At 43.2% G+C, this 72089-nt stretch overlaps 1 protein-coding gene across 1 annotated transcript; it reads right to left on the bottom strand.

The window, feature by feature from the left end:
- Positions 1-43634: 43634 nt before the first annotated feature.
- Positions 43635-55349, bottom strand: RERGL (RERG like). The gene is given in 7 exon segments (XM_030541989.1): positions 43635-46317; positions 47300-47448; positions 51426-51451; positions 51454-51498; positions 54368-54409; positions 54412-54423; positions 54933-55349. Coding segments are annotated over 7 exon segments (609 nt in total). The 5' UTR covers positions 54985-55349; the 3' UTR covers positions 43635-46034.
- Positions 55350-72089: the final 16740 nt, after the last annotated feature.

Below are 72089 nucleotides of genomic sequence, written 5' to 3'. Positions count from 1 at the left end.
CTCACCCCACTCTTAGCCTGTGTACTCCACAAGATAAAACAAGATGTATTCAGAGTGATCCTCATAGCTCCCACATGGACATGACAAACATGATACCCTTACCTTCTCCACATGTTGGTCTGCCCCCCATGCACACTCCCACCTTTGCCTCAGCTTCTATCACAGGATGCAGGCCTCATCATCCATCTGGATCCCCAAAAACTCCATCTCAAAGCCTGGTTACTACATGGCTATCGTGATCTGAAATGACACGCTCCACGGAAGTTCAGAACATATTATTAAACAGCTGTAGGGCAACTACCTGACACACACATGGACCTAAGTAATGCAAATCATTAGCCCCACATTAAAAAAAAAACCCAGCAGATTAAATTATTTTTCTGGCAACTGGCAAATCCATTAAAAACATGGCCAGGCTGGTCAAATACTGGCAGGTGGTAACCCTATCTGTAGATCAGGATAATAGCAGTGATGTTAAATCTGCTAGCTTGTAATAAGTCTCTCTGGTTCGTCCCAAATATTGAGATACTCGATCCATTGTTCAAAGCTTTCCTTTTGTTAGAAATCACAACCGGGAGATATGAAGCAGGAAAAAGGCAAGGAGGTGATGTCACCGTCTCAAATGTATACCTCTAGTCCATGTGCATAGAAAAATACTGGCTCAAACAAACAACTATGCATCACATGGTCTACCTGCCCAGCTGAGTTACTGGGCCTCCATCGTCCATATGCTTTCTGAGGTTTCTGGAGGGGCCCACTGGAGGAGTTGATTCTCCTTAATGGCCCATCAACACATGGCTGACTGGTCTTGATGTAAATCTGTCTTGTGGACCTTACCCAGGAACACAACATGTTTAGTAACAAGCATACAGTAAAATTTCATAACTTCATACACTGTGGTGATACACACTTTAACAGTATAATAATACTCAGCAGATTATTACTTTTCCAATGATACATTACAAGGCGTACTTTGCGCAAGATTTATCATAACAGTGTAACACTGGTGACAACAATAGTGCAGATAATCTCTTTTTTTATATAGCGTCACAGGTAGCTTAGCCACCTGTGCCATTGAAGACCCAGAGGAAGGGTGAACAGGCCTCAGCGGAGAACAAGAAGGAATCAGGCTACCAGTCATCTCAGAAAACAACAAAAATGAGATGATACGTCCAAAGATTGGGTGTGCAGAGGCTTAACTCGGGGTGCTAGTGTGTGTGGAGGCATGTAACCTAATAGAAGCTCTTATATCAGTATAGCAGAATATTATTTTTAGAGCGCTGAAAAATGTTTGCAACAAAACATCAAAAGAATGAATTATTGATATCTTTATTTTTTATTTATTTATTTTGTTGTTACACAGTTTCAACTGGATTCATTCCAAATTCAAAGCTCAGTCCAGGTTCACTAAAGTGCATAATTTTTTTTTAAATCACATCTCAGTTCATTTTCAAACTAAACTGTGTTGATTTATAGCATTTGTCCTGGAAAATTTGGGTTTTCACATGGAATTTGTGTAAAACAAGATGAAACTCAATGGTGTTGCTCCACTTGACGTAAAATGTAAATTGCGGGAGCCTACGTGGATTGAAGCCATATAAAAGGCCAGGATGGGAACTAAAACTGCTAACTTTCACATTGATCTAATTATTTTGGATTAGAGATATGCAATGGGCACAAAGTTTGGATCTTTATTTAGATTTGGAGCTGATCCTAAGTTTTGGTGATATTTGGATATGAGGTTTTGGGGTGTTCCAAATGGGTCAATGTGGACTTGTTGCAAAGAGATGAGAACTAGTTGGAGCGTTTATATGCATACCTCAACTTTCCCATAGATTAGAGGTGAGGTATTCAGATCCAAGCTTTGGACCCTCTGAGGTTTTAGGACTGCATTGTTCTTAGATGGAAGTTGGTTTTATTGTGCAGTAAATTTTGCTGACCAGGCTCTAGATTTGATTGATGGCATACCCTCAAAATTCCAAAAGTCCTGGTCTAGCTCCAAAGTTTCAGGGAATCCTAATTTGATTCTACTTCTCTCTACATTCCAATATTGCTGCAAACTGCTCTTTTCTGGTGTCACCAGAGCAACTTCACAGTGCAGTGTCTGCAAAATCAGATGCCCAAGTTTGAAAGGCTGGAGTGCAGGCACTCTTGGATTCTGTCTTGAACTGTTGGCCCAGCTCTGCTACATATGTAACCTAGAATCTAGTAGTTAGTTTTTATTTTAAGACATTTGGGCTGTTTGATTCTTCTTGTAATGCTACTGAATTTTGCAGTTTAGGTCCTTGTCTAATTTCAAGTCTTAGAAATTCTGTGAAAATGTTGATGCAATAGATGTTTAAATTAAGGCAGGAAAAATTGGACTGGGATTATTCTCCTCCGGGGCTGCATGCTTAATAGGAGAAGAGTTGAATCACAGCACCTAAACAAAGAGGAATTCCACAATATGAAGCAAGAGTTCAATTCATAAAAAATCATGTGCACTTTATCTAGGATTTCCAGATACTTTATGACTCATTAAATCTTTCTTTTGGAGCAGCTAGTCACTTTTATTTACTCAAGGGATCCGTGTAAGGAATTGGTGTAAGTGTCAGAACTTAGTTTACTGATAAAGAAATGGATGAGAGAATCTGAGATTCATAGAGAAAAAGAAATTGCAAAATGTGTGTAGGAGTCTGATTAAGAAAGCTAAAGCTAATGCTAACTGGATTCTTGCTTATCTGTAGGAGCTATGTGAAATGTTTTCAGTGAAACAGGAAACTGTATTAAACATGCTTAGGTTTAGGTTTCATTTACAACATAAAATTCACATCAGGTGCGGCAAAAGGGCTTATCAACTGCTCAAGTAAATCTAGGCCCATGTTATTTATAATGACTGATTAATTAATTTTTGCTAGAAAAAAATAAAAAACAAAATAATGCAATGAACAAGATATTTAAATACAACAATTATTACTGACTTCGAAACATAGGGATGCAAGTACATCTATTGCTGTGAGCTTTTAATTTGTTTTGTTCTTTAAAAAAGTATAGAAAGGAGGCAGTGCATGACTATGGATCTGGCTGTACTAGTTACAAAACTAATAGAAAAAATGTTTTAATAATTAGATGCATTAGTGATGTTATGCAAAGACTGTATGACTGCATCCATATTTCAATAAATTTTTCCTGAGTTAGAACACATTTCTGGATACAAAGATCTGTTTCACTCCAAAAATAAATATATTGGAATTAGTAAATGAATTAAATCTTCCAGGAATCATTAAGAAACATGTATTTATGTGTCTGTTCACTAGGAAAATATTGAATACTCAGAAAATGGATATGTACCTGTTTATTCAAAGTGGCTGAAAGAATGAGAAACAGATTTACTGAGTCCACTTTTGAACTGACATGATCTAGTTGGTGGTTTCATGGCACGTTTTCAGTTTCAGATGGGTCTAATTTGAAATCAAATGCAACTTGATGGTTTTCTATTAGAATGTAGTTTATTTGCATCTGAAAATGGAGCCAATGCAGAACAAAATTTAAGACTGAATTCCCACAGTAAAAAATACAAAGTTTCATATACAGCTCTACTTGCTCTTTGTCCTAGTCTATATAACATAGTGTACTGGATGCTGCATGAAATATAATCCTCATTTATACTGAAAACTACTCTCCTTTCAAGAATATGGTTCAGTTACTACATGATATCATGGCTTCTCTTTTATAGCCCTCAATGGTTATTAGTTTTCATTACCATTACTCCATTGGGTACTGTATAGATTTGTACAATTATCCGTCTCTCTTACCTGATATGGTGGGTAATTTACTCCAAATTGTGAGTCGTTTGGTAGATCCTCATCTGGTGTAAATATATTTTAATGGAGCTACACTATTCAGATAAGATGAGGATGTGGTCCTCTCAGCTGTCCTGCCCTTAGAGTAATAGAAACTCTACTTAGATTAACAGGTTCAAATGACTACCCTCAACCTCTTACAGAGCCAGGATATTCTAGAAGTCCATAGGACACTAATATCAGTACTCAGCTATCACAGTTACAAGTGCCTGAGATTAAAAATATAGTTAAATACTAGCAATTGGCAAATCTCAAAAGATTAAAAGATTCTGTTAAGATAAACACCCAATACTTCAGTGTAATATCAAAACTATCTGAACCGCTGCTCTACAAAACTAGGAAGAAGTCTTGTAAGAAAAGCTTTTTTCCTGCTATTTCACTGCATCAAATTCTAGTCCTCCATGATTTTTTTAAAAAGTGAAAACACAACAGTAAAGATGATAGCTCTGATTGTCCTCTCATTTACAGCAGTTTTACGCCATTATAATAGCATTGATTGCAGATGAGTTACTCCTGATTTACACTAGTATGAATGAGATTAGACTAAAGCCCAATGTTTCATTTCTCCTCAGAATGATGCTCCAAAGTAAGTATTCAGACAGCATGGTGTTGGTGATGGATTTGGAGCTCCACTGTGATAATTGTGAATCACCTAGGTATGGTATTTTACTGTATGAATATATTTGGTTAAAGTCAACAGGAATCTGTGTGGAAAAACAGGCAAGAAGTACATTATAGCTCTGGAGATCCACTTCTCAGGAAACACCAGAGGAGCAATAAAGGGACAATGCTAGCACTTATTAGATTGGATTTTTGCCTCTCTTTCGAGCAGACATACAAAACTGGTTCGGACCAAGATAGAAAAAGACCCATGAACACTGAAGAGCAAAAGAACTCTAGCAGGATTAAAACAGACCCCCCTCTCCAGAGGGGGAAAGAAAAGTTTAGGGGAACTAGACTGAGACAAAGGACCATGCTGGGGGTGTCCAAAGAAGTTAGGCCTGCCTATGTTACAACCAGAGGAGGCTAAGCTTATAGGTAAGATAAAAATGCAGGAAGATTTCATTTTTAAAAGCCTTTTTTTCTTTGATCTCTCATTGCTACTGCAAAATAAACAGTATTTGGGTTTGAAGAGGCTGTTTTGTTACTCTATACCACCGGCCACTCTTCCAAAGGGAAGAACTGAAGGTGCCTGAATTCAGACAGACCTGCAGGGTCAGAACTGTGGATACCTAGGGCACAATACTCCAGGTCTTGGTATAAAAGCAGGAGAACTATGGAATTCCAGCCTGGGTTAGGAAAAGGCATGAATCCTAGCACCCAAGGAGGGATGCTCAGAGAGATAAGGAAGGGGGCAAAGGTGCAGCTAGTCCAGTAATAGGGGATATATCTATATTTGAGCTGGAAGGTATGATTCCCAGCTCATGTAGACATAACTGTGCTAGCTCAGCTTAAGCTAATGTCTAAAAATAGCCTCATCTGTGACAATGCAGGTGGCTTGGACTAGTCACCCATGTACTTACTCAGGAGGTCAAGCAGGATTGTACTCTGAGTGACTAGCTGAAGCCATCACCCATGCCACTATGGACACACTGCTATTTTTAGGCACTAGCTCAACCAGAGCCAGCATGGATATGTTATGCGAGCTGGGAATCACACTTCCCAGCTCAAATATAGATATACCCTCAAAGTACTGAATGACCGTGTGTGAGAAAGAAGTTGACTATGCCTTGGAACAAGGAATACTACCCTGTAAATGTGCTGGGGCAAGTCTGGGTGAATCCGACAGCCCATCCTTTGGAACAATTCCTCTGGGGTAGATACACAGATGCCATAGTCAAGGAGAGGAAGCAAGAAAGGATGGTCCAATGGTTAAGGTGCTAGCCTAGAAGACTCATGTTCAATTCCCTACTCTACCACAGATTCTTGGGTGACCTTGGGCAAGTTTCTTAGGGCCTGTGTACATGGGGACATTTACTTGTATGACTCTCCATGCGGATACTCCTGGTGTAATAGTGTCCAGAAAGTGAGTTATATCAGTAAATTTCCCCTTACAGACGAGCACCTAGTCTCACTTATTCATCTGTTCAATGGGAATAATAGCATTTCCCTATATCAGAGAGGTGTTGAGGATAAATACAACAAAGATGGTGAGGCACTCAGGTTCTACAGTCATGGGTGCTATATAAGTACATCTGATAGACAGGAGAGGAAAACTTTCTTAGCCTCAACTACAGTCATGACAAAGGAATGCAAAAACTAACTATGATGCAATCAGTTGTCCTTGCATCAAATCTTCTGATACCAGTGCATTTCCCTTCTCCCCCAGGTCACTTCATATGACTTGATCTGGATTGCACCTTTTTTCACAGTTTTTGGTGCAGGGATGGTTTAGTCCCATCTCTGTTTCCATTTAACACGCAACAGTGGTGCTGGGTAGGGAGGGAGAGTATCCATAAGGAACTGACAAAAAAGGCGAATGCTCTACAACAGAGGTATGTATTAGTAACCAAAAGTGTCTTCAGCAGTTTTGGATGTAGTAGTGGAAAGTTTCACAAAGGAACTCCAGTAATTGAAATTGCATAAGTTCAGAAGAGATACCATAGACAATAGAGATAACACTGTGTATCCCTGGGGCCCTAGCTGAATAGGCCACTAGCAAACAGATCAAAAAGATAGTGAATACCACTATGCTCAGATGAGGGCTCCTCCGATAGCAACAGTATTGAAAGAAAGGAAAGAGATTGCTTCCTTTTATGAGGTGAGACATCCACTCAGAGCCTCTGCAGTTGAGGGGCGAGAGGGAGAAACAACAGGGAAAATTAGGAGGAAAAAGGAAATGGACTGCAGTATAGAGAGAGGGACAGAGTCAGGTTATTAAACTTTCATACAAAGTTCTCCCAGAAACAAAGAGAGAAGTTTTTTATTTCTGCCTGCCAGGACCCACTATGACTTCATAACTGCTATTCATATGATTTGCAATTTTCAACAATTTTAAGGTTGGAGAAGTGAGTTCTGTACAGGGCTGAGCAGTAGGTGGAAATCAGAACCTGTTCAAATCAGCTACAGTCTTGTGCCAGACAGCATCATGATTTTGGAGGAAGCATTTGTATTGCAGTGTCCACTTGCATTGCATTATTGACATCATAATTTCACATCATGTATTCCAGAAGCCTGTCACTAGCAAGCATGTATTTTGGGACACGATCTCTGGAGGACAAGGATTTTGGGTTCATGTCTGCCAAACTTTGTGTTCAACGGTACAACTTTGAACTTATTTTTCCCACCCATTCCTAATTCTGTGATGGTGACTATTTCCGAGGTTTGAAATCAGCTCTAATAAATACTATTCACTAGCTGCTAACCACTTGAAATCCAAAAATGTTAATACAAGATTGGCAGTCCCTTAATATACACTTTTATATGCCTTTTATGGGCAATATTTCAGTCTTGCAAAGAAAGACAACCTATTGAAGCACCTTAAAGTGCAGTTCAAGTTTGAAAAGTGAGTCTATAAAAGTGGCATTGTGACAATTCCATTTGTGTTTCAATAATGCCAGAGAAAATCTGTTCTGTTGACAATAAAAATAATTTTTTTCTAACTGCCACCTTTGCAAACTCAGCCTGGGATTGGAATGTGAAGATGGGTTCTTTCTGGCTCATGCATCATCACCACTAATAAAGATTCTGCTGTTGACGTTTTACACTGTTATTCCTGTGCAACACCATGGTTTTCTATTTGGATCTCAGTTACATCTTACATTGGGTTGCCCACATTAATTTCAGGGAGGCTTTGGCTTTGTAATTTATGATGACAACATAAAGGTAACTTCCTGCTGTAAAAGACATGGTCTCAAAATTTGCACCGTTGTGAAAAATATGACAATCACCAGATTTTCTCCTAATTTTAATGTTTAGGACTTTACTAAAAATCATTTTCTTTTTTCAAATCAATATTTATATTGGAGCAAAATGAATATGAGGCCAACCAAGTGTTTGGGTGGTCCTCAGTTTTTGAAGTCTAGGCTAGATTCAGATAAGTATCCAAAAATGTGAATGTTTATACCAACTATTAGAACTTAGGGCAATTTGTATATGTGTTGGTCAGTACTTACCTATATGAGCAGACCCATTTACTTCATTAGGAAAACTGATGTGAGTAAGTGCTAGGCAATGTGAAGGGCCTGGATAATCAAACCCTTAATCTTCAAAATTGGGTATCACATATCTGGGAGAGAACTGAGGAAGATGATCAAGCAAGTGTATGGCTATAATGCTGCAGCTCAGGTCTGAGACAGGGAGGAGAGATTAGGAGGGAATGGGAAAGCAGGGGAACTTCTCTAATGGTATAATCCAGATCAGTGTTGCAGGGCAGAGGAAGGAGATGGAAAAGCAGCAAACACATGGCTGTAGAACAGGCCCAAATGCGCTTCAATAAACTGCTTTCTTTTCTTCTTCAATTTTTTTTTTAACTCTTTTTTTATTTAGTTCCTTCATAATCTATTACTTAACTTATTCACACTTTGGAGCAAGACTTTCTCTGTAATGCGCCGAATATATTTTCAGAGCTGTGTAAATAATGCGTCTTCTCTTTGCCTCGCTATTTTTATTGTTTGTATAAAAATGAAAACTATTTAAATTCAGTACTATGCTGGAACTCACCCCCTACTGGGGAAACTGAAAGCTAGGGCTGACAGATCCTGCTCATGTTGAGCTCTGCATATAATCTCTTTAAATAGAGATTTGGAGAAGTGGACTTATTTCTAAACTGTTTCAGAGACAGAGACAGAGAGAGAGGAAAAGCATCTAGAAATGTTAATGATGGAAACTGTGGCACAGTTTAGATGGAGAAAGATTTGAATTTCTCTCTGTTCCTTTTGACCTGATGAAATACTATCATATGTTGTGGCAGAGTTTATTTTCTTTATATAGGAGTATTAGCCCTAGCAGTCTGGCAAACTGGGAAGTTACAGTCTATCTCACAAGATACAGCAAAATTGTGGCATTTAGTCACAGTGTTGGATAAGGTGCAATACTGAGCAGAACTGCCCCAGTGAGACCACAGGACAGCATGATCCCAAAGTTGCACAGGACACACAGAATGCCCACTATTACACCCCTCTGGGATTTCTCTTGCAGATTCGAGTGGACATGGTATTTCTTTTTTCAGCTATAAACTGTTGCATAATGTTGTTGTGCATTGTCAAATGGCTTCCACTTTCCACATAGCTGCATTACAGGACAAGGGGAAGTGATTTCAATATATGCCATTCATGAAAAGTTTCATTAAGTTAATTTCAAGATCCCAAATTAATCTATAAAAGTGCCAGTCATATTTATATAATTTTCTAACTATATTATAAATGCCAGCTTGGTTAATTATAAGAGATTGTTTTAAGAATGTACATTTATATTGTAATTTGTGTGTATATAAACAGAATTAGTATAAAAATGTCCTAGGCTTTATAGATTTTATATACTGTAGCATTTGCTTTATTGGCACTCATTTATGAGCACACTAAGAAAAGAACTTTTGACCTGTTAAAACATACTACACCTCTACCCCAATATAACGCTGTCCTCGGGAGCCAAAAAATCTAACCGCGTTATAGGTGAAACTGCATTATATCAAACTTGCTTTGATCCACTGGAGTGTGTAGCCCCGCCACCTGGAGCACTGCTTTACCACATTATATCTGAATTTGTGTTATATCGGGTCGCTTTATGTCGGGATAGAGGTGTATATACAACTATACATTAGAAAAATAGACAGATTGAGGTGAAGTATTAACTCTGGAATTCCAAGAGTTACCATCCATGAACATGTTTGTTTATTTAAAAATCAATATTTTTATTTCTATCAACACTGAAGAAATTATTTGCCTTTATTATAATGCTGAGGATGGGAAATTTTGAGCTAAACTAAGCACTGAATGCTTTTTAAAGACACACTATCCATATTTAGGTAGGAGGGAGAGGTTGTTCTGAAATTATTCTGGGAAGCATTTTATATACACTGACTATGGATTTTTAAAAAATCTCATTCCTCCTTTCCCCTTGTTAACGTTTCAGTGGATTTATCACCATCCGTTTTTAAGACAGTAAGAATTTAAGAGCTGCATTTTGTAGTGGTCTGGAAAAACCAACTCTCAATTATTTTAATTACTCTCCTTCACAGGCGGAAGATCTGTGCACTAAAAATATTCATTTCATTTCTTGGAGTAATGCTAAGATTTCTCTCCATTTTAGCAGGATAGTATTGCTAAAGCACTGGATGGTCTGCAGCAATAACATGGTGGTCCACTAGGGGGCATGGGCGGTCTTAGCTTAACAGAACCTGAGAATAAAGACACAAGAGAATTTTGAATTTTGTATATTTTATAACGTAAAACTTTTCTTTGTAGATTTACTTCCGATTTAAAGGAAGTAGTTAATTGTGAACTTATGGAAAAGGGTAAAAGCTCCTTTATAGTGACTCTGGGGAAATACAATAATCATAATATTTGATTCATATGGTAAAGATGAACAAACTGATCTAGATGAACTAACAATTGTCTCAAACCTTTTCCCACAACTCATTCTAAAGCAGACACAATTCTTTCTGTAGGTTTGAAATGAGTGGGTGGTGGTATAATGCTGTTGTGACATACAGGAATAATGCTAAGAGATTGGTCCCAGCCACCTGATGTGTGTCGGGATTACAAAAGTTTGTCATTCCAGTGGCTGCGATTACAGATGTAAGTTTTTATCTGTTGCATGCTTATTTTATTCTATACTACCCAGTTTCCAGAGAAATACCCAAATAAGCTGAAAAATGGTATTTGTGCTACTTTTCCAGCCCAACTGGTATCAGTAAGTTCTGAGTAGAAATACGCTCAGATGAAGACCTCTGAAATGTGGGGACAGGGAGTTGAAATCTGGATCTGAATTTTGCAGCTCAGGCCCATCTCTGAGCTTGAGATTTTCCCAAGTCAGTTTATGTGAAATTTGCAGCCCAGAACATTGCAAAGGTTTGAATTAGACCTGTGTGGAACTCAGAATTTTTTTTTGCAGGGCTTAGGTGCTGATCCAAAGCCTATTGACTGAAATCAATGGAAGCCTTTCATTTTTCATACCAGTGGGATTCTTTCCATTTACTTCAACGGAGTTTATCAGGTCCAGTGTGAACATTTTTCTGTCCATTTTGGTTTGCATGGTGAGTTTTGGTTTCCACGGGTTTGTGCCCCTAGGTTTCCATTTAAAGTTGAGATTCAAATGGACCCAAACCTTAAAGCAAAACTCAGCTCCAGTCAACAAGTTGTGCCTGCAGCTAAGCCGCAACCAGGCAAGACCACAGAGTTTCCCAAGGTCACTTCAATCTAAAGCCACAGTCAGGGTTTATTTGAAACTCAGTCCAATGTGGAGAAGATCCCCATTTACAGAAAAGAGATGACTTTAGATGCAAACCCCACTGAAGTCAATTCAAAACCTTCCAGTGATGTAAGTGAATCGATGCTTAAGTTATCTTCAGTGGCTGATCTTTTTCAATCATTAACACTTATTGTGTCAATGGATAATTAATGTATTATTGAATTAGTCAAATGGTTTGTTCTGTTATCCCCAAAGAACAGGTATATCTTTCTATCAAGTTTTATTATAATATAGCAAATAAATGCATCCCAGGCTCATATGAAAGCTTGCAGTATAAGCACTAATATGAGCATAAAGTAAAATGTTCTCTTAGTATGATGTAGTTTGTAGATATCCATGTGTCATTGTGTACCAGATATTGTTTCATTTCTTTTACTGGTAAATCATAGCATGATTGAAAATGTAAATTCTAGTGAAGGGAAAATTTTAAGCAAAGCCAATATAAATATAGATACAGTATGTAGGAAGCCAGAATGTCTAGAGAGTAAAATATCATTTTGTAGAAAATGTGCAATATTTTTAGTTAATCCTACCAAAAGATATGAATATTTGTAATTTTTAGAAGCACCCTTTTCTCTCTCTCACTTTGCTGTGGGAATACATAGTATATATGAGACAGAGGGAGCAGACTCTGCCAATATAAAACATCTCTATTTTAATTTTATCGATGACATCACTTACTAAACCTGAAATTAAAAATCCAGCAATGATTTACAAAGAAGCCTAAGGAAGTTATGTACACAACTACCATTGAAAGTCAGATCCATATACCAGGTATTTTGCATCCATTAACAGAGTCCTGTCAATTAGACTTAGATTGAAAGCCAGTGGGAACTGGGTGCCTAATTCTGCTATATCCCTTTGAAAATCCCAGATCTAACCACTGTACTATTGACTGTTTATGCTGCTGACTTACTCCTGCATTTCACTCCATAGGGATAATGACAATTTATATTTCAGTTTCATATTTGTTTCTAGCTGGTTTTATATTCTCCTTCTTGTTCTCTTGTTTGTGGGTTGCAAACACGACAGAAATATTTAGATCCAAGACAATTTCTTTAAATTGAATTTGAGTTGGTTTGTTTGTTAACATATGTATTCATATTAACTTTTGTCACCCCCCCTTTTTTTTTTAACAAAATCTAAATTTGGAGCCCCAAATCAGTTAAAGTACCAGACACAGGCAATGGTAATTTTTTTCTGTTTGTAAGGTGTTTTACTTGTTCAAGTGTTTGGAAAAGCAAACAGCCCCTGTGAACCGCACTAAGAGTACAAGTTCTGTAACTAGCATATTCCAACCTCCAAACGCCTTTCATGTCAATATGAGAGATACCATCAGGCACTTTGAAAGCACCAGCCTATTTATAAAGATACCATCAAAACCTGCCTGATGCAGCTGACTTATGAATCAATTATCTGGACTGCACCAAATGATATATTTGTTCTGAATTTTAGAGCCATATGTTTAGAGCTAAACCATACCTAGATAGGCTATTCAGCATCACGACAAGGTTCTTATCTTCATGTATAGACCTGTCAAAAATAAAAGTGGGGAAAAAAAACCCAAAACCAAACCCTGATTGTAGGGCTTCTTCCCCAGAAAATGTTGTGTTTTTTTTAAGTTCATGACTATCCAGTTATTTATAGCTTGAGATAAAAGGAAAAGATTAATCAGTAACATACATAGGATCAATGTTGATAGTGAACAGTAAATTTAATGTGGTTGAAAGCCGATGAAGGTGTTCAGTGAGGTTTGTATATGGGAAAACTTTGTGCCCTAAATGTTGGCATCATTTAACAACAAAAAAAATCCTCTTTTAGTATAGAATTTACAAAGCCATTACAGGAAGGCATAAATACATCTCTTTTGGATGAAGTATAAAACTTGAAGATTGTTGTGGACATTAAGGGCTGGTCTACACTGGGAACTTAAATTGGCATAGCTGCGTCTCACAGGGGCATGAAAAATCCACATCCCTGTATGGTGTAGATAAACCAACCCTAACCCCCAGAAATAGATAGGGAAATTCTTCCGTTGCCCTAGATACTGCCTCTTGGGGAGGTGGATTAACTATAGCAACAGGAGAACCCCAGTGCTGCAGCTGTGCCACTGAAGAATATTAATTGTGGACATACCCTGAGAGCCCATGGAGCTTTTCACAATAGTAGGTGTGTTAACTGTCATGACCTGCATGTTCCAGGTTAGGCAAAATTCCCCCTGCAGTTCCAAGTGGATATGGCCCTTGTCTTCCATTCTCATCCTGTGTGACAGTGCTCTGGGAAATAGCAACTCTTTAATATAATACAAAAGGAGGCATATTTTCAGAGGTAAATGACAGACTTTTGTAAAGCCTTTCAAGCTGTTATATCAGTTATTGTTTTTTGGATTGCAGTAGTGCCTGCAGGCCCCAAACAAGACTGAGGTCCATTTGTGCTAAGTGCTATCATGGGAGGCAAGTTTGTAGAAATTTTGGTGGTGCCCAGAACCCGCTCCCCCAACTCCACCCCCTCAAACGCTGCCTCCACCTGCCTAAGGCTCTGGGCGGAGTTTCAGGGGGGAAGTCTGGGGTGCAGGTCCTGGGCTGGGGATTAGGGTGCAGGAGGGGTGCAGGCTTTGGGAGGAGTTTGGGTGCTGGGTGCAGGCTCCGGGCTCGGGCACGGGTGGGTGTGCAGGGAGGGGTGAGGGCTGCAGGCTTTGGGACGGAGTTTGGGTGCAGGCTCTGGGCTGGTGGTGGGGGTGTAGGAAGGGCTGCCAGGTGCAGGCTCCGGGCTGGTGGTGGAGGTGTAGGAAGGGGTTAGGGATGCAGGCTCTGGGAGGGAGTTTGGGTGCTGGGTGCAGGCTCCGGGCTGGAGCAGGGGGTGGGTGTGCAGGAGGGGGTGAGGGATGCAGGCTTTGGGACGGAGTTTGGGTGCAGGCTTGGGTGGGGGTGTAGGAAGAGGGAGGTGGTGCACGCCGGGGCAGAGGATCAGGCTGCAGGGGAATGAGGGTTGGGGCTGAGGATGAAGGGTTCATGATGCGGGGGGTCTCAGAGCTGGGGCAGAGGCTCAGGGTGCTGGGGGATGAGGATTGGGGCTGAGGATGAGGATTTGGGGTGTTGGAGAGGCTCAGGGCTAGGGCAAAAGAGCAGGGTAAGGGCAGTCTGCCTTGCCATTAGCAGATGGCAGGCACTAGGACCCTGGGGCAGCAGACAGCAGTTCTGCCGGGAGCCGTTCTCTGGCAGCATGAGCAGGCAGGGACATGGCGGAGGGGGGACGCAGGGGGAGGGGTGGAAGGCGGAGGCCGGGACCCGCTCCAGGCAGGGACGCGGCGGGTAGTCTAAGTTGTAACACAATGGCAACTAGGAGAGACAAAGCTGGCACATCGTTCCAGCCCACAGGATTCCACTCCTCTTACTTTCCAATAGCACAGAAGACACATCTCGGTACCCTATTTAATCAGTCAGAAAAACTGTCACTTTGCATGATATTACTAGTGCTCTTTTCTGGCATACAGAATACCTTAGAGGAAAACAGGAGATTTGCATAAATTGTTCACAACAGAAGATGAAACCTGCAAAGTTTGTTTCATTGCAAACCCCTTTTGCCTAGTGTCACAGAACTAGGCTGGAGTTTTCATAGATGGCAACGTAAATTCTCCAAAGTGAGAAGTTGTTCTAGATGGATCAATTTTAGGGAGCCCGACCTGAGACATGTTAAAGGTCCAGACTTTCAGAGGGCAGATATTCAATATTTTGAAAATAAGGTCCTTTTAAAGGTGTTTCAGCCCTCAAGCTGGGTACCAAACCCCACAATCACTAGTCTTTCTGAAGACTTGGACTACAGAGTAGCTTTAGCTAACTATCTGAATGGTTTGGTTATTGCCTCAACATGTTGATTTTTATGACTATCCATAGTATTTGGGGCAGAGGAGAGAGACTAACTGGCAGCAACCTGTAAATCCTAATGCTTTCTGCTGTTTTAATACACTACTGTTCATTATTTATCATAAAATGGGACCTAGAAGTATGAACACACTCAAGTTTTGGGGTTGTTGAAATTGGATTAAAACATGTGGCTTGAGCCAACCTATCCTTTATTATTTACTCAGTGCTCTTATACTTAAAACTGTATAGAGTGCAGAGGGAGACACTTTAAGCAACCCAGAGAGCTTGCAAACTGAAAGAGCCAGGAAGTTACATATGCAAGCCAGTCACTGTTTCTGATCTAATGTTGTCATTTCCTAGAAGCTCCACTTTTAAGGGTGATTTTCTGGGGGGAAAAAAGCAAAATGAGCGATCTGAGTTTCATCACACTCAGACCAGAACACACTGCTGAGATCTGTATTTATCCAAATCTGTTTTCCTCTATTAATCTGATCAGTGCACGTCTCAAGCATGGAACATATAATTTCTGTTGGGGTGAAATTCACTCGTACACAGAAAGCCTATCACAAAGTCTATGGACACTGAGAGCTTAAGTTTAATTTCAAAACAGACCTTACATGGTAGTAGGTCTCATACTGGGCCCTCTGTGCATGAGTTAATTCCAACCTTTGAGCAACTTGGTATCACTGTGTGTGTCATAAAGAACAGGGATGTGGTACTGAATAGGTTTGATGCCTGATTTTCACAAACCACTTAGTATCCAGAGCTCCTGTCGAGTCCATGGGAGCTCTGAGTGCTCCACAACTCTTCTGAAATCTAGGCTCTTACGCATTACTGGATTTAAAGTATTAAATAGCATCAAGTATAACAAATATTGACCTCGCCTCAGAAAATATTTACTATCTCATCTATTGCCGTATGTCTTCTGCATTAGGGTGATATGTTGACATTAGCAGCTAGGATTTGCTAGTTGCACTAATTGTATAAATTGATACACTCAGCTATTTGAATAAAGGCCCCCTTGGATTGATTTCTAGATGCTTATTTCACTCATTGTAAAAGTTTCTCTGTCTCCCTGTTAAAATGTCACTTTAGTTATAGGTATTTCTAGTTTTATGGTATGGTTTTGAGCCATGTTTATTTTATACAAACTCCTTGTCAAATCTGTAAGTCATAATAAATATTTTCATACACATGGCACTTTTCCTCTGAACATTTCAAAGCTCTTTTTATAGATGGAGATGTATTATTGTGCTCATTTTACAGCTAGTGAACTGAGGCACAGGAAGGTAAGTGACTTAGGGTTACATGTTCAAAAGTGCTTAAGTGATTTGGGAGTTAAGTGATCCCATTTTCAAAAGTGATTTAGCTACATAGGGGCATAAGTCACTTTTGAAAATGGGACTTAGGCCCCCTAGGGCAAGATTCCCAGTTGGGGCTTAGGCATTGCAACTCCTAAGTTTTAGGCATCCTGCTAACTAGTGGAATTCACAACTCCAGGTTTAGCATCGAGATGCCCCGTACAATGCATGGGGAGAATTAAGCACCTAACAAGGGATTCACAGAAGCCATCATGCTGAGTGAGGAGCTGCCTATGCTAGCCAGTAGGAAACAGACAAAAATAGTGTGGTCTAAACCCTGCCTCTCAAAGAGAGTTAGGTGCCTTTCTCCACTTGGGATTCATGACCATGAACCCTTTCTTGGATGCTGGCACCTAAGCCAGGTCAGCCCTTTTTCATAAAGATTGGTGATGGTGGTGCCCCATCTCCAATATATATGAGAGTCCCCTGGTTAGTAGGAGAGCATGGTTCAGATCCCCACTCTTCTTGATTTGAAGCAGGGACTTGAACCCAGGTGAGTGCCCTAATCACAAGGCTATAAAATATTCTGGGTTAAATCTCCCTGATTCTCTCATGTTTAAGATATTCCGCCTTGTATTAAATACAAAAAGAGTCACTGGAACAGCACTTAGGTACTTTTGGCAATTTTACCCTATGGCAGAGATGGAAGTAATATTCAGGTTTCCTGATTTCCCAAACAATATTACCTGTTGTGCTACTGTAATGTATTGATTAGCATGTACTTCCCACCTCCCTTCCCTCTCAACTTGCTAGAGCGCCTAAAAAACTGCCTTTAAATATGTATTCCATGGAATTTCTCATCCACATAGCTTGAAACTATGAGTAAATTTATGTAAATAGCTTCTTTAACCTATACAGAACAGTGTTTGATCTTAAGCTAAAATGAAAATTCATAATTTAATAGTCTCATTGTTTGTCTCAAATATATCTGTGCCATGTATAAGACTCAGAGGGAGAAGGTGAAAATTACAGTGAAATGATCAGACACATAGGGGCTAGCCTGACCAACTGAACACTTCTTTCTTTGACTGGACTTCTCCTAAATAAACAAAAAAAAATCATCCCTTTGAGGTATAGCTCAGTGGTTTGAGCATTGGCTGACTAAGCCTAAGGTTGTGAGTTCAATCCTCAAAGGGGCCATTTGGGGATTGGTCCTGCTTTGAGCAGGGGGTTGGACTAGATGACCTCCTGAGGTCCCTTCCAACCCTGATATTCTATGTGCAATATATAGGGCTTTATTAAGTTGAGAATATGCTCAGATCCACCTTATTAAACAAAGAGGAACCCACTTTTCAGTGTGTGTCCTATATCCCCACCTGTGTCTGAACCACAAAGATGAGTCTGTTGCATCCATAGCCACAGAGCCTGGCTCTTTAGTTCAAGCTGTAGAGACTTATGCTTCTAGTTCTGGGGGTTGTCCTTTGCTTTGACCAAAATGGCAACTGCTTAATTGGGATGGACTAAGTACATGCTTAAGTATTTTACTAAATCATGGCCATGGTTACCAAAATAAGACTTATTTTTAAATAAGAAAAACATTTAGATGTCTCTCCCACTAGCAGCTTGGTCCAACTCCACAGCTGTGGGAAGTATTGTTCAACCTCCACACCTCAGCAGCCTCCAAGCAAATTCCTGTTTTCTTTCAAAGAAAAGTGTTTCATCAGGCAGAAGCATTAAAAAGAGTGTTCATTAATTATCCACCAGAGAGAATAAAGCACAAGTTGGTACACAGTGTAATTACAGAGAGCACATGTTTTAATGGTGATAGTCTATTAAATTTTATAATCTGAAATCAGTGACATTTGCAATAATTATTAATAGCCCAGTTTCTTGCTATTTATATTTAAATCGAGCTTTATGGCTTAACTAAAATAATTAACCTGAAATGGTGTATTATATTAGCTTAAACCAAAGAACAGTTAGTTCTGAAAGAATGTCTCAGATAGCTCTTTTGGAAGTATTTATTATACTGTAAATAAGGCAAAAATAGTTCTAAACATTTGAGCTATAACTTGCCATCAGACCACACATGGAAATCTTCATTAATGTGAGTATAGTTTTCCATAAATAAAATGACAGCATATGGCAGTCTGATACCATGTTCAGACTAAGGATATTATACAAACGGATCCAACACTCACAAAAGTCAATGAAAAGACCTTCATTTGGATCAAGTCCGTTTCTATATTTATCACCCATATCTTGCACAACACATACTTTTTAGAATGAAGCCTGAACTACATAATACAAACACATTCAAAACAAAAACCATGAAGTTGCCCCCACTTATACCAACATTAAATTTGGCCCAATGTTCTTTAGAATGTTCCTATAGAAATTAGCGGCAAACAATTTTTTTTTTCTGCTTCATGTTTAATGAACTTCAGAATTGTATGTAATTTCAGGCTGTCTAAGTCCCCCATTTAGGCTTTTCCAAAGTTGTATTGGCTGATATGCACTGTAGAAGCACTGGAAACAGTTCTTCTAAATAGACCATAATCATACTTCTATCATAGATTTTGTTTCAGAAATGGTTCTGCTTCTTGATGCCTTTGTGCTACAGACAACAGCCAATCTTTTCAAATGGCAGCTGGACTCAAAAGTTGGAGCCAAAGTACAATGTGGGATTTTTAATATACATATTAAAATGTATATTACATCCCAAACAATAACATTCTCCTCAAATTGCTTTATGATTGTGACAGAAGTAAGAAATAATCTCTTCAAAGAGACAGGAAAGAACCTATTGTAACAATACATAGTTTAAATTCTTAATTATAAATTATTTTAACTCTTCAAAGCCAAATTTGCTTAAACAAACTAATATCCTATATGAGAATATATTATTTTTGTCACCATTATTAACCTGGCATCTTAACTAACTCACTTGGGGTTGCACCATTATTAATTTAGCCAAAGTGTATCAGTAACTCACGAAAATCTATCCTCGATCAAGCCATTGATGCTCATATTTTCAGAATCTCCAGCTGATATCTGGTCTCAAAGAATGGATCACATATTGTTAAAATTAATCTGAGTATAAGGTGGCCACCAATAAAAGTCAGCATTTTCCCAAAACACACAGAATAGTTACCACAGTAAGTATAAGGGGGGGAGAAAGAGGTCTCACAGGGCTGGTCCACACTACGGGGGGAAATCGATCTTAGATACGCAACTTCAGCTACGTGAATAACTTAGCTGAAGTCGAATATCTAAGATCGGATTACTCACCCGTCCTCACCGCGCGGGATCAATGTTCGCGGCTCTCCCTGTCGATTCCGCAACTCCGTTGGGGTTGATGGAGTTCCGGAATCGATATAAGCGCGCTCGGGGATCGATATATCGCGTCTAGATAAGACGTGATATATCGATCCCCGAGCAATCGATTTTAACCTGCCGATACGGTGGGTAGTCTGGACGTAGCCTCAGATACTATTGTATGGGCAAAAGCTGACCTTTCTAAATGGCAACTAGCATTATGGAGTCTGAATTCATTCTCTATACCCAGGGCAAGACTGTCATCAATTCTAGCTGTTGTGTGTTGCAACATCTGACAGTAGTTGAAAGCCTGCCCTGCCACACCTGATGGTATATAAATTATATTGTAGAGCAAACATAGGTGAAGTGAGACAAGATTGTGAGGAGGTGGGGGGAGAGGAATACCATAGCTGGTGTTAAGATAGTCTTCCACTACGGGAACATCGATAATAATTGGTGTTCCTGTGATAGGATTGTTATAGCACTTGTAAGGTTCACTCATTTAGCACTTTTTATTATGGACTCCTTCAGCTTGCACTGCAGGTATAATGGAACTCATTATAAACAGCCATGCCACAGCAAAAGTACACTTTAACAGAGGAAGAGCTTGACTGTTTAGCACATACTCCTGCAATAGCTATTGTGTAGGTATACTGTGTGACATACTGACAGTGGTTGCCCTTAGTGACTTGCCAATTGCCTTAGATAATAAGCCTGTGCAGTTACCTGAGCTCATTATTTGCAGCATTCCAGTACACTATTGCCCATGGAAATAGGGGGAATGATAAAGGAATACTACAACTATGAAGGCAATTTAAATGTAGTCTTCTTATGAGGGCAAGTTATGAAGGGCCACCACTATATTATGCATCAAATCTGCTACAGCAGTGTTTCTCAAACTGGGGTCGCTGCTTGTGCAGGGAAAGCCCCTGGTGGGCCAGGCCGGTTTGTTTACCTGCCCCTTCTGCAGGTCTGGCTGATCACAGCTCCCACTGGCCGCAGTTCACTGCTGCAAGCCAATGGGGGCTGCTGGAAGCGGCGGTCAGTAAGTCCCTCGGCCCGCGCCGCTTCCAGCAGCTCCCGTTGGTCTGGAGTAGCGAACCGCGGCCAATGGGAGCCGCGATCGGCCGGACCTGTGGACGGGGCAGGTAAACAAGCCGACCTGGCCCACCAGGGGCTTCCCCTACACAAGTGGTAACCCCAGTTTGAGAAACACCGTGCTACAGGCTTACTGTGTGACCCTGAGCAAGTTACTTTACTGTGTGTTTAACACACACTTTTTTCAAAACTCAGTTTAAAATTGGCAGCTGGGAGCTCTCTACTTTTGAGCTTTGCCCATCACTGTTCTGCTAACAAAAATGCAGGCATCAAATGATGATCATTTTGCAGTTATCAAAGGAAGGGGAAAGGGGCAAAGCTGACAACTTAATATTACATAATTGGAAAAATTACCATCAACAACTGGCTATTTCAGGGGAACTAACAACTATTTTTACTGCTAAGTGCATTATTGATTCAGGGTGTATTTTTTCTCTCCCTTTTGCAAGTGTAGATCCCTTACATGATGATTCCAGTTTTCCCTTATTCCTCAGTATTGCAGCAAATGACTGATAACTGCCTTTAGAATTCCTAATGGCTAAATTACAATTATTATGCAAAGTCCTACAATAGACAGTTATATAGATTGTTAAATGATTTTGCCTTTTTTACAAACTATAATCATTTTCCTTTATTAGCTGAAGGATTTCATAATTTAAGGACGATGAGAACCTATAAGTCACACTTTCAAATAAGGAACATGGATATTGCAAACATTAAATTCTCTCATAAAAATGTTAAGGCATCATTAAACTAGGATCAGATTAATACAATTCAGTCAACTCTAGATAGATATATCCTGTAATAGGCTGAAACAATACCTAGTGATATAGGGTGTATAAGATTTTACTACAACCAATTTATAAACCTATAAAACATACAGGTATCACTCAAAGCCACCATTAACAGTGCATGCCTTGTATTAAATTATGAGACTTTAGTAGGGAAAAAGAAAGTTCCATCCCTTATTTTGTCTCCCTTCTCTATTTTTAGCTGTCATCATAGCATCTTACTGCCACATAAGTCAGATGAGATGTTTCTTCTGGTACAGCTTGATCTAAGAATGTGTTTGATTTATCCATCTGTTTACATATCTGAAAGATTTTAAAATGAATTCCCAGGGCCTATTTTTGCTCAAACTTTACACTAGTTAACACCAGAGTAACTCCAGTCCATTCATTGGAGTCACTGTGGATTTATACCTGTATAAGTTGGCAGGATTTGACACCCCTCGCCCCCGTTTAGTCAAACATTAGAAGCTAAGGCTTGCATCTCACTATCAATTCTGGTGGCAGAGGGGATATAAGATAGGATTAATACAAAGGAAGAGGGATAACTGACTTTACAATCTTTTCTATCTGTATCTGTCTTTTCCATAGATAATTGTATCTAGAGCTATGCACATAATTGATTTTTTGTTTGAAAAATTGTTTCAGGTTGACTCAAAATAAAAACAATTGTTTAAAAATAAATTTTGCACATTTTGAAACAAAATGTGCTTTTGAAATTTTAAAAAATTGAAATGTTTCATTTTGAAAATATTGAAATAATCTTTTTTCAGTTGAAACTATTCACCAAATTTGACATGAAATTCAGCTTCAGTCAATGTAGCAAATAACATATTTAGAAGCATTTCACTCGGCTCTAACTCTACTCTGTGGGTCCTAGGATAAGCAATACTTGCATAAGGAAGGGGGGCGGATTAAGAAGGATCACCACCTGGGATGGGTTCCTACCTCACATCAGGCTTGAGTAGAAAGAAGGAGCCAATTTGCCTGTATCAGGCTGCACCTGGGGGAGGCAGGGTTGGTAAGCTTTTTAGTTGATGATAAATGCCAGTGAGGCAAGGGACAGGCTAGGCTGCTACAAAACCAGGAAGCAGAGTAAGAAAGGGCGTGCAGTAGAGAGACTCTGAAGTCACTCTCTGGGCAGAAGAAAGAGGGAAAAAGAGGAAGCAGGGAGAGAATAGAAGCCATGGCATCTTGGCCCTGAGGGAAGGGTGTACCCAGAGGAGAGTGGAGAAGGAGCCTGATAGAGGCAAGTTGGAAACAGACCAGGAAAACAGCAGCAAGGTTTGGGCCAATGCAGCCCTTGGCCGCTGGTTGGAGGGTCCCTGGGCTAGAGTCTGGAGTATGAGCAGGCCCAGTTTCCCCTAGCAAGCCACTGAGGAAGCAGCACAGATGGAGCAGTGGACCAGAAGACTGCTTGAGATAGTCATTCTATGGGACTTGATACTCTGGCAGGGGAGGACTTCAGTGACCTGGGCATGAGCGCCAAACCATGAAGAGGAGTAACCTAACCCTGAGGCGGGGTGGGAGGGAGAGGAAGAGCTACAAGAAAAGCAACCACAGGAGAGGATGTCAGACTGGGTTGAGAGTATCCCCACACACAGCCATAAGGCTGTGCCACAGCAGGAGCAGAGTAGTAACCCAGTGACACTCCTCTTCACAGTATCTTGCCTTCACAACCCATAAGTATACTGCAATGTAGAATAACACTGATTTTGCCAGTGGTAATGGACTAAACAGCTTTTCACTTCTAAGATGCTAATTCAAATCCAGCCTAGGTCATTAGTGACTAGACAATGGTGTCATCTGATATTCAGTGATCTATGTGAAATGTGTTTGGTGATCTCACCAGATAAGTGTGATGCCACAACTAAACACAGCCACATTTGGCAGTAATTTTGTCCCAGCAATGCAACAACAGCAGAACAGTCAGTGATTGAGCAGGATGATGGATTGAAATGAACTCAGGGCCGGCTCCAGGCACCACCATTCCAAGCTGGTGCTTGGGGCGGCATTCTGCAAGGGGCAGCAGTCCCTGTGTTTTCACCCCAAAGCAGTGCACTGAATTGCCGCCTCGGACAGCTGGAGGCAGTCCATGTGCCTTTAGGGCGGCAGGTGCGTTTCCGTGGTGGCGGCAATTTGCCAGCAGCTTCTATGTTCAGCTGTCCACGGTGGCTTCAGCTAAACATAGAAGCTGCCGCCGAATTGCCGCCGCCAGGGAAACATGCCTGCCGCCCTAAGGGCATACGGACTGCCCCCGCTGTCCAGTGGCAATTCGACCACTGCTTGGGGCAGCGAAAACTGTAGAGCTGGCCCTGAATGAACTACCCTCATTTTTGAATGTGGATCCTTTTATGTCAGGGTTGAGAAACCATGGTCTGGCTGGGCAGAGAGAGGATGCTGGTCACCATGATGTAATTCTTAATATACACAGGGGGGTTGATTCTCCAGGGATGTTTTTTACTAGCACCAGATATTCTCTCTCATTTTATTTATAGAAAAATCTGGTGTTTGGGTATTTGTTTGGAAATCTGTGATGATTAAAATGTAAACAAACATAAGGAGATTTCAAATGTTAAAAAGGGTAGGTGTAAGTTAGTTTACTTATAAAAACTTTCCAGTTTTGCCTAAGTAGGTGATTTGGCTCAAAACTTGCAAGTATTCCATATAGTTAGTATGGGGAATTCCTAAGGGAATACTGCAACTACTGAATTAGTTATCTAAAGCAACTGATTTTTAAGGGTGGCAGATGAATTTATGTATTATATTTGCTAAAAATTTGTTGCATATTAATTTAAAAGTACACCCATTTAGCTCAGCCCAACAATCAGATTGCTGCAAAAATGTATACACAAGTAGCTTTACATGTGTAAGTAGTACTAGATTGGAAGTAGAATAGTAAATCTACTATTTGGGTTCCTGGGGTAACAGGGGTTCTTCCCACTCTGCCTCAGTGGGAGGCCACTCTGCCTCACTATGTCAAGGGGTCTCCCCTACTGTCAGGGAATTAGCCACATCTGACATGAAGATCCAGGCCCCAGAGGCAGAGTCTTAAGGGACTCTGACTTTCAGGCTGGGCAGGCTATAAGCAGTCTGTGTACTCTGGCCCCAGGCAGGGGATGGGCATCAAACAGTCCAGGAAGCTCAGGCCCTCAGACAGGGCAGAGCTGCAGATAGTTCAGGGCCCAGACCCTCAGGCCGGTCAGAGCAATGTGTAGTCTAGTGTCCTAGCTCTGGTGGACAGTGAGCTAACACAGATCTTTTGGCCTAGGGATGGGGTGGCAGGGGGACCTGGACCCACACAACTCCACCAGATCCCAGCCCAGGGCACTAACAGTGGCACAGTGTTCTGCCACTTGGTCAATGGGGAATCCAGCCACAACACACTGGCAGTGTTTCAGGCAGCAATGCAACCAAACTGGAATCAGCTGTCCCTGGGCCACTTCCACCTTCCCTTTGGGATGTACCTGGATCCATGGGTGTCCTCCATCTCCCTGGGGTAGGTAGCCAGTGGCAGTCTCAGCAACTCCTCAGTGTCTGGGTTGGCTGGCTGCTCCAGCAGCTCTGGCCAGTCCTCAACTTGGTGGGGCTCTTCTTCAGTCTCCAGGTTCAGGAGCAGGCAGAAAGAATCTGTCTACTCCAGCAGTTGCCACACAACTGAACTCCAGGACCTGCCCTTTACACTTCCTGTCCCACCTCCTAACATCCAGTGGGAGGGGAGGGCATGGCTTGGTGCTGCCCATCCGGGATCAGAGAGTGAGTCCTCCCTCTCTGACTCAGTGGAAAGTCACTACCTCACTACAGCTGAATAAAAGTTTGGAGCTTTGGGCCTCAACATGCACCAACTCAGCTATGTTTACCACAATCAATTTTTAATTTACATTTAAGATTAATTAAAATTAGCATTTTGGATCTTAGTACTGCATGCAACCATCTTGCTGCAAAGTGAAGTATTGCTGTCCTGTAACTGCCAGTGAGACAGCTATGAAGCAGACTTTAAACCAGTTTCCATTCTACTTTTAGTAAGAATAAAAATAGTTGGATACCATTTTTGAATTATGTATTTTGTGTAAGCATTAGAGCTTTGTGAAATGTATCCCTGTGCAGAAAGCCCTAGCAAGGTCTATGCGCCACCTGAGTGTAAGTAAGGGTTTAAGTGGTGCGTAGACATTGAGCTGGCCATCTGCATAGTGGTGAGCTTCATTGTGACAGTTAAATTGCTGTTAAAGCAAGATGAAAAGCTGGTCAAGCTCTTTGTAAAGCTTCTGCATGGGTCACAGGGCTCCTAAGAGAATAGATGGTCTAGCAAGTAAGGCACTTAGCCTAAGACTTTGGAAAACTTGGTTTGAGTCCCTGCTCTAGCACATATTTTGTGGGGGAGCTTGGGCAAGTTATTTAGGTCCAGATCCTCAAAGATAGTTAGATGCCTGTGTACCTTTTAGGCACCACTGAAATTTTCAAAACCACCACTCTGCTGCTGCCTAACTGCATTGGCACCTAGGGAATAAGTTTCAACCAGTCAGCATTCTCATAGCTGCGAAAACCCTGATGCCACCCTACAGCTAACAAGAAGCTGAGAGCTTAGAAGGGTGGTGGCTGAGGGTCACTCTAGGGCTCATTCCACTAGCCACACTGTCTCTCATAATAAAGAAACAGTGTCACTTCAGCAAAATGTCTCCACCACTAAGCTTAGAAATGTCAATTGTAAAGGAAGAAAAACCTTACACTGTTTCCGTTTTATTAGTTAAGGCTATTTAATTGCTAGCCTGTAAAACTTTTATGTTGTTGAGAGAACAATACTGATTGTTATCCCTTAACATCTGACTGAAGGAGGAATTTTATCTTTACATCGTGACCTATCTCTTTGAAGTTTTCATAGCTGATATTTTAACTGGAATCAAAACAATATGTTCAAAATCTTACTGAGTAAGTGAGCTGTGAGCAATGAGCCACAAGAGGGCATTGTTGGAAGCAGTATAGTTTACAAACTTTTCTCCTTAAGAAGCTGCTTGTTTTTAAATGGCAGTTACTTAGAGGCTGTAAGAATTTAAGAACATCACAGCATCTTTAAAATGATGTGTTTCCTGGCAGTGAATTCACCTAAAGATTGGTCAAATACTTTGGCAAAAATATATTTTTTTAAAGTTTAGCCTATTAAAAATGAACTGTTAATTAGGATAATGGAGTACCTTTTTTAATGTTTCAGTATTTCGATTTCTGCTTTACTATTTAAAAAAAAAGAAAATTAACAATATAGAATAATACAGTACCATTTCTTTGTTTCAGAATAGATGCAACTTTATCTACTTGACTCATTTACAGTAAATATTTCTCTTTATTTATATAGCATTTCACAGAAGAACCTCAGGTGTTTTGCAAAGGTCAGTACAGATCAAATATATGTGTGTGTGTGGCCTTCATAGATATTTAAGGGTTCATATTTAAGACCTCATGTTATATGACCTTTTAAACAATCTTATATCTGGTCTACACTAAAAAGGTAGTTCAATGCAAGCCAGCTTGCATTGACCTACTTGTGCATGTGACCTGAATGCTGGAACAAGAGGTGTGGGGCATGCTGCCACACTCCCTGGTTTGAAGTGGTTTCCATTATATGTAGGGTTTAGAGTTTGGTTCAATGGCTCTCAGCACCCCCACTATACAAATAGTTCCCCCACCCCTGCACGTGATTAAACTAAAACTTGTCTCCCCTGATGTAAGCACCCTATTATGGTGACACAGCATTGAGCTATGGTTCATGTACTGAGCTCAATGTGGTGCAAGTGTAGATACTACATTATCGATGTTGACTCTACGAATTCTCCAGCAGCTGTCCCACAATGCCTGTCACTGATCACTCTGGTTACAGTTCTGAACTCCACAGCCCAGTGGTCCTGGAGACCAGAAGCCCACCTCTCCCTTTAAAACCCTGCAGATTTTTGAAATGTCTTTCCTGATTATTTGGCTTCACAAGTACACCAAGCAGATCTTTATTGATGGGTGCAGCTGTGCAGTCAATTGTGCTGACTACATGCTCCAGACGCACTCCAGTGTGGGGTAGACAGGAGATATTGGATCGCCTGGGCCTGAGAAAGGAAGAGGCTGTGCAGGCATAGCTACGGACCAGTCATAGAAATGTGGACATCTAGTAGCAGATTGCATGGGTGATGCAGGAGAAGGGGTCAAATAGGGATCAGCTGAAGTACTTGAGAAAGCAAAGAAACTTTATTGGCATAACAGAAGGCCTGAGAGGCCAACAGTCAATCTGGTACCGAGCCACAGACCATATTGCTTATACAAAGAACTGCATGCCATTTTTGCTGGAAGCCCCACCACCACCCTGCAGACCACAGTGAATACCTTCGATAAGCCCAAGACACAAACCATTGGTAGAGGAGGAAGAAGAAGGGGGATATGCCACTGGTGTTCCAGCTATGCTGCATGCCAGGACCTCTGTGAGACCCCACTGCAGTCCAGTCAGTCCTAGCAGTCAAGCATGGGCGAGCCTGACGCAGGGAAAGAAACCTGAAGTAAATGGGTAAATGTTTTTCCAATTACAATGATGGTGCCCCCAACTTTTCAGGACACAAGCTATTGACCGTTCATTAATTTACTTGTAGTAGTAGAAGTAGCAATACAACAGAAAGAGAGAGAGAGCTATCTGCTTTTCATTCCCCTGTAGAGTTGGGGGAAGCACATGTGGAGCCGTTTGGTTGTGAACATAGGGATGTCCTTGAATCTTCCTGAGAGATCTTGATGAAATTTTCATGGAGGTATCTGCAGTCCTCTCCCTAACGTTTGTAGGAATTGCAACCTTTTTTTTCCTCTGCAGTAGGACACTTTCACATGCCAGTTGGCAATAACCATTGCAGTAAACAGGCTAGCAATATATGTGCCCAAGCAGCTTGGCAACGCCAACAGCAGCTGTGCTCTCTGTGCCTTTCTTACCCTTAGAAGTGAGAGAGCAGCCACAAACATCACTACTTGGGGGAATGGTGCCAGTATTCAGTGCCAATGGTCTTTACTCATAGTTTCATGCAAGCAAGCAATTTGCTCCTCCTTTCCCTTACCCCCCAGAGGGCCATATTTGCCATGGCTGGAGCTGTGAGTGGTGCAGTGCACAAGCATACCAAAGCAGAAGTGTCAGTAAGCATGTCTTGTTTAAGACTTTAGGGAGGCAAAGGAAGGGAGTTCTGAATCTTAAGTTTTGCTTTCCATTGTGAATATGCTGACAATGGTACCTCTGTGTTTTCATCTGAGGCTGCTGCTGCTGCAACCTTGAAGGGTTTCCCCTCCACACCCATGGAATGCCTGAGCCAGATAAGGAGGAGAAAGAAGACAGTTCAGGATGATACATTCAGCAAGCTCCTGCAAGCCCATTGTGCATCACCATGAGCAGAGAAGGCCTGGAGGGCGAATATTACAGTCTGTATGGAGAAGGGAGGAGCAGACTAGAGAGAGGTCCAGGACTCCCAGCTGGAAAAGGAGAGGGAGATGCACCAGGACACAATGCGCTTCTCTTGCAGCAAACACAGATGCTGCAGACTCTTGTGGACCTACAGTTTGTCCTTGTAGTCCATGGGCTTGTCCTTGTAGTCCATGGAGAACTCTAGAGAACCTCCCTACAACCTTTCCTCTATATGCCACTTGGCATCAGAGGTAACATCCCAACACCTGCCACTCCACACTGGGGGACATTAAGGACAACCACAGCTTCACCTACACTGACCTGAGAAAGCCACAGTTGCTGAATGTGTAGCCAAAATGTACACAAATGTTCTTTCCCCTTGTTAATAAATTAATGGAACAGAACTTAAGTTTTAATGTATTTGCTTGTTTGTTACTAACATTCTATTTTTGTGGAAAATAATTCATCTTTATTAGTTCCTAACATATACTGCTACTGAAAACACCTACTTACTGGTTATGTACAGTGTGACACAACTCACAGAATCAGTGACAAACACAATGTAATAATCATAAATGTACATCAAGCTCCACAACATTAAGAGGTGCCTTGACAGTGTTATATTCATAGATGTGTACCAAGCACCACACAATTCCTAACAGGCCCCAAAACTACAAGGCCAGGTGGAGCATTGTACACCACAACACATTACTATGCTCACTGTTAAAATGCTCCCTGGTCTGTATAGCTCTGCACTGAGCTTTTCTACTAACCCAATGGCCAGGGGAGCAATGCATAGGGTGGTCCCCCAAGATCACTATTGGCATTTCAATATTGCTAATGATAATCAGTTGGTTAGGAAAGAAGTCCCTGCTTGCAGCTGTCTGAACAGTCCTGTGTCATAAAGATGTGAGTGTCATACACTTTCCCTGAGCAGCCAACACTGATGTCGGTGAAGCATCCCTGGTGATCCACCAACACTTGCATAACCATAGACAAGCAGCTCTTTTTGTGACTTACTCTGGGGCAGCGGGCTGGTTTCCAAAATTGAGATGTGTCTCATTGCAGCTCTTAAACCTTATTGCTGCAGATCCATTCCACTGTATCCTGCGCATTGTGGAGCGTCGGTCCTGTGTAGCCGGAGATGGTTAATGGCCCTGCACACTTGCATTACAACATTCCAGAAAGATTTCCCACTGACCTTTAGCAATCCACAGTGTGATCACTGTGTTCTCCGGTTCTCAGTTCTCCAGTCTCAGTGCCACTCATTCTGGTGTCCTTTCACTGGAGGGCTGGGGGTGAGCTAATCACACAGATCAAGGAACAAGGCCTTGCACATTTGTAAGTTCTGCAGCCACTGCTTGTTGTCCCCAAAACTGCATTACAATGCGACCCCCCACCAGTCAGTGCTTGTTTTCAGGCCGAGAGATGCCACTCCACTGTCTGCAGTTGCTCTGTGAATGTCACAATAACTTTGAATTGTTTTTTGCTGTCTCAGCAATCTGTTCTCCATAAAATCATCATGTTCCCCACTGATGTGATTCTTCTTGAGCCTTTGCAAATACCAGAGGATCATATGTCCTGTGCTTGCAATGCTCATGACAAGAGTGCAGGGCTGTGCAGGTTTCATGCTTTGTCAGAGATGGTGGAGGAAGGATGGCCATGCAAGTTTGTGGGATTTTTAAAAAGGCGTGAAAACAATGAGATAGGGATGACATTATGGAAAGGAGAAAGATGCATGCTGGGAAATTGACCCCTTGCTCCAGTCACCTCTGTGCGACTTTGTTTCTGCCCACTATGAATTGCCAAAAGTTCCCAAAAAACAGTGCACTAGATGGTAGCGAGTTGAACACTGGGTTTCCTATCTAGGGGGCACAGGACACAAGCGCTCCTGATGAGTACATGCAGCACCGACACAAGAGTCAAGTGTGCATAAGCGATATACTGTGTCAGCTTTATGCTGACGTAACTTGTATCAGCCAAAGTTTGTACTATAGACATGGCCTTAGAAGATAGATTTAGTTTTAAATGGACCAACTGTTATGTTAAATTTGTAGGAATACATTCAGGTTACATATTAATTGTTTAACTATAGGGACTCAATTATTTTGTAAGGTAATTAAAAATAGACCTAGAAAGATGACAGAAATTTTACAGTCGCTTCTGGGAAAGAGTCACATCAGTTTAAAAATAACTTACTCAGAATAGCTTTCCTGTCTCAAATAATATCAATCCTGGAGATGAAAATAAGGCCAAGATTAAAACAACCTGAGTCTACAGTTAGTTTCCCAATCCATATTTAAGCATCTAACTAATTTTCAAAAGTACTGGGTAGTCAACTAAAAATGTGGTTTCCAGAACAGATGGTGGTGAAGAAGAAAAACCATCTACCCCTTCATGGGCAGTGCTACCCAAGGAAAGGTGAAGGTGTCTGTGATTTCATGCTACAACAGAAGGTTAATCTAGTTACTCTGTATGAACAGAATACCTTTTTTCTCCTCTCTGCTGTTTTGGGAACGGGTGGGAAAAGCCTCCCTCACATACAGTCAGGGTTCAGAATTGGAGTTTGTTCCCATGCCTTTATGCAAGCCAGACCTGCAGGGTGATCTGATTAAGCTAGGGAGCCTGGCTGAACAGGTAGAGATAGGCAAAGGTGCTAACTTGTGCAGAATGGTATCCAGGAATGCTGGTGGAAAGTAATTATTCTTCTTCGAGTGCTTGCTCATATCCATTCCAATTAGGTGTGCGCGCGCCGCGTGCACGTTCGTCGGAGACTTTTTACCCTAGCAACACTTGGTGGGCCAGCAGGTCGCCCCCTGGAGTGGCACCGGTATGGCGCTTGATATATACCCCTGCTGGCCCGCCCACTCCTCAGTTCCTTCTTACTGCCCGTGTCGGTCGTTGGAACTGTGGAGCACGGCTAGCCGTTCTCCACCTTCCTAGCGTTTCACTCTTCTACAGTATAGTGTATATAGTTCTGTTATTATAGTAATTGTTGTAGTTATAAGGTTAGTTAAGTGTAGTTGTAGATAGTTATACAGAGGATCGGGGATTCGCCCCTTCTCCTCCCCGCGGTGCCGGGGCCCATGCCCGGTTCACCCGGCTTTAAGCCTTGTGCGGCCTGTCATCGGCCGATGCCCACAGGAGATCTGCACGACTCCTGTCTGAGGTGCCTAGGCGAGTCCCACCTTGTGGACAAGTGCCAAATCTGCAAGGCGTTCAAGCCCCGAATGAAGAAGGAGCGGGACAGTCGCCTGAAGCAGATCCTGATGGAGGCAGCGCTGACTCCCCCACCGTCGGCACCGACTCCGGCACCGGGGCCAAGTGTCGCCTCCACTCCGGACCGCTCGGCGCCGGCAAAGGCTTCAACTTCCCGCTCCGCACCAGCCCGGCACCCTAGCCGGCACCGCTCCCTCTCCCCGAGGAGCAAGAAGCACAGGGCTCCTGCGGTGCCTACAACTGCACCACAGTCTGAGCGTGCCTCCAAACCTGACCGCCTGGCACCGTCATCCGCCACGGCACTGAGCGTCGTCGCACCGTTGACTCCGGCTCCTCAGGGACCGTTGAGTCCGGTGCATCTCAGCTCCCCAGTGAGAACAGCGGTTGAGCTTGTCGCTCCCTCCACGCTGGAGACCTTCTCCGTCGCATGCGACCTCATTGCCATGACAGAGCCCGAGCTGCCCCCAACCCCCAGCACCGCCGGTGCGGGTTCTCCAATCGATGGGCAAGCCCGCCATGGTGCTGGCCGCATTCGCCGGGCACTACTGGGCATCGGTCCCGTTCCAGATCGAGGGACCACTCTCAGCGTCGCCGCTCGAGATCCAGATGCCGCTCGCAGTCCCGAGACCGCTACCTGCGGCACCAGTCGTACTCGCGGCACCGTTCAAGATCCCGGTCGCCGTCGTACTACTCTCGGCACCGGTCTAGATCGCGGGCACCGACGCTCCTACGGCAGCCAATCCCGGCACGGCAGTGTACAGCACCGGTCGACCTCCCGGCACTGAGCTGGTAGCAGGTCCCGGTCCAGATTGAGGTACCACCATGACTCCCGGTACCACTCGCCGGCACTGCGCAGCGACGTCAGGGTGCGCAGGGGCCTGACGCAGTCATCAACGGCTCCTCCATGGCCTTCAAGGCACTCGTCCACTTCCTCCCGTATGGACAGCGCCTCTTACAGGGGTTCGGATGTGCAGGCCCACCTGGACCAGGGACCACCACAATGGTCCTTTTGGACGCCCTGGGCATACCACCAAGCCCAGGGCAAACCTTCGGGCCCCACTCGCTCCGGCCAATCGGAGCATCGTGCACCAGAGGCCACGGTCAGCTGGCCTCCCCCTCAGGTATGGAGGAAGTCCCTATGGATCCCCTTGCGCAGCAGGATGCCCGGGAAGCGGAGGTCCCTCTGGACGAGGCTTCCGTTCAAGAACCACTCCTCCCTGGGGTGTCCTCTTCCCTCGTCCCCAGATGAGGCGGTAGCAGGCACATCTTCATCAGGGCCCCCGCCGATTGATCTCCGGGCACATCAGGACCTTCTGAGGCAAGTTGCCCAGAACATAAACCTTCCTGTAGAGGAAGTCCCGGAAGTAGAGGACCCGGTGGTAAGCATCCTCTCTGCGGAGGCACCGACCAGGGTAGCCCTCCCCTTCATCAAGTCGATCCAGGTGAAGGCAGACACCATCTGGCAGTCTCCAGCCTCCATTCCACCCAGTGCCCGCGGCGTGGAAAGGAAGTATATGGTACCATCCAAGGGCTATGAGTACCTCTATGTACACCCCGCTCCCTGCTCCTTGGTGGTACAATCAGTCAATGAGCGGGAACGCCACGGCCAACAGGCTCCTGCACCAAAATCAGGGAAGCCAGGCGCATGGACTTGCTGGGCCGCAAGATTTACTCTGCTGGAGGCCTTCAGCTCCGTGTGGCGAACCAGCAAGCCCTCCTGAGCCGTTACAGCCACAACACCTGGGAGGCTGTCGGCAAATTTACAGAGCTGCTTCCCCAGGACTCACACCAGGAATTTTCATCTCTCCTGGAAGAGGGCAGGAGGGTCGCCAGGACCTCGCTACAGGCGTCCTTAGATGCCGCAGATTTGGCAGCGAGGACACTGGTGTCGGGCGTAGCCATGCGCCGTATATCGTCTTCCGGACTACCGCCGGAGCTACAGTGCACGATCCAGGACCTGCCATTCAACGGGCAGGGCCTCTTCTCTGAAAAGATGGATCCCAGGCTACAGAGCCTGAAGGATAACCGGGTCATCATGCGTTCACTGGGAATGCACACGCCCCAGACTCAGAGAAGGCCATTCCGCCCCTACCATCAGCGCGCTTACCCCCCGCCTCGCCCCAGACAAGATTTCAACCGGAGGTGAGGCCGGCCGAAACCGTAGATGTCAGTCAGGTCCTCAAAGGGGTAACACTTCCGGGTCCGAAAAGCCACCGCAGGGACCCAAGGCGAACTTTTGAAGGTGCGCCCAAGAGCAGCTTACCAATCCCCTCTCTGGATCCACTTCATTTCCTCAACCGCCTCCGCCCCTTCCTACCGTCATGGTCCCAGCTAACTTTGGATCATTGGGTCCTGCGCACGATGCAGTTTGGTTACCATCTTCAGTTTGTTTCTCCACCCCGCTCCCACCCTCCCTCCTCGTCCCTCTTCAGGGACCCCTCTCATGAGCAACTTATCGTCCAAGAGGTTCGCAAGCTCCTGTCCATTGGGGCTATAGAGGAGGTGCCAAGGGAGTTAAGGGGCAAGGGGGTTTATGCCCGGTACTTCTTAATCCCCAAGTCAAAAGGGGGCCTAAGACCCATCCTGGACCTGCGAGGCCTGAACAAATTCATCAAAAAGTTCAAGTTCCGCATGGTAACCTTAGGAACCATCATTCCTTCCCTGGATCCCGGAAATTGGTACGCCGCTCTCGACATGAAGGATGCTTACTTCCACATTGCGATCTTCCCCCCGCACAGATGGTATCTTCGCTTTGTGGTAAATCAGGACCACTACCAATTCACGGTCCTCCCCTTTGGGCTCTCCTCAGCCCCCCGAGTATTCACCAAGTGTATGGCAGTCGTCGCCGCTGCCCTGCGCCGTCGTCGTATCCATGTCTTCCCTTACCTCGACGACTGGCTCATTCGAGGCACGTCGGAGGTGCAGGTGACCAGGCTGCTTATTATTATTACATTGCTTATTACATTGGTTGGATGCTTATTACATTCTGGGTCTGTCTTAAATAATAATTTGTAAATTCTGCCCCTACACCGCCTCAAGAATACTTGAGTCATCCAGCTTTCTAACTTTCAGAGTTTACTCTTATTGCTAATGGGAAATTATGTATTAGGTCAAGTTTGTATTCATCTTCCCTCCCAAACTCTGTGTGCTGCTGGGTGGAATGTCAGCGTCAGACATGCTCAAGTGTTGTGATTGTGTTGCGCTCTAGTGCATTCAGCCTACAGCTATACCCTACAAATTATATAAATCCTTAGAACTGGGGGTTGGGGGGAAAAGGGAAGAGAGGAGGAGAAGGATCTATTGTCCATACATTATCATCTAGATATCATCCGGATATATTGATGTTTCATTGCTTACCCCCCAATTCAGATGCATGCAGGTTTCTCTTACAAGCTGGAAAACCCTCTGTAGCTCACACAGTTTCCAAAGTACATCATCTCTGATAAAAAATTACAGATTCCCCTCCTTATTCCTCTCCGGATTAGGCTTAAATACAATCCATCCACTTTCCGCACTTCAGCGCAGTGGCTTCATCTGCTTGGTTATGTGCCTATTTAATATCTTTGCCGTTTCTTTTTCCAGAGGTGTAGAGTTTTTTGTTTATTACAACAGAATCTCCTCTCATTTTCTGCAGCCTCGTGCTGCTCAGTTCTCTCAGGTTGCTGTGCAGTTCTATATATTTTGCAACTCCTTGGTTCTGAGTAGTGTGCAAATGGACTGGATTTACCAGATGAAGGCCTAATGGGGACAGACAGGAAGTAACTGCAATAGGAGAGAGGAGAAGGTTTTTTGTTTATTTTTTAGCTTCAGCCACTAAAAGACCAATAGCTGCTTCAACAGTGCAATAGTTATAGCTCCCGAGTCCACCTGGAAGTCTCCATGAACCAGCTTTTGGGACCCTATTTAATATCTCTTCCTTTTACTCACTGTTATTTCATTGGTGTGTAGTTTTATGGTTAGACATGGATGATGCTTTTCGTGGCATTCTCTTCAATCTTTCCACTAGGACAATCAACGTGGGCAGCAGTATCAAATCTTCAGTTCCTGGTTCAGCCAAATTGCCACTGAAGCTTATGAAAGACTTCATGAAGTTACACCAAAAATTTTTGACTCCTGTGTAGTAATTCGGAAGATCTTACAGAGTGTTGGCAGGTTCATGCAATGGAAGGTAAATTGTTCTGCTCGTGACACCTACTGCACATTAAGCTGACCTGGGTGAGCGTCAGGTGGGGAAGTAAATCATCAGGACATTGACTCAAGCAAGTTGTTGGTAGGCTTTTAACATTAAAAATAGTTTTCTTCCTGTTTTGTGGTGCCCTTATTGAAGCAACATAACAAATAACAAACAAAAAAAATCCCATTATACTATAATAATTCATAACAATGATCTAAGCACTACAGCACAAACTATTAAAAGATTGTGGGCCCAATTCTCATGTATACTGGCATAAAATGGGAGTAACTCCATTACAGTAAATGGAGTTACACTGATGTAAAAACCAGCATAACAGAACAGACTCAGGCCCACAGTGTTTTGTGTCTTTGCTGTAATATAAGGTGGGTGTGCTGTTTGTTCAGGCTGTGCAATCAGCTCCGCAGACTGAATCAACTGCAGTTTTTATCCCAGTCCAACAATTCTATGTACATATTTTTGTAATTTTAAAAGGCGTTTTTCCAGATGCAGGTTTGGAGAAAGCAAGAAGCTACTTCACAGTAGTGTGTCGATCTTTTGCAGCCTCCAGATCCCCTTTATTTGGGAGTTCTGTTTCTGGAAGCAAACAGAGACCAAGAGAAGAAACAGCAGATGACCAGGTAAGAAGGGAGGAATGATTGTGAACTAAAACATGAGCTGCTATACTGAACACTTCTTACCTCATTGTTATATACAGTAGAACCTCAGAGTTACAAACTGAACAGCCAACCACACACCTCATTTGGAACCAGAAGTACACAATCAGGCAGCAGCAGACACCTGCCCCCCCCAAAAAAAAAACCAAAAAACAAAAAAACAATGTGTTAAACGTGAACTACTTTTACAGAAGGGAAAGCAGCATTTTTTTCTGCATAGTCAAGTTTCAAAGCTGTATGAAGTCAATGTTCAGTTGTACACTTTTGAAAGAACAGTCATAACCTTTTGTTCAGTTATGAACATTTCAGAGTTATGAACAACGTCCATTCCCGAGATGTTTGTAAATGAGGTTCTACTGTATGTAGGTGTCAAAAACCTGTGGTTGAGTTCTACTAATACTTAACATTTGCACAGCATATAATTATACATTTATGCAACATCTTTTATTATGAAGAATCCCAAAGTGCCTCTCTCTCTCTAAAGCAGGGGTGGGCAAATTTTTTGGCTCGAGGGCCACATTAGGGTTGCAAAAACTGTATGGAAGGCTGTATGGTAGGGAAGGCTGTGCCTCGCCAAACAGCCTGGCCCCCACCCCCGATCTGCCCCCTCCCTCTCCCTGCCCCTGACTGCCCTCCTCAGAACTCCTGACCCATCCAACCCCCTCCGGCTCCTTGTCCCCTGACCGCCTGCTCCCAGGACCATCCCCCAGGACCCAACCCCCGATCCAACACCCACCCCACCGTGCTCCCTGTCCCGACTGCCCTGACTCCTATCCACCCCAGCACCCTGACAGGCCCCCCAGGACTCCCATTCCTATCAACCCCCCCGCCCGTTCTCCATCCTCTGACTGCCTCCCCCAAACCTCCACCCCATCCAACCGCTCCCTGTCCCCTGATTGCCCCCCGGGACCCCTGCCCCTTATCCAACCCCCCGCTCCCTGCCCCCTTACCATGCCGGAGCCAGTCATGCTGCTGCACTGCCTGGCAGGAGCAGTGGGCCAGAGCGCAGGCGGCGCAGCAAGCCGAGGCTGCGGGGGAGGGGGGACAGTAGAGGAGGGGCCAGGGGCTAGCCTCCCTGGCTGGGAGCTCAAGGGCCAGGCAGGAGGTCCCAAGGCCGGATGTGGCCCATGGACTGTAATTTGCCTACGTCTTGCTCTAAAGACATACAAGAAAAAATGGTTACTCACCTTTGTAACTGTTGTTCTTCAAGATGTATTGCTCATATCCATTCCAGTTAGCTGGAGAATTTTTACCCTAGCAACACCCAGCTGTGGAGCCCCGTGGAGCGGCACCTTCATGGCACTTGATATATACCCCAGCTGACCCAGCGCCTCCTCAGTTCCTTCTTGCTGGCTACTCAACAGAAGGGAAGGGGGAAGGCTTGGAATGGATATGAGCAACACATCTCAAAGTACAAGAGTTATGAAGGTGAGAAACCATTTTTACTTCTTCGAGTGCTTACTCATATCAATTCCAATTAGGTGACTCCCAAGCATTACCTGCCAGTGGGGTCGGAGTGAAGGAGCAACGTGTATTGTAGGACTTCTCTACCAAACGCTGCCTCATCTCTAGCGCGCCGGACAATGGCATAGTGCGAAGTGAAAGTGTGTACCAAGAACCAAGTCGCAGCTCTGCAGATCTCATGGATCGGCACCTGGACCAGGAGCACCGCCAACGAAGCCTAGGCCCTTGTGGAGTGAGCAGTAAGCTGGCCAGATCATAGCAAGTGCAGATGCAGGATGTGATCTATGAAGAGATCCACTGAGAGGAGACCGGAGGCCTTTCGTCTGGTCCGCCATTGCAACGAAGAGCTGGGTTGTCTTCCTGAACAGCTTTTTATGCTCAGTGTAGAAGGCAAGGGCTCTACGGACATCGAGGGAGTCTGGCATGCGGAGACTGGAGACTGGCATGTGGTTTTGGATAAAAACTGGAAGAAAAATTTCCTGGCTGATATGGAAGGCCGATACAACCTTGGGAAGAAAAGCGGGGTGAAGCCGAAACTGCACCTTATCTTTATGGAAGATCGTGTAAGGTGGTTCCAAGGTAAGGGCTCTCAGCTTGGGGACTTGCCACACCAATGTGATAGCAACCAGGAAAGCCATTTACAGGAGAGGTAGAGAAGGGAACAGGTGGCCAGCGGCTTGAACGGGGGCCCCATGAGTCTGGAGAGGACCAGGTTAAGGGCCCATGTCGGGACTGGCTGTCGAACTTGTGGGTAGAGATAGTCCAGGCCCTTGAGGATCCTGCCAACCACAGGATTGGCAAAGACAGAGCAGCCATTCGTACCTGGATGAAAAGCCGAGATAGCCGCCAAGTGAACTCTGATGGAGGATGCCGCCAGGCCCTGCTGGTTTAGGTCCAGAAAATACTCCAAAATGATAGGCACGGATGCCTGGAGAGGGGGAGTGTTGCGCTGAGTGCACCAGCATGAAACTGCTTCCACTTAGCCATGTATGTGGCCCGAGTGGAGGGCTTCCTGCTGCCCATCAGTACTTGCTGCACAGATTCTGAATAGAGAAGTTCTGAAGGGTTTAGCCATGCAGTATCCATGCTGTGAGGTGGAGAGATCGTAGGTCGGGATGGCAGAGGTGACCGTGATCCTGAGTGAACCAGAGCTACCAGAATCACTCGCACCCTGTCCCTGAACACCTTGAGCAAAACCCTGTGCACAAGAGGGAATGGGGGAAAGGCGTAAAATAGTTGACTCGTCCACGGGAGTAGGAAGGTGTCTGTGAGAGAGCCCGGGGAACAGCCTTGGAGGGAGCAGAAAGCTGGGCATTTCCGATTGCTGTGGGAGGCAAACTGGTCGACCTGGGGGAACCCCCATCTTCGGAAGATGGAGCGACCACTCCTGGGAATGGAAGAACCTGCTCAGGTGGTCTGCCAGCATGTTCTGGACCCCAGATAGAAAGGACGCCACCAGGTGAATGGAGTGAGCTATGCAGAATTCCCACAATTGAACGGCCTCCTGACAGAGGGGGGAGGAATGGACCCCCCTTGTTTGTTGATGTAGATCATGGTCGTGGTGTTGTCTGTGAAGACCACCACACAACGACCCTGCAGTTGCACCTGGAAGGCTCGACAAGCAAGGCGCACCACCATCAGCTCCCGGACGTTGATATGAAGGAGAGTATGGATGGGGGTCATAGGCGCTGTGTCTGAATGTTCCTGAGGTGGGTGCCCCATTCCAGGACTGAGGCATCTGTGACGAGGGATAAGGAGGGCTGCGGGCTATGAGAAGGAACTTCTTCACATACCACCTGGGGATCTAGCCACCAGCGGAGGGAGACCAGGACTCGCTCTGGGATGGTGACCACCAAGTTCAGGCTGTCCCAACCTGGGCGATAGACTCATGCCAGCCAGGCTTGTAACGGGTCTTGTTCAGAGTAAAAATTCTCTGATAGTCGTGCACGCAGCACACGCATGCCTACTTAGAATCTATATGAGCAAGCACTCGAAGAATCAGTTCACCACTGAAGAACATCAGCTTCTAGGTTGGACAGTGACAGGCTGTACTTGGTCTTTAAAGTTCAGACTCAGGTAACCCCATGCAATGGGAAATGAAATCCCTTACTTCTATATGTGCCACTGGAATGTATTCAGGCTGCGTAGGAGGGTAAGAAGCACTTGGGTTTGATGAGGTGGCCCTCACTATTCCGCTAACTGGATTGAGACCTACAATATGCTGAGTTCCCAGGGTTTGGGGTTAAGAGATCACCAGAGAGGGTGGGAAGGAAATTTACCAAAAGAGTCTTGTCGTGGGAAGATATGAGTCATAAGAAGGACCATTCTGGGTCAGACCAAAGGTCCATCTAGCCCAGTATCCTGTTTTCTGACAGTGGCCAATACCAGGTGCTTCAGAGGGAATGAACAGAACAGATAATCCCTGCCACCCATTCCCAGCTTCTGGTAAGTCATTTAGCATTTCTGTCATTTCCACATTTTCTGTTATTGTACTTCCCACCCCTACCCTCCACTGAGTAATGGGTCTAAACTGACCTTGGTCTTCTTGTTTTTAATGTATTCATAGAATGTTTTCTTGTAACCCTTTTTTCTAGGTAATTTTTTTGTGCCTTGGCCTTTCTCATTACTTGCCCACATACTTGTTATTTGTTTATATTCATCCTTTCTAATTAGAGCTAGTTTCCACTTTTTGTGGGACTCTTTTTGAGTTTAGGATCATTGAAGATCTCCTGTTAAGCCAGGGTAGTCTTTTGCCATTTTTCTGATCATTATACAGTCGGATAGTTTTCTCTTTTGCCCTTAACAGTGTCTCTTTGAAAAATTGCCAAGTCTCTCAAACTGCTTTTCCGCTTAGACTTGCTTCCCTGGGATCTTACTTGCAAACTCCCTGAGTTTGCTAAAGTCTGCCTGCTTGAAACCTATTTTCTTTATTGTGCTTTTTTCCCTCCTATCATTCCTTAGAATCATGAACTCTGATATTTCATGAACATTTTCATCCAAGCTGCCTTCCTCTTTCAAAGTCTCAATCATTTCTTCCCTATTTGTCAAAATCAAACGCAGAACAGCCTCTCCCCCACTGGCTTTCTCTGCCTTCTAAAATAAAAAACTGTCTCCGATACATTCCAAGAACTTGTTGGATAATCAGTGCCCTGCTGTGTTATTTTCCCAACAGATGTCTAGGTAGTTGAAGTGTTCCATCACCACCAATTCTGTGCTTTGGATGATTCTGTTAGTTGTTTATAAAAAGCTTCATCCATCTCCCCTTCCTGGTTAGGTGGTCTGTAGTAAACCCCTACCATGACATCACCTTTGTTTTTTTAACTTTTTTTTAACTCCTTACCCAGAGACTTTCAACAAGTCTGTCTCCTATTTCCATCTCAACCTCAGTCCAAGTGTATACATTTTTGATACATAAGGCAACACCTTATGCAGAGATTCATTGGTCTTTTCTGCAAACAGCTTCATCCATCGCAAGGAAGGTCCTAAACTGTACTTTGGACTTCCCTCTGAAACCCTGATAGCTGAAGGCAGGAGGCCCTCCTCATGGCTACCACCACAGAGACAAAACAAACGGCTGTATCGGTGGTATCCAAAAAAACCTGCAATGATATTCTGGCCAGCAGTTGACCATTTGCAATAATTGCCTGAAATTATTCCCTTTGCTCTGGTAAAACATGCTCAATAAAGGAATTAAACTTTGAATAGTTAATATGGCTGTATTTTGCCATGAGGGCTTTGTAGTTGGCAATCCCAAATTGTAGAATAGCCAATGAATATGACTTACGGCCAAATAAGTGAAGTTGCTTTTTAAATCTTTGATGACATGTGACAGTTTAGTCTGAAGCTGTCTTCCACATTTGTTTACTGAATTGACCAAAAGGGAGTCAGGGGAGGGATGCGAAAATAAAAATTCCAAGTCCTTAGAGAAAACAATATTTTTGTGTGCACTCTTACAAGTAGGTTGTATTGTCACTGGGGTATGCCAAATTATTTTTGGAGGGTCTAGTAGAGCCCAATTAATAGGTAGCGGGATGCAGGCAGATGATGATGTATGTAGGATGTCAATCAGTTTATGCTGTGACCTCAACCTTCTCAAGTGGAATTTTCAGAATTTGCTATCCTTTATTTCTTATGTTCTGTAAAAATACCTCTATGAATAATAGTAATTAGTCTCCTGGCAACCTTAACCAAGTATGTTCTCTTTTTGTTAAGAATTAAAATAAAAAAATAAGTATTAAGCACTCTACAATTCATTGTGTCATGCATGTATGATTCTTCAGTGTTTGTATGAAACACAATCATAGTCCTCCTCTTGTTAAAGTGCCTAGCATTTGAATTTACTATTTGAGGCTGCATGGGCTTCATTTGTAAAGTAGAAAAAGTTGTTTTTTTTTTAAATCTTAGGACCATCATAAAAAGTGTAAACATTTCTCTCTTGTAGATTTCAAGTTGATTTAATGTCATAACAGTCAATACAGTTAGTTTCAAATCTGGTAGCAAGCTGTATACAGTGTGATAGACCTAGGCCAGTTGGGAACAGCAGAGTAGTGGAAGGGAGATACACTACTGGCCACTGGATAAGCAGTTTTCTGTTCTCTCAGTGACCAGAGCAGGGCTGCTCCAGACTAATGAGAACACCTGACTCCAATTAACCTGCTAAGAGTCAGGTGAGGCTGTTAAGCACCTGACTCTAATCACGGCCCCTTTGATGCTATAAAAGGGCTCACTCCAATCAGGCCAGGGGGGAACCAGAGGAGAGGAAGTATGTGCCAGGAACTGGGAGCAAGAGGCGTGCAAGAAGCTGAGAGTGAGTAGGCACACTGCCAGCCTACTGAGAAGTACAAGTGTTATCAGACATCAGGAGGAAGGTCTGGTGGTGAGGATAAAGGAGTTGGGGAGGAGGCCATGGGGAAGTAGCCCAGGGAGTTGTAGCTGTCATGCAACTGTACCAGGAGCCACTCTAGACAGCTGCAATCCACAGTGCCCTGGGCTGGAACCTGAAGTAGAGGGCAGGCCTGGGTTCCCCCCAAACCTCCCAACTCCTGATCAAACACAGGAGGGAATTGACTTGGACTGTGGCTTCTACCAGAGGGGAAGGTCTCTGGGCTGTTACCTGACCCACAGGGTGAATCTGTGAGGTGAGCATATCTGCCAACAAGCACAGGACCCCACCAAGGTAGAAGAGAACTTTGTCACAGCAGACTGACAGACTACAATAAAGCAGCCAACTAAGAGAGTTGGAGGAGTGGTGTTTGTGTCATTTAATAGATCAGTGCTTTAAAATTCAATCTCTCTGATTCAATATATACCCTTATATAATAACCCCTTGATACAGTAGGTAAAGTCTGCTTGGATGTAAAATAGTGGATGAGCCTGCCAACATTCTAGGCAAAAAAATTCCATGATTTGCAATTTTAAAAGCTATAACTATGTGAGATAAGATGATCTTTCAACAAGTGATGATCTTTAGTCACAGTATTTTTAGCATGTATAAATAACATTTATATTTTGTTTAAAGAAGCTTTCTACTTATTTGCATGGAATTATCAAAAGCACTCAGCATTGCCCTAACTCTGCTTGTTGACTTCAATGGGACCAGAGTTAGGCCACAATACTGAGGGGGGTGGTGGTTTGTTTTTGGGGGTTCTTTTGGAAATTGCATCTTTGGGTATGGCCGCACAGCAGCTGGGTGCAAACCTCCCAGCCTGAGTGGACAGACTCTTGCTCATGTGGCTCAAACTAAAAGCAGCATGAATTTGTCAGCTCCAGCAGAGACTCAAGATAGACCCCTTAGCTTGACCGCAAGGGGTTGGGTGGGCTTGAGAACCCTAGCTGCAGCCCAAGCCGCAACATCCACCCTCTTTTCAGTGCAGAAGTTCAAGCCCACTAATGCAAGTCTGTCTGCTTGTGCTGGGAGGTTGGTAGACGTACCTTAGGCTCTGTTGGAACTAAGGTGATCAGACTGCAAATCTGAAAAAACCCCAAAATTGGGACTGTACCTATAAATTGGGATATCTGGTCACCCTAGTTGGAACCAGTATGGGAGAAAGTCAGTCATCTTCAGACCACTTACTTTTCCCTTCATAATTTTTGTACAAGCAGAAACATTCAGACATGGGTGGCCTAAGTATGCAGTAAGGAGCCTGATTTCTGTTGCTTAATATTTAGACTCCTATGCCTAATGTTCAGCACTTGTGTGGGAAAAAATAATAAGACACTTCTATAGCACTATCTATACAAATCAAAGTGCTTTACAAATGTATTTCATTACCATGGTGATGATATAAGTTTTAAAATGAGCATGGCAGTTAGGACCACAAGTCCATTGAAAGTCTGACTTTGAAACCCAGTCAGACTTGTGCTCCTTACTTAGGGGCTTCTCAGATCCTTCTCCTAAATAAAATAGAGTACATAGATAATCATAGATAATCATCATCAACAGAGGCATGGAGAGTGAAAATCGCCCCTATGCAGAGGACCAAATTAAGGGCAGAGATCCATGGGAGTTAGGTGCCTAAATACTTTTGACAATCTTGGCCTGAGTTCTTAAGTTGGATTTCAGTGGTACATTGGCTGTACAGGCCAGCTACATAGGAGTGAAAGATATTGTAAGGGATTGGCTTCCACCTCTGAAGCGTGAAATCATGGATTCAAATACCCAGGTGGCCAGGGAAGATAAAACTGATGCATAGGAGTAAATTTCACCCAAAAGACCTTGTCCAAGGTCACAGCAAGTCAACGGCAGAGCCAAAGTGAGCCCAAGGCTCTTAACTCCCATTCCAATTTCCTATCCGCTGGACCATACTTCCTCCCATCAAGCTCCAGCAGGAATATCGAAATCGGTGACAGCTGATGACCTCATTTATTTGATTCCCTTCTTGGCAGCTTTTCAGGGGAAGAAAGCCCTGAAAGTCAGGCATTAATTATCCTCCGCTCATTTAATTACAAGTGCAATATCACAAAGTACCAATCCTGGTTTCAATTAGTGCAATTGCTGTTACAGATAAATCTTGGAATTCTGAAGTTGGGCTATTGTTCAGCAAGGCACAGGGAGGCTGAGTTCATTGGAAAAAAATTATTAATATTCTAGTAACACCTAGTATCTACAATCAAGATTAAGGCCCCATTGTTGGTAGGCACTCTACAAGGTAGTAAAAGTCCTTTTAAGAGCTTACACTCTAAATAGACAAGACACAGGTTGAGAGGGGAAACAGAGGCTCAGATAAATGAAGAAACTTGCCAAGGTCCAGGGTAGTGCTCTAAATAGAACCCAGGTCTTCTGAATCCCAGTGCAGTACTCTGTCTATTGGCCCATACCGCCAATCATCTTTGGTTTGTAGTGACATATCATCCCTTCAAATGGAGACCTTTTAAACACATGTACTCATTGGCTGAGTCCAAGCATTGCATATGGCCCACTATTGCAATATTTCAGTGTATCATTGTTCAATGGTTTCCATGGGCCTGGACATCCACTACACAGACTTCCTCCTCTTCCCAAACATGTTGTTGATTAGTTTGGCCATTGACTTTGAACCACTGGGTCGTCTCTTTTCCTTCAGTTTGAAGTTTGTGATGATGGTTCTTAGGACTTTTGTGAACATGGTCATCACTTCCTGACAATGTTCAGCTGCAGACAGTTCACAGAACTGGCATTTGTTATCCATTGCCAGCTTTTGTCCTTCATCCCAGCCTACTTCTCTCAAATGGCATAGATCTTGCTTGTTACCAACTAAGAATACAGCTGACTCTACCACTCTGAAATCAAAAAGTCTTTGATTAGACAAAAAGTCTTATACAAATTCTACAGGGTACCTGGCTCTTGTATGCTGTATATCCAGAGAAAACTGACAAAAAATGTTTATATTATTTTAGTTTATACCATTGAATGCTATTTAGGATCTCAGTTTGCTAGAAATCCTCCTAACACATCTGTGAGGCAAATGTCTTAACCTTATTTTAGTTATGTTTTATTAAGGCTAAAATAATTGACAGTACATTTTTTCACTTAAATATTAAAAACAGTGAAAAATATACACACCAAGGGATTAAGGCTGAGACAGTATATGGTGAAAGGGGTTGAAAATATAATTTAAACAATTTCCCAATTTAAGATTTTATTCTTAGGTCATGTTTTATTTAGGCAAAAGCCTCAGCAGGTTATGCATTTCTAGGTCAATTGTTGTGAATACTGATACTCAGCACTCACTCTTTAAACATTTAACTAGTTCATTAATTAATTTGTGCCACTCACATCTGAGCTAATTTAAATTATTTGCCCAAGGACATAAAGGGAGTTGATGTCACTGCCCTGGACAGAGTTTAGCAGGAATTCTTGGTCCCAAATCCTCTCTGATTGTATCTACACTAGTATTTTCTTCAAACTTCCCATTGATGCAACTCCACTGGTGACAGCAATGAGTGTGGGGGTGAGGTAGCTTAGGCTAACTACCAGCTTTTTAATCTGCACGTTGGCCAATCTTGATCTGAGTACTTATCTTATATCACCTAGCATGACAGTATGACTTACATGTGAAACAAGAATGAAAAAGCCTAAAGTATATTGGGTTTTGGGTGGAATGGGTTATATTTTGCTGCTGAATTTACCAGCTAGTATATTACTACTTTTGTTATGTTGCTGGTTGCTACTGCTGTGACTGTTAGGGTGCCTAGTGCTCACAGACTCATCTCTTTTCGTACCTTAGATCGAAAGAAATGTAATATTTATAATACAACTTACCTTTTGCAAGCTGCCAGGTGGGAATCTCGTATCCTGTATAGCAATGCCTTTGCAAAGGCAAAGGAAGCTCTATCGCTGATGTCATACACAATGACAAATCCATCAGCCCAGTGGAGTTCATCAGTGAGGGACAGCTTTCCCTGTCGTGGCTGAAGGCTGAAATGCATACAATAGAAAGAATCCATTACTGTTGTCACTGTGCAATATTTTCTTTCTAACTTAGAATGTAAAGAAATGTACATGTTTGTACAGTGCACAGCACAATGGGGCCCCGATCTGAAACTGGTTCTCCAAAGAGCTACAAATAAATAAATATCATTGGAGATGATTCTTATAATGAATGTATAAACAGTGTTTCAGAACTTTAAACTGCCCTTGATAGGCCTTAACTATCAGTAAAGTTAAATTAAATCTTACAATCAAACTCTGCTCCCTTGATTGCAATGGAGTCGCTCTGAATTTATGCCAGGGTAACTGAGCACACAGTTGTGGCCATCAGTATTTGTTTAACCCTTTATATACATGAATGATGGGATGGATTGCACCATCAGCAAGTTTGCGGATGACACTAAGCTGGGAGGTGAGGTCGTTATTCTGGAGGTTAGGGATAGGGTCCAGAGTGACCTAGACAAATTGGAGGATTGGGCCTAAAGAAATCTGATTAGGTTCAACAAGGACAGTGTAGGGTCCTGCACTTAGCATGGAAGAATCCCATGCACTGTTACAGGCTGAGGACTGACTGGCTAAGCAGCAGTTCCGCAGTAAAAGACCTCGGGATTACAGTGGATGAGAGGCTGGATATGAGTCAACAGTGTGCCCTTATTGCCAAGAAGGCTAACGGCATATTGGGCTGCATTAGTAGGAGCACTGCCAGCAAATTGAGGAAAGTGATTATTCCCCTCTATTTGTCACTGGTGAGGCCACATCTGGAGTATTGAGTCCAGTTTTGGGCCCCTCACTACAGAAAGCATGTGATAAATTGGAGAGTCTAGTGAAGGGCAATGAAAATGATTAGGGGGCTGGGGCACATGATTTATGAGGAGAAGCTGAGGGAACTGGGCTTGTTTAGTCTGCAGAAGAGAAGTGTGTGTTTGTGGGGGTGTGGGGATTTGATAGCACCTTCAACTACCTGCGGGGGGGTGGGGTCCAAAGAGGACGGAGCTTGGCTGTTCTTCGTGGTGGCAGATGACAAAACAAGAAGAAACGGTCTCAAGTTGCAGCGGGGCAGGTCTAGGTTGGATATTAGGAAACACTATTTCACTAGGAGGGTGGTGAAGCACTGGAATGGGTTACCTAGGGAGGTGGTGGAATCTCCATCGTTGGAAGTTCTTAAGGCCTGGCTTGACAAAGCCCTAGCTGGGATGATTTAGTTGAGGTTGGTCCTGCTTTGAGCAGGGGGTCGGACTAGATGACCTCCTGAGGTCTCTTCCAACCCTAATCTTCTACAAGTCTAGAATATGATTTTGCCACTCTTGATCCTAATAAAATGAATGAGGAGTTTGCAGACTTTATTTGTTCGTTATTGTTCCCACCCAATTCCCTATACAAAAACAGCTCTGATGTGTTTATCTGTTCCTTCACTAGGAAGTTATTTTAGTCAATCATTTATCCTATCCATTCAACTTTTCCCCCCAATACATGAAAAGACTTGGAGCGTACGTAAGCCCTTCAGCAGGACATGAAGTCACCACACAGACTTTGGTGGATGCCATTTGTTAATATGAGTGATGGGAAGTTAGAACAGGATAGTAAAAGTGAAAGCAGAGGGAAATGAAGGGATGAAAGATAGGGTTTCATATTTACTTTGAAAGACTAGATGGAAAAGGATGAGGCCAATTAAAATAATAAAGGTATTGAAGATGGCTGACAAATCAATAGGTGGAAACACTGTGCAAAAGCAGGTGGTGGTAGATCAGCTGGAGGGGAGAAGAGAGTTAAGAGGTTTATGAAATAGTTGGGAGCAAGTCCAGGCAGTTTTTAATAAAATAATAAGGTTTTTTGACTATATTCTGAAATTCAATAATGAGGCACTGGAGAAAGTTAAGACAGAGCCATCAGTCTTCTTGGTCAAGACTGAAGGCACCTTGAAACGGCTAAAAACTGTACAGAAGGATAATATCAGTATAGGTAATAGTTAGTGTCAAAGGGGGAAAAGAAGAGAGCATAACTGTTTCCAATATTTTTATGTTTTAAAAGATGTTTAAGCCCATGAAAAAGAGACTGTAGATTATAGCTTATTGGTGGTTTCTAACTAGCCCTCTTCTCCCAAATGCCTCAGCACGCTTCTACGCTACTCCTCATTACACCAAATGCTGTTTGTGACAGCTTGCAATTCAATGGAAGTTAGTACAAATTTTTTGTTTATATTCAGGTATTTGGTAGCTGGTTATATTATATGTTTTAAAAATGGGTGCTGTGCTATACAAACCTAGTAGACAAGTTCCCTGCCCAGAGAGTCTGCATTGAAATGCCAAATTTGTTACTGTCTGATTTCAATTTGTTGCAACATGTGCTGATCTGTGTACTCTGCACTAAAACAAATAATTTAAGGGGAGACTGGGCAGCTTAGATGTGGGATACAGCCTTTTTATATTCAGAGCTGTCAGCACTGGGAAAATTTAACTAAAAAGACCGATTAGTTCAACGAATCATTGTTGAAATTGGTGAGCGCCACAATGTAGGCAGGGCTTCAGGTTCTCCACCATCATTTTAGATAAACCAGTTGAAATTCAAGTCTAATTGAAATGGGGATGAAGAGGTTCTGGCTGCAGGAGATTTGCCCTTACTACTGCTTGCCCCTAGTTCCACTGCACTGTGGGATTTTTTGGTAAGTTTCCTCTCCTAACAAGGTCTACGTTAGGGTTCAAGTACAGATCAGATTGCAATGACCAAAATGGCTCTTCTCTGAGAGAGGCACCTATGAGACTGAGTTGGTCTAAGTTCTGTTCAGGGTGGGTAGGTGCCTCTATCACAAAAAATACCACCAAGCTTGATGCACGAGGGAGTCTGAGAGTGGAGGAGAGAATGCCAAAGGGTCTCCTTGAGGAGTTTTTCCTAGATCATTCTGAATCCAGATCCAGGAAGCTGCAGAGGGCCAGAGCTATCTGCTCAGATGGTCCTGCGCTTACTCTCTAATGGTGGACTACCCCTGCTCCATCTCCTGGGCAACATGGTTCCAGCTGAGTCAAGCTGCCAAGGCCCACCCGGATTGCCACTGCCCCAGTTCCCACTAATGAGGGAAGCCCATAACCAGAGAAAGGCAGCAGCAGGAATGTTAACGTCAAGCATCATTAACATTCATTGAGATCCTCTCCAGGGTTTTGAGGAGAAGGGATGATCAGGTTCATCTAGCCTGCTCCTTCATTTCTATTCTCCAGCCTTATATTCTTGGCCACGTGGATGATGGCTCTTTGCAGGGCTAGTACCATACTGTTCAGCAGATGTGGCAGGTCTGTTTCTGGGTGGGTAATACTGTGGTGAATGAGCTAGCTATCGGTCTATGTTTCATGGACACTCCATTACTATAATTCTTTAATCCTTTTAGCAGAGAAGGAAGGAATTGAATGACCATGAAGGCTGAACTCCCTTAAGTGTTTTATTCAGGTCAGATTAAGCCCAGTTGTTAGTATGGGGAAGTCTGTATTGTCACTATCATTAGATCTATTCTGGGAATACAGGACTTCAGTTTCCAGGTCTGTCTATTTGGCCATTGCCACAGGGTAAATGAAATTTAGTTAGATGTTTTTAAAGTAACCATTTAGAAGGATATTCGGGGAAACTATACAAATAGTGATTGCATATTTTTTTGTCCCTCCTATGACTTAAAAGAATGCATGTAATTTTACTGTACAATGTTACATTTGGTTGCCATTAGTAGCTTTAACAATGGAAAGCCTTGACCAGATAGTTGTACAATGAAGGACTCATTCTGTAAAGTTGGAAAATGCTCAGTACATAAAGAGTCCTGACAGCTCATGTTATAGCTACAGGAATTTCAATATTCCATGTCAGTTGCTAAAAGTGCAAAGTAAGTTAGCTTTTCTCCTCTCTCCTCCCTGCCACCTCACTCTTCGAAGGATCTTGGGAGCAGCCTTGCTGTGCTTCATCTTTTATAAGTTGCGCTTACCTGTGAACAAGGGTCATAAATTTCCAGTTCATTTGCCTCCCATCCAGACAAAAATGTTTAGTGTAGATGCACTCTACAAGACCAGCATTAAAATCAATATCAGAGTTAACAAGTGGAGGTAAAAAAACAGGCTTTAATCGCTATATTACCAATGGAGAAAAATAAGATTTGCTGTACATAATTAGGCCTTGGTTCATCTGCCTCTGGCAGAGTCTGATGTGTTACTGGAAAGTGAACCCATCCCTCAGATAAGCACTGCACAATTCACTATGGGCATAACTGTATCCTAAGCTCATGGCTGGCAGGTCCTATTCCACTGTGATGCCCCAATAAGTGCTAATGTGTGAGGGAACATTGTTAGAACATACTGCTGACCATTTGAGACAGCAGATAAGCATGTACAGGTAAATTCTCATGCATTTAGGATACTGAGTAATTTCCCAAAAATCTCTTTACAATATTATGCAAGTTTTAGGGCAGCTAAGACATGATAGCAACCTGTATATTGAGTATGTGATGGGAGCAGGAGCTGGCTATGATTTCAGGGTAGAGAGAATGTAGACTTAGATCAGTTAAGTTCTGATGGCCCACTTATTCTATTATGCATGTTCAGCACGTATGCAAAAGTCTACGCAAGTTTTTTCCTCCAGGTAAAATAGAACCGTAAGGGTAACACTTTATTTTTTTTCAATAGGTTAGGTGGGTATGAGTTTTCCTCTCATAAGCACTGTGGTTTGATCTTATTAAGTTATAATTATGCTGGTATTATACAAGCCTGAACTTAGGTGCTGATCCTGAAAAAGCTGGTACCAGGAATAACACTTAACTACAATGAAGCATTCTAGAACTCAAATGGGAAACCTCACAGCAGCAAGCATTTCCCTCGGTAGTGTTTGCAGGATCGAGTCCTTAAACTGTATTCTTAGGTTCTGAGACGTAAGAATGCAGATTTTTAAAATTACTCAGGTATTGCTGCACTCAGTGTCGCAATGCCTAACTGATTTGGGGGCTCAGCCTGATATTTTTTCAAAAATGATTCAGGCACTTAGAAGCCAAAATGCCTAAATCTCTTTTAAAAATGAGACTCAGACATTGCAATGCTGAATGCAATTTGTAAATACCTTTAAAATGTGGATCTAAATCTCATTTTCAAAAGGGATTTAGGCACTTAGGAGACAAAATCCAATTGATGGAATTTAGGACTACTAAGTGACTAAATCTTAGACTCCTAAATCAGTTAGGTCTTGCAATGCTGACCACAGCAAAACCAAATGCCTTTTAAAATCTGGGGCATAGTCTACATAAGGGAAATATATTGAAAATCTCCATCGGTTGCTAGAAATAGTGGGACAAGATATTGCCACTATTCTAAGCACCATGTTGCTCTGAGCAAATCTAATCAGCACAGTATATCAAACAGTACTGGCAACTAGCAGGGTCATTTATTGTCTAGGGCTACCAGTGTTGCTAACCTTGGGGGGAGCTGATCTGGTGTTTGCAATGGTGGGAACATTTCAAAATTCCTAGTGCAGACAGGGCCAGATAAATCTCACCATTCCTAGCATTCTCCTGGACTCCCAATCAGCACCACATTAGTCTTCTGGTACAGCTGCAGTTCTTATGAATACTGGCCTATCCTCATCTATCTCCTTACCTCCTTCAGAACCCCCAAGTGAATATTTGGGTTGGGAAATTAGAAGATCAAATCTGCAGCACACTCAAACATTGTGGGTCCACAGTTAAGTAAGAACATAAAACTTTTGAAATCCAATCTCTCTTTGATTCCACTACAAAATGTTCTGGGCTGCTTTGTGGATTGCTTTTTATTTATTCAACCTGCTAGTTGTAGAAACAGGGCCAAAAAGTATTTTCAAACAGTGTTTGTACAGCCCATGCTTCTCTTTACCAAATACATGGGTTTGTTTAAAATTTCCCTTGAAAAAACAGCAGGGTTTTTTTGTGTTGGTGAACTCACAGTACTGGCTAATTCCCCTGTCCTCTTGAGTCCATCTGATTTAGGAGATTCTCAGAGGCACAAAGGACAGTTATGCACCCAACTCCTTTCCAAAGATTAGATTTGGATTGTCATCCTTTGTGGCAATAGACTTTTTGTTCTGTATGTACAGCACCTAGCACAATAGAGCATTGGTCCATGGGGTTCCTAGGCACTACTGGCAATACAAATAATGAAAAGGGAATGGGAGTGGGGTGGGTAACTGCCCTTTGTGCCTCTAGAAATCTCCCTCTTACTGCACTCTCTTTCTCCATATCTTATCTATGGAAAATGCAAGTCTCTTGGCCAAATTTTCCCTTTCCTGAAAAATGCCTCTTGGAACAAGGTCGTTTGTAGAGAAGATAAAACATTACTTTTTCTATTTCTTCACTCTCTTCTTTAATTGTCTTTTCTCCCACTTTATGGTGTACAGAGTTTACCAGCCTTTTTGTGTCTGATCTAGTCACGTTTCTTAAACTCCTTGCCCTTCTGATTTCTGATTAGTACTTTACTAGCACAGCATGTGCTGAGTTTTACATGTTCATTTTTATACATCTGCTTTCCACATGAGTTTTATGTTTCTATTCTTCATATTTTAATTTTCATCAGCAACTCCAAAGTAACAAACTAAAATTAAATCACTATTTTAAAAGATTATTCGGTTTCCATTTTAAAGATACTTTCTGAAACTATAATAAACCTACTTCTCTCTGATCAAATAGCTCATCATCCACTAGTCTCTTTGGAAAATCATTTCAGTGAACGTATATAACCCAAACAGAAACACTTTGATTAGATGTTAGGAAACACTTCTAAACAGAACTGAGAATTTAAAAAGAAAAATTCAGGTATGTATTGACATTTCATATTGATATGGCTTTAGTGCTCGTTAAATGTATGATTTATAGAATGCCTAAAACAAAACGCAAAGTTGCGAATGGGAACTTACCAGAATTAGAAGCATATTCTCCAATGAAACGCCTGGTTAGGATCTCACTGTTAGGGCTGCAATACAAAACAAACTCCAGCTGAGCACATGCCTGGTTCAGTGGACGGTTAACTTTATACAGCTTTTGATTTTACTTGGTGAGCCAAAATCCTCAACATTTAAAATTCAGTCGTGTTCTCCCCCCGGCTACACACCGCTCCAAATGATTGCCAAGGGGGGAGTGTTGCAAACTGAGATGTGGAGAACGAACAGTTGGGTGATCAATAATGCAAAAGTATGAGGGGGCAAGGGGAGGTGAAGATCCGGGGCTCCTAGTAGTAGCACATGGAAGAGCCATTGTGCAGCTGGAATGGACCAAATCTTTAAACAGTACAGCTGTTTTCTACTTTGTCTCGGTGCAGAAAACCGCTGGCACATTGATTCGCATGATCAGTGGATTATTAAAAAAAATCAAGTTGCTCGCAACCACCCTTACAAACTTGGGAGGGACCCGATTAACATGTAAATCCTAGTTGTTAAATCCATCCTCCCCCACCCCGCCCAAAAAGTTAACTTGTAAATTTACCAGACTTGCCGGCTCCTCTACTGCCCAGCACAGCGAGCTTCAGCTCATTCATCCTGAGCCAGCCTTCTCTCCAGCTCCTGACTGAGCTTTTGAAAAGGCTTCTTCAGTGCAGAGCCTGCTGTGTCTTCCAGCTGTGCGGCAAGCTTGCTTTGCTTCTAGTGCCTCACCTCCACCCCCTGACAATCTCTAGTGCCCTGCAGCAGGGGCCCCGGCGTGCTCCCACAGAGAGCACCCCCCCAAGCTACTTCCCCTACTCGCCACTTCTTTATAACCTCCTGGCTGGGGACGTCAAGGGGAGGCAGTTGTCGATCTCTTTGTTCCTCTAGCAACGCAGCTCTGCAGACCGCCCACGCGGTGTTGCCTGCAAGAAGCAGTTAGACTGGGAGTTGCCCAGGCGCCTCTTCCTTCACCTTGGCAGCGATCATCACCAGGGTTTCTTTTCTCCCCCGGGAGGTTTCTAGTTACTGATCAAAGGAAATGACAAGGAAGGGTCAGTGGCTGGTTGTTTTGTTTTTGTTTTTGCAAACGAGGCAGTAATTTCCCTTTAGCGATTCTCACGCACGTGCATTTTGCAGGAGGATGTGAAAGTGACCCTCTTAGATTTGTGATGAAATATGCAAATGGAACAAAGTTCCTCTAGCAAATCACATATTTATTTTTGTCTGTAAACATTTACTCTGAGCTGAAACTTGTTTGCAAATTCCTAACAACCTCTCCCATATTTTTCCTCGCTTTTTGCCCACCACACTGTAAATAGTTTGAGTCTTTTTAAGCAGGTGCAAAGCTTAGTAGTTCTAAAACTCAAAAATGTTTGTAAGTTATTTGCAGAGAATGTCTTTTGGACCAAGGGCTTTGAAAGTTGGTGAGGACATTAAAATAGACAGTTGCATATGTATGAAAAAGTGGTACTAGCAATGCAAAGTAACTTTTACTAGAAACAAAACTTTAAAAAACAATTTTGACCTTCAAATCACTTACAGTCACTATGGCCCTGATCCTGCAAACACTTAGGCCCATATGTAACTTTGTCTATGTATCGGGGTAGCCATGTTAGTCTTTATCCACAAAAACAAGGAGTCTAGTGGCATCTTAAAGACTAACAGATTTATTTGGGCATAAGCTTTAGTAGGTTAAAAAAACCCACTACTTCAGATGCATGGAGTGAAAATTACAGATACAGGCATAAAATACTGATACATGACGAAAGGGGAGTTACCTTACAAGTGGAGAACCAGTGTTAACAATGCCAATTCAGTCAGGGTGGATGTGGTCCACTCCCAGTAACTGATGAGGAGATGTCAATACCAAGAGGGAAATTGCTTTGTAGCAATTGCTTTTCACTCCATGCATCTGAGAGAAGTGGGGGTTTTTTACCCACGAAAGCTTAAGCCCAAATAAATCTGTTAGTCTTTAAGGTGCCACCGGACTCCTTGTTGTTTTTGTCTATGTAATAGTGCTACTGATTTCAGTAAGGCTATTCAGTTGCAAAAAGTGCAAGAGGGTAGCCTAATTAAGGCTCACAACCACACTGCGAAGCAGAAAAACATGAGATGGGGAAACTAATGAATAAAAAGGGTCATTTGGCCAAGATCACACAGTCAAGTCAGTGGCACAACTAAGAATAGATCCCTTTCCTACTTCTAGTACTATGACTTAGTTGCATTGTTCCATCTCCATATAGAGGCAGAAGTTGGTTCAATAAGTTTTACTAGCACATATGCTTGCAGAAGCTAATTTGTAATCTCATGCACTTTAATCATGAGAGCAACTTTTAAATTCATGTTCTGTAAACATTCACACAGAAAACACCATTGTAAAAGTTATTCTATCAGGGAACAGAAATCATGCCTTAAGATTTATGTGGATTGTATGTGGATTGCTACTTGAAATGTCGACTGTTATTTACAGTGTGACTGTGTACAGACTTTACAACATTTTCTGCAATGATAAAAACATACACTGGTGCTGCCATTATTCCAGTACTACACTTCTATTAACACAGACATTCTAGTAATGAGGTGTCTGCAACAAGTAATTTGTTCAAACTATGTAGAATTACTTTGAATAACAGTACATTAAAGAGATACAAACTGGGTGAGGTAACATCTTTTTATTGGACCAACTTCTGTTGGTGAGAGAGCGAAGCTTTCCAGCTTACCCAGAGCTCTTCTTCAGGAGACTAATTACAGCCCTGGTCTACTCTATCATTAGGTCGATGTAAGGCAGCTTACACTACCCTCATTCTGTAAGTGTCTATACTAAGTTTATATCTAAACTAGCATATTTGATGGTGTAACTTATGTCGCTCAGGGGTGTGAAAAAAAAATCCCTCTGAGGAACAAAAGTTGCCCTGAGAGAAGCACCGTGTGGACAGCACTATGTCGGTGGGAGACATTCTCCCGCCAACATAGCCTCCGTTGCTGTTGGGGGTGTTTAATTACATTGATGGGAAAGAACCTCTCCCATTGACATAGAGCAGTGTAACTTGCCTTACTTGGGGGTGTATGTGGCTCATAAGCAACATAAGTTATACCACAGTCAGGCTTTCTCTACGCTAGCACTTTTGTCTGTAAAACTTTTGTCGGTCAGGGTATGAAACAAGTTTCTCAAACAAAAGTGCTGGTGTGGAGAGTGCTATGTCGGTGAGAGATGCTCTCCTGCCCACACAGCCACTGCCACTCGTTGAGGGTGGCTTAATGATGCCAGCAGGAGAGAGCTCTCCCACCCAGCATAGACGGCTACATGAGACCTTATAGTGGCACAGCTGCAGCAGTCCCTTGCCGCTGTGAGGTCTGTAGCATAGACATGGCCTTTTTTGTGTCATTGCTAAACCCAAGGTGGAACAGATTATTAGGCATAAATAGTTAACACGTATTTCAAGGGACCATTCAAGATGAAGTGGTCCGTTAACACCCTTCCAGTCATAGGGGAGGAAAGGTAGGTAGGATGGGGGAAAGCAGCTGGGGGGAGGAGGGGTTATATTGCTATGGGGTTTGAAAAAGCCACCTCTCTGAGCAACGTAAATTACACCGTTCTAAGCGCCAGTGTGGACAGTGTTATGCTGGCGGAAGAGTTTCTCCTGCCAACATAGCTACCACTGCTCACAGGGCTGGAGTAATAAAGCCGATGGGACAGCTCTCCTGTCAGCTTAGAGCACTTATATTAGAGAGCTTACAGGCAGCGGCACAGCTGCATCACTGCAGCTCTGCCAGTGACGAGCTGCTAAAATCTTAACCGGTTCCCTCTTCACCCGATGAGGTGGTCATGGTCCACCCCTGCCTCCTGGGACTCCTGCCCCATACACCCCCCTTCCCTGTCCCCTGACTGCCCCCTGCCACCCCATCCAACACCTCCTCTCATTCCTGACTGCCCCCCCAAGACCCTTTCCCCCATTCAATCCCCCTGTTCCCTGCCCTCTGACTGCCCCGACCCCTATCCACCCCTCCCACCCCCAAACTCCCCTGCCCTCTATCCAACACCCCCTCCCTGCTCCCTGCCCCCCTACTGCGCTGCCTGGAGGTGGCTGGCAGCGCTACAGCCGCACTGCTCGGCTGGAGCCGGGCCACGCCGCTACCGCACAGCGCCTGGAGCACCAGGTCAGGCCAAGCTCACAGCCCGCTGCCCAGAGCATGCGCTGGCAGCGGGGTGAGCTGAAGCTGCAGGGGAGGGGGAACAAACGGGGACTAGTCTCCCTGGCCAGGAGCTCAGGGGCTGGGCAGGAGGGTCTCGTGGGCCACCATAGTGGGTGCCCACCCTGCCCCTAAGAGCCAGAGGGACCTGCCGGGGGGCAAGGTGGGGAGTCAAAGTCCCGGCAGTGGTTACCTGGGGCGGCTCCTGGGAAGCATCCGGCAGGTCCCTCTGCCTCCTAAGGGCGGCGTAGCATAGCTAGGGGGGAGGAGAGGGTTACCTGCCATGCCACGGGTGGCCCTCCTAGTGCCCCCTCACCCCAGCTCACCTCCACTCTGTCTCCGCCTCCCTGGGCCTGAGCACAAAGCCGCTGCGTGCTTCTCAGCCCTCCAGTGCAAACAGCTGATTTGCGGGCGGGGGGATGGAGAAGAAGCAGGGCGGAGTGTTCAGGGGAGGAGGAGGAGGTGGCGGTGGAGCGGAGATGAGATGGGGCTGGGGAGCTGCTGGAGTACCCATGGAGTCAGCACCTAAGGCGCCACTTTAAATTTAAAAGCCCTTTTAGAACCAGTTGGACAACCGGTTCTAAAAGGGCTTCTAAATTTAACAACCAGTTCCCGCGAACTGGCTCCAGCTCACCTCTGGCTCCATCGCTGTAAACTCTCTAATGTAGCCGTAGCCTGAGTTAGTTTCCCAGATATGAAGAAGAGCTCCGTGTAAGCTCGAAAGCTAGTCTTTCTCACCAACAGATGTTGGTCTAATAAAAGACATTATCTCACCCCCCGTCTCTCTAATATCCTGGGACCAATGCAGCTACAACAACACTGCATAGTACATTTAAAGACAAGCATGATCTGTTAGCAGAAATTTTGCAAAGTAAATGAGGCAGCAGCATTTATAAAACAACATAATGTGAATTATTTGCTTGGCTCTAGTGTTAAGAGTAAAGAGCACCATTCACTATTGCCCTGTACAGTCATCTACTCCAATGCAAAGTGAGTGTTAAATGAACTCATTCTGAATTGGATTTGTTTTCCACGCACTCTCCATTAGTGTGTATGACAAGTGACAGGTCAACAGTGAACTAGGTCCAAACTGTTCTGCATATTCAGTATCTCACATTTTCCCATAGGTAACAGAGAATCCCTTATACATTTCCAAATGCTATGGCATCATAGACACAGGTGCCAACTTTCCAATGTGCCGGGGATGCTTGACCCCCAGCTCTGCCCCAAGCCCCGCCCGTACTCCACCCTTATCCCCAAAATCCCACCCCACCTCTTCCTGCCTCTTCCCTGCGCCTGCCTCTTCTCCACCCCTCCCCCGAGCACACTGTGTCCTCACTCCTCCCTCCCAGAGTCTCCTGCACGCTGCAGAACAGCTGATTGTGGCGTGTGGGAGGCACAGGTGTGTGTGGGGGAAGCACTGATTGGCAGGCCCCACCAGCAGGGGAAGGCACTAGGGGAGAAAAGGGGGGGCTGATAGGGGGGCTTCTGGGGGAATTCAGCATCCACCATTTTCCACCTTCCATGGAAGGTGATCCTAGAAATCTGTGGGCTTTGTGCAGAGCTAATGAAAATGAATGAATTATTAACCAAAGGAGAGATTGTCCATATCCAACCAATTAAAATGGTACAAGATGTAGAAACTAAACCGAAAAGTTGCCTTTGATTTGGTTAAGTTGGGAGTTGTCAACTATTTTCACAGTGTGGACTGCAGTTCTGAGGTGAGGTTGTCTCATGGACACTTCCTGCCCATTCTCAATCCCGTGGACTAGCTCTCTCTCCATTTGTAATTGATGCCATCATGTGGCAATTATAACAATTGCTTACAGAGAAAAGTAATATTAAAAGAAGCTAGTTGCCTAATGCAGTTTAGGAGCTGGAAACAAGGGTCAGAAGTACATGACCAACAGCTCTCTGTGTACCATCAAAGAGCACAGTTAGGAACCACTAGGTTAAGCAAGTTGAAAGATGTGCTGAATGCTACATCCAAATTTGGCACAGAATTTCTAAAGGTCTCAGAAATTCATATGCCTACATAATCTAGTCTCTTTCTAGTCTACTGACTATGGCACCAAGTAAAATAAAACCTTAATTAGTAGCCATGTATTCTAAAACTAAAAAGGCAAAAACATAACCCACTCCTGTTCAAATCAAGTCATCAAGAAGGACATGGTTAACTCTTAACTGCCATTGTGGCCAACACACCAAGGATTGAACTGAGTACTTCCCAGAAATAGATGCATGAGTCCCTACACTGGAGCTAAAGAGCCAGGCTGTGCACATAAACTGTAATAGACTCCCATCCTTTGTGGATTGGGGACATATTACGCACCCCGACCAGTGGAGTATGTACATATTTTTACAATTGGACAACAATAACAGCAAAATACCACTGTCACTTATTGTTACTCTTTCTTCACACTGCTTAATGGAAATAAAAGCTATTTTTACAAAGGTAAAAACTGCCATTTTTCTCCTTGAAAATGGTGAATTTCCCTCGGTAAAAATTCAGGATTATTTTGTCCAGAAATTGAAATTTCATCACATTTGCTGTGAAAAGCCATGTTCCTTAGTAGAAATTAGAGATTTGATCTAGCGTGAAATGTCGCTAATACTAAAATTTTTTAACAAATATTTATTTTAATGTTGGATGTGAAAAATAAGCCCTTGTGGTTTTGCACAGATTTACCAGCATTGTGCTGTCTATTCTTGAATCATGGAGGATTTTGCAATCTCCTGTCATATCTCCTAGCTGACAACCATTGAGGGACAAAGACATTATGACAGTGTTAGTTCTATTTCAACTGCAGTTGCTTCAGATCCAGACATTGCAATGCATATAAATGGCCAAACAGTTGTAGGTTTCTGCTTGAAAATAAAATTGAGATGCCGTGTAATGAAGTAATAAAGCTTTATGGTGAAAGTTTTCAAATCTGGTAACCAAACTCTAGGTACATAATTCTGAAAATTTTAGCCTACATTGTACATCATCCGTCTTCCTAAAATGTATTTTTTTAAAGTGTGCTCAAACCCTTTCCAAAGACTGGGCGATTACCATAATTTAAATTTTTCCTTTCAGTTTTGGAAACCTCTCCAATAGTAATGCAAGTGAAACTGACAAGTAGAGTTTCAATATCTAACCTGAGTACAAATGGCAAAAAGTAATTTAAGCTCCAATTCTACAGGGTGAAGTGAGTTGCAATATAGATTGTAAGCTCTAAGGTAGTGTCTTTAATTTCATGTTTACACGGTGACTAGCAATTCCTGACTGAGGCCTTTAAATGCTGCTGCAATGGAGATACTGTATTAAAAAAAATAATAGTAGGGTGCATCCGTGCCTCTCAAATTGCAGAACTGGGGCTGTAAATTGCACTCTGCATTAGTAATTAAGATGTGAATGCTATAAGAGGCAAGGAATTTTAAAGAATTACATATATTAGATGTCCCTTTAAGACTGAATTTTCCAGCTCTGGTAGCAGATATATGAGTCATATAGAAGAGAATTTCTTTGAAAAATAATGTATTTAAATCTTTTCTGTGAAGTACCGTAAATGCTCAAGTTATTAGTAAAAGTTCAGCAAAATATGAAAAGTAAGACTAAATGTGTGTACTGTGTGTATACACACAAAAGCACAAGGTAAACAGCTTGTATCTGGTTTATTTTTAGTGACTAGTGGAATGTTAACTCAGTTTTTTTTAGCTCCAGTAATAACACAGTATTAAAACAGATTTCTAACTGGTAATTCACTGGGAATCGAATGTATTGCAATCCTCAGTACACAGGAAGCATTTAATAAACTGAAAGGGAAAAGGGGCTTGGAACACATTTTTAAAGTACTTAATATTATTTTGAATGACAGTCATGCTAGGACAGCCTCTGAATGCTGTTGTATAGTGTAGTTTAAGGGACAAATTCTGGGTTTGTTACTCACATGCGGGAACAGCCAAGGCCAGGAAGAGAGCTGCAAAATAGAAACATTTTGTTCCAGTTCTCATGCATTGTCAGACCCACTGAAATCCCATTCCACAGTTCCTCCGTGGCTTCAGCTCTAGGGGTTAGAACTATGAGCCAGACATTTCAGTATGCACGTCCGGTTCATCTTTTTGCCCTGTAGTGCAATTGTTTAGCTGAAAGGAGATGATATTCTGTGTACTGATTACTTCTCCTTTAGAGGAAGACTCTCCCTGCCTCTGGCTGAGACAGCTGCCATTTTGTGTTTCAGTTCAGCAAAATGGTAGAATGAGTCACTAGTCTCATTTTTCATTCAGATTTTCTGTTCCTTCATTATTTAAAAAAAAAAAAAAAAAACAAGCAGATGTCATATTTATTTAATTTTAATGCCACATAATTTAGGTCACATGCTTGTTCCCTTATTAATCATTTTTTGCCTCCAGTGCTCTCCTTGACTATCTCCTGGAGCATCATCTTTCCACCTGATCAGCTTCTGAAGTCCCATGTTGATGGAAAATGTGCTAGCTTCCTCTCTCCACTGCTTCACTTGATTGAAAACACCCCCAATAGTGGTGCTCTCCTGCTTCTGGGAGCACTTGGATAAGGAAGTCTTGTGACCATAGTATCAGAGGGGTAGCCGTGTTAGTCTGGATCTGTAAAAGCAGCAAAGAGTCCTGTAGCAACCTTATAGACTAACAGACATATTGGAGCATGAGCTTTTGTGGGTGAATACCCGCTTTGTCAGATGCTGCTTTTGTGACCACAGTGTTTTGATAGGTGTCCTTTGCCTCAGTTTCTCATCTTGCAGCTTGAAAGTCTGAGAAGCCAATGTCCCTTAACATATCATTCCCCTCTCCCTCCGCAGCACCGCACTCACAGTTGGCTGTCCTTGGTTAGCAAAGACCCAGAGTTCAGAAGTATGTTCATGGGGGTTCACCTCCAATGCCTGACGGGGCACAGAGCAATGCCTCTGCTACTACTCCCTCTGCAGCTGGCTCACAGCTGCTGTTGTCTCTCTGCTGCCACTCTCTGTGATGTCACATTCTGAGGTGTCACCACTTAATCCAGCTCTCCTTGGTTTCAGCAAGTAGTGGGGAACCTCACTCCCAGTGCAGTTTTTTTGGGTTGTCTTTCATTGCAACACTGCCCCCATGCAAGATCTAAGGATTAGCCCCTACGCTAGCTTCAGCAGTGATATCAGTTCCAGGAATCACCAACCAGAAGCAAGGACTCTCCACTGAGTCTAATCCGCTCAGTCTTTAAACACTGGAGGGGGTGGGTAAATGGTATCTGGGATTGTTTAGGCATGGTCCACCCCATCAGGCAGAAACACCTGCCCACAGCCACTCTCATCTTCAGTGGGATTTAGTATCCCTAGCCCCTGCTTAGCAAGTGAGGTTCAGTTTAGGATGACCCCTGCTCCCCTAACCAGTGCCTGTTGCTTTTACAATAAGGATAACAACATTTCATTACCCCTGACTTTGAATACTAGAGTTATCTGTAACCCAAAACCAGCTAAAATTGATCATTTTAACAAAGCAGTTCCCATAGGCAAAGTAGGCACGTCTATGCAAACACGGTCTGCTCCTGAAGTCTTTTCCCCCAGCTCATCAGTAGATGTCAGGGGAGAACTCAGACAGACCCTACTTATATAACAAATAAAAACATAATAAAACCTAATAAGAGAAGTAAGTGGGTGTCTCAAAAAATGTTTCTAGGAAGAAGCTATTTCATAAAATTTCAGAAACAGTGTGCTGTAAATTAATGGAAAAGCTGAACTCTGTGGAAGATGTAATACTAAACAATCTAGAAGCAAACATTCTGCATGTGCAAAGTCTTCTGAAAGGTTGCCGACCCCTGATTTACAGTTTCTGAAGTGGTGTGCCGAGTCTTCACTTACTCACTTTAACTTAAGGTTTTGTGTGCCAGTAATACATTTTAACGTTTTTTAGAAGGTTTCTCTATAAGTCTATAACTAAACTATTGTTGTATGTAAAGTAAAGAAAGTTTTCAAAATGTTTAAGAAGCTTCATTTAAAATTAAATTAAAATGCTGATCTTACACTGCTGGCCCACTCAGCCTGCTGCCGGCCTGGGGTTCCGTTCACCTTTCGGCAGCAGGCTGAGCGGGGCCGGCAGCCGGGATCCCAAACCGGGGGTGCAGGTGGGAACGTGTGGGGGTGTGTGTGCAGGAGCTCCCATTTGGTGCTCGGGGTGGGGATGTGGGGGGGTGCAAGAGTCTGGGCATGGGGTGTGTGGGGGATCAGGGCTGTGGGGGGGTTCAGGGGTTAGGGCAGAGTGCTCTGGTGGTGGTGATGCAGGGATCAGGGCACAGGGCTGGGTGTGTGTGGGGAGGTGCGGGGGTCAGGGCAGAGGGCTGGGTGTGTGTAGGGAGGTGCGGGGGTCAGGGAAGATGGCTGGGTGTGTGGGGGTGGGTTTCAGGGGTCAGGGCAGAGGGCTGGAGTGCTCAGCTCATGGGGAGTGCTCCCAGCCCCCTGCCATCAGCGGCTCATGGCAAGGGGTTGGAGGGGATATGCCTGATTGTACCCCTTTCTCCAGGGCCCTGTCTGTCCCCACCTCTTCTCTGCCTCCTCCCCGGAGCAGCAAGCACACTGGGCTCCCCTACCCGCTTGCAAGGGCGATCAGCTCATTAGTGCAGGGAAAGAGAGGAGGGGGTACAGGATGCACGCTGGGGGAAGAAGCGGGGGATGAGGGAGCTTGGCTGCTGGCAGGATCAAGCTTCTGCCTCCTGCCCCCACAGGAGAGAGCGGTGGGCGGGCGGCCTTAGTGGGGCCGGGACCCCGGCAGGTAGCAGCTTGCTGTTAAATATCGGGTTGCATGCTGTCTTTGGTACGCGTGCTGCAGGTTGCCGACCCCTGCTGTAAATGATCCATTTTGCTACAAAGGTGCAAAGGAAATACTATAGTGTGCCTGAAATGTCCTAATGCTACGAATGCAGCACTAGATGTAATGTTTTTTATTGGAATAATGTTCAATGTCAATACAAAAGAAAATAAAGAATGTAAAGTAACTTTGGAACTGAATGGAAGATCTATCACAATTTAAGCTTAGAACAGGAAACCAAGCCACTATAGTGCCAGAAATGTATACCAGTAATTCAGGATAATTCTAACACAATAGCTTAACGTCCTTGGCAAGTGCCAGACAGAATCTGTTGAAAAGTATTAACTGGCCTCTTTTTATTTAGAAGGCAAACACTTTTTAGTGATTGACTTATATTCAAGCTACTTTTTGCTGAATTTCCTGCTGAATCAACATTTCCAGGATACCGTCTGCATATTTCTGGGTGGAACATTAGGCGCTGATTTTGAACTATAAAGCTCTCAGTAGCTTGGACCTGCTGGCCTGAGAAATGACCTGCTTCTCAGCGCTATGCTACTGCTGCTGTAATCAACACAGGCACTTAGGCTTGATCCCCTCATTATAAAAAGGGAAGGCAGCTCTGTCAAAGCCTTCTCTATAAGGAAACCTGTCCTTGTAGAATTCAGTCACCTTAGTCAAGATCCTTAATGGCCTGTAAGTAGCATAAACTGAAATGAAAGTATACAATATGCAGAACCCAGCTTTGCATTCTAAGCAACAATCAATCCAAAAGAGCCATCCTCCAGTGGGGCCCTTTTCAGAGCCAATGCCACAAATCATACCACTGGGCCAGTACTCTAGATGCTACGTTTCAATATCAATGAGATCTCAGTAACAAAAAGGTATATCCTCCTCCACCGAGTTACAAACCTTGAAGCACATGTAATCTTGCTTAAGGAGATGCACTCCAACCCTGACATTCAACTTTCAGTTCCAGACTGCACAGTTGTGGCTCATCACCATCACTAGCAGTATGGGATGGTATCTTATGTTAGAGAAGGGCTGTCCATTGTCACTGTATTACCAGCTAGTCCAGATGATGTCATAGAATGGCAGACATTAAAGATGAAAGATCTTATGATGATTAATGTCTACGAGGCACCACTAGTTAACTGGTCAACTCTCAGTCTACTGGTCTTTGCATCTACTGTGGCAACTTCAGTTCCTGCTATGTCAGTGGAGGATACCATGACAACAGTGCAGATGGAGAGAGCCTAATGGAGTGGGCATCAGTTGCTATAACATGACCAAAGCAAATGCCAAGCTTTCACAGTAACAGATGGGCAACAGGCTCCTCACCCAACATCACTTCTGGGCAACTGCTGCCAGTGGTCATAGAGCTAAAGGTGCTTGACACTTTCCCAAAGTCTCAGCATCAGCTATCTTTGATCATTACAGTCATCCAGGTACCATCAACAAACAGCTTACAGAAGGCTGGATGGAAACTTCATGAAATTCAGTGAGAGGTCTTTCAAACATATGTCAGTGAACTGGCTTGGACTTGACATGTCCAAATAATATAAATGATTCTTACCAACCTTTCCGCAAATCAGTTCAGGCTGCTGCTAAGAAATTGTTTTCCAGAGGCTGCCACTGACAGTATATTCCTGGGTGGTCGTAAGATGCAATTAAGCTCCACCAGGAGTTCAAATCTGCTGGTCACAAACAGGAGGTCTCTAGTAGGAGCAAGGACCTCAGTCAACTGTTGGGTCAGGTGCTATCAATGGAGAGAGATAGTCACAATGATAGACTTTACTCCTTCTAGCTGGAAATTGTGGCAAACCATCAAAAGATTTTCTGGAGACCTACATCCCAAAAGTCTGGCACAGAATAAAGGTCATAGCCATTCCAAATCCAAGAGTACCACTGGAAGATCTCAAGATCTACTGACTCATCTCTCTCCTCTGGGTCATATACATGCTTATGGAGAGACTGATTCTGATGCGCATCTATGAGGTTATCAACCCATAAGTGCCCTTTGCTCATGATGGCTTCAGTGGAGGATGTGGTACCCAAAATCAAGTCATTCATCTAACATAAGACATCAAAGATGCCTTTGAGAAGGGCAAGTGACCTTGTGCCATTCTGGTGGATCTGTCAACTGTATGTATTGTTTGGCATGTGGGGCTGACCGCCAAGTTGTTGCAGATAATATCCTATATACCCAGGGTGTGGCTTATCATGGAAATGGTAAAAAAATCAGAGCTTTATTTTGCAAGCTGGAAACAAAGTCAGCTAGCATAGGTGTCTCTCTAACAGAATCCCACAAGTATCTGTTCTAATTCCTCTCCTTTTCAAAGTATATACGTACGATCTACCAACAACTAAGGCTGACAAGTACATATATGCAGATGACATCTTTCTTGCTGATGTAGGTAACGATCTACGCAATATTGAAGGATCACTCAATCAGGACATGAATTCCCTGATCACTTACTTTCATCAGTGGAGGCTTATATTAAGTGAGTCTAAAGATAGCGGCCATAACTTTGCATCTGAACAATCACTTGGCCAGTCACACCCTTAGTCTGTGGTGAGGCTCATCTACTCCCTTTGCAGCCAATTGTCACTTATTTCAGAGTCAAATTGGACTGTAGTCTAACATACTGGTCCCATCTAGACCACTTAATGAAAAAGATCACTTCCTGCACTGCCCTGATCCAGAAGCTAGCAGGAACTTCCAGGGGAGCAGGCTCTACGAACCTCAGTCCTGATAGTGTTGTTGCTTCAGCAGAATATTGTGTTGCACGTTGGGGTGGAAGTCAGCATACACATGTCATTGATTCAGAGCTGAACACAGTAACCCATATCATCAGTGATGGTCTTAGCCACTGTAATGTCTAATTTATATGTGTTGAATTATATAGCTCCCTTGAAACTTCGACGAGATGCCACTACCGTTGAAACTGAATGAAGTGCTATGACAGATGAAAACCTGCTTCATATGACGCTGATTGGTTCCAACAGGTGTAAATAAGCAATGTACACTCCCCGTAAGAAGAACTGCCCTCCTCCAGAAGAAAACACCTACACCTGCAGCTCCTGCTGACTTGCCATGTCTGACTCCACGGCATCCTTTTGCAGAGGTTGTTCATGCACTCACGTCTGGTGCTGCTGGCCCATCGCCAGTCTCGGATGAACAAAAGCATATTAGGACTGACAGCTGTGTTCTTGCAGAGTGGCAGCAATTCTGGGATAGGAAGACAGGTGTGCTGACAAATTTCAGAAGCCTTAATTTTCATCTGTCTGTTTGTAACCTGGGACGCAGATCCTGGACTCGGCTTATCAGGCTACTGACTGGAATGGCCACAGTTGTTGCCACAATGCAAAAATTTGGCCTAGACCAGTCTTCACAGTGGGATTGCAGGGCAGTGATGAAAATGGACAAACATGCAGTGAAGGAGTGCATAATTAGAAGAGTAAACTGCAACAACTTGATACCCTTCAGCAGTTATATGGCTGAACTGTCTAGATATCAACTTGTAATGCATACCAAAGAAGAAGAATGCACTTATACAGTACTTGTGTTCCCAGTACTACAGGGGACTGTTTAAAGAGAAACATATAATTACTTTTTATTTAAATTCATGAAAACATAAATATTTTTAAAGTTTAAATTCAGTAAACACCTTTTTTTATTATTTTAATATGGGACTAGAGTAGTTGAATGTCCCTTTAAATACATGCCCATTCAGGCTATAATTTAAAAAAAAATTGAAAATCTCTATGAAAATTGATACTTTTTAAAGGGTCAGGGCCTTTGTGGCTGCTTAGTTTCCTCCTGAAAGATGCCGAATATCCTCAACTCCACCTGGCAGGATCAGGCCTATCTAAATAGCCAAAAGAAAACTCAATATTGAGCTAAATCCAGGAATATGTGCTGAATGCCACCAGGGTCTGAACTCAGGCTCAAGCTTAATCTCCCTTCCATCTACACATAAATTGCACTAACCCAGCCTGTCTCAGGTTCAGGGTCCCAGGACCACACAGGAGAGGAGGGTCCAAACCTAAGTCAAAATGGGGCCCAGTGTTCAAGCCCTTATGATTGCAGTCTAGATTCAGTCCCCCTGGACTTGTGCTCTGGGAGTTCATCAAAAGTATTCCACAATCTGATGGGTTGACTTTCCTTGTGCTCTGGTCAGTCAAGTTTGGTGGACAGCCAAGTTTTTCCACTCTACATTATGAACAAAAGGCTAGAGCGGACACATTTTGGGAGGGCGCTAGGAGGTCCAGGATATGGATGTTTGGACTTTGCCCCACATAATGCAGTGTAGATGTTTGAGCCCTTGGTTGGGACCCAGGGTTCAACAATTCCTAACATGAGGTTACTAATGAGTATAGACGCTCAAGCCTTAGGATAACAAACCCAGAGGCTGCTAACTTGAGTTCTACTAATCCTGGGCTTACATTGCAGCGTAGGCATACTCTGTTTGCCAAAAACTCAATCTTAAATTTCCTTTTGGAAAGCTCCAATCAAGTATACTAACAAGTAACTTCAATTATGTTGTTCTAAGCTAGCAAATTCCCTACCACAGTTTTCTTTAAATGCATAATATCCAGTTAGAAATTACATATTTTAAGCAAACTCTTAAATATATTATGGCTTGTCTATGCACGACCTGGGACCAAAGATACAGAAGTGGTTTTAATTCTCATCTTTAGTTATTTCAACAGAAATCTGTGTGTGAACAGCCTTATATAGAATTGTGGCCTTCTTTGGTTTAACTAAAGTCAGTTTTTCACCAACTTAAGTTAAATCAAAATAGGACAGTTATAATCTGAAATGAGTGTTCATAGCCAGCTGTGTATTGAAATAATTAAAGATGATGATTAAAACCAATTTAATTATTTCATTACCAGTTTTTGTGTTTTGCTAACAGATTATTTTAAAGTCCAAATTACTATTAACTATTATATTTACTTTTAAAATTTCTTTCAAGTTTACCATGGAAACCACTTTCAGTTTTGTGTTAATATAGTCAGTGTTATTTTCAGGTTCTCGTTGTGTTTTGCAGGGAAGTTGTAGGCAGTACAGGGCTGTGTTTATTCATTTAGAAGCCATCATTTCCACTGGAAATTAAAAATTATATATTTTTCTTGGTCTGAGATTTTGTAAGAGCTGCTCTAAGCCAAATTTGAGTCGATAATTTCCACTTATAAAAGCCTACTAATAAGGAGAGATTTTCCAAGTTCTGTTATGGAAGGAGCCACTCTGCAACAATGAACTGACAAATGTGCTTAATATTTTGTACAGCACAGGAGGTCTTGAATCTCTCTGGCTTAGAAATTGAAAGCGAAGCACATGGTATGTCCCCAGAAAGATTTTCTTCTTAAGGGCAATGTGTAAATTTATTATCAAGACATATCTTGGAAGTCTTTGTTTTACCATGAAAAGTTCTCATGCATGGAATCTCATGAGGAATTTACAAATGACTTAATTTTCATGCATGTAGCAAGGATAAAAAAAATTAAATCAAAAGTAAATCTAGGATTTTGGAATTCAGAAATAGAAAGATGCCTCAGGTATAGGCCACCACTGAGCATGTTGCAGAGAAAGTAATCGAACTTATCACTGTAAAGGAAAAATACTGCAGGATTTAGCATCCGAGTTTTGCATTTGTTATAGATGCTTCATGTGCCCACAGCTGTTGCCCCTGCTGCTGAAAAAAGCAAGAAAGGGAGGAATAATGGGAACATGTGCAACAGCAGGTGTCAGCATCAAGTAAATACTCAGTCACAGCCAATTTGTTTTATCATTACATAATTGTTTTTTTAATGAGTTCAGGTTGTATATGAAGCTTTAATTAGCATATAGGAAAATCTGTGGTTGCTGTGGTAACTGTTCAGAAGCGAACAGAGCCATTGGGTATAATGATGAGAGCCCAGCCTTTGGGAGAAAAGTAGGAACCTCTTGGTTTCTCATCTGAGCTGAACAACTTTGGGGAAGTTATTTGATTTCCTTGAGCTCCAGTCAACTGAACTGGAAGATCCAATAAATTGAAGGAGCCAAACTGAAGAAGATATAGCATCTATGCTGGGTTTTCCTGCACAGATAAATTGGAAGGATAACGAGGCATCAATCAGTGTAGGCATGTTGTGTTGGGAGCCATTTTCTGTAGCAGGATGTTACAGGCTATGTACCATGCTTCATATTCTGATACTGCCATGGGTATTAATGACTTCTTTAAATTCCCTCCTGTTATCTATTTTCCAGTCAGAGCTTATTGGTCTCTAAGAATTGCAGAGTCTGTCACTGCCTGATGCTGGAATTTCATTAGTAACAACATTTTAGTCCCTATGCAGCTTGTGTAAGTACATTTATAATGCTGTTCCATTTTGAAGGGGTCAGGGAAGTATTTTCAGTACTAGATAGCAGAATTGGAGAGGAGATATAGACTGAATTTGATAGGCAGGGAGTACTGTGACTGTATCAGCCCATTTAGAAGCTGACCAGGAATAGTCCCAGTGCAGAGATGAAGCAAAATACCTCTTTCTCTTTCACATACATTCACACAAACATCATGGTGTTCCCTGACTGGCAAGTAACAGCATTGCCAAAACCATGAGTTCAAAAATCAGGAGGCAAACCAAAATTAGCCTATGTGATTTATTAATAACTGGGAAGGCACATTAAACTCCATCTCCTGCATTGCAGCCCTGGCACATGTAGTATCACATTCTAAAAAGAGAAGGA

The sequence above is a fragment of the Gopherus evgoodei genome, chromosome 1 (genome assembly GCF_007399415.2).
Source record: "Gopherus evgoodei ecotype Sinaloan lineage chromosome 1, rGopEvg1_v1.p, whole genome shotgun sequence".
Taxonomy (NCBI): Eukaryota; Metazoa; Chordata; order Testudines; family Testudinidae; genus Gopherus; species Gopherus evgoodei.
Note: the sequence above shows the minus strand (reverse complement) of the source record. Positions and strands in the feature narration are given on the sequence as shown.